Below are 71,435 nucleotides of genomic sequence, written 5' to 3'. Positions count from 1 at the left end.
TTTAACAAACTAGGCAAAAAAAAAAAAAAAAAAAAAAAAAAGAATGGTTCCAGGGAGCTGGAGAGATGGCTCCGCTGTTAAGAGTACTTTGTCTGCTCTTCCAGAGGACCTGAGTTTCTTTCCCAGCATCCACATCAGATGGCTCACAACTGCCTGTAACTCCAACTCTAGAGTCCTCTTGCCTCCAAGGACATTGAACTCAGTGCATCTACCCCTCACACACATAATATAATTTTTTAAAATTCTAAAAAATAGCCGGGCGTGGTGGCGCACGCCTTTAATCCCAGCACTCGGGAGGCAGAGGCAGGCGGATCGCTGTGAGTTCAAAGCCAGCCTGGTCTACAAAGTGAGTCCAGGATGGCCAAGGTTACACAGAGAAACCCTGTCTCGAAAAACCAAAAAAAAAAAAAAAAAAAAAAAAAAAATTCTAAAAAATATAAATTTTCTCTCTGAGTATGGGTTAGGTGGATTTTTTTTTTTAAAGAACCATTTCAGTTTGAGAAAAACAGTCATTTTTCCTGTCTGTTTTAAGGAAAGCTTTTACAGAATGTATAGGTCAGATATTTGGGGAAATCTACAAAGCAAACAGTAGAAAGGCCAGATTTTAAAGCAACGCCCAGAAAAATTTTTTAATTAAAAGAGTGAAAACTGCTGGGTGAAGATGACTCAGTGGGTGAAGAGCTTGCAGCACAGGGATGATGGCCTGAGTTGGGTCCCCAGAACCATGTAAAGCAGGATACAGAGCAGGGTCTGTGGTCTCAAGGCTACCATGAAGATGGAGGTGGAGACAGAAGTCTCCAGAAGCTTGCAGCCTGGCCATTTGGATTAGAAAACAACAAGATGCTATCTCAAAGTAGAAAATGACAATAAATGCCTCGGGCTCTCCTCTCACCTCCATGGTACATGCAAAGCTGCATTTATACATAGGAACACACACACACACACACACACACACACACACACACACACACACACACTCTGAAAGGAAACCTATTGGCGTAGGACTCCCAAGACCAACTTCTCAGTTCTCCAAGTTCTCTCTCAAAGGAGATTTATTTGTCCCAGAGGGACAGAGGGCAGGACTAAGGGACAAAGACAGGAGACAGAGGAAGAGGGAGCATAGGGAAGGGAACAAGGGAAAGGGGAGAAGAGGGACAAGGCAGAGGGAGGAGGGGTGTTTGTCCTGGAGGGGAAACAGGACAAAGGACTGTCTCTGGATCACGAGGAGACAGTCGCAGCACGCAGGCAAATGGTGGTTCGTAAAGGTAAAAGGAGAAACCCCATGTTAGGATGAAGTGTTCAATTTTAACTGGGTGTGTTAATTAGCTAGGCCAAAGGGGGCTTTTGGTTGCTGGACTTCAATACTTTGATAGCTGGACCTTGGCAGTCAGCCTCAGGAAGAGGAAGTGGCCAAATAAGGGAACAGACCTTGGTGGCTAGCTTTAGGAATGTAGTCTAATGGTTTTTAGCAAGGCAGAGGGAATGGGAAGAAGGGCAACGCCAGCCAGACCCATGTTCTCCAAGCTCCAGCTGCCTGGAGGCCCCTCCTTCGCCTGCTCACAGGATTTTGAAACAGGAATGAAAACAAAAATAAGTTCAAAGGGGGGGGAAAAGTGAGCAGAATGGTTCTTACCTATAATGTTAGTATTCAGGTTGCCAAAGCAAGAGGATTGACGTGAGTTTCAGGCCAGTCGGGGCAACAGAATCAGACCCTGTCCCAAAAACAAAAACCAGGAATCAAGTATGGTTCAGCAGTTAGTAACATTGGCTGCTCATCAAGAGGACCCAAATTTGATTTCCAGCACCCACATGGCGGATTACAACTATTTAGACTTCCAGTTCCAGGGAATTCAATGGCTGTTTCTGGTCTCCTTGGGTAGCAGACAAGCAGGTGGCACACACAGACCCATAATATTCAGGCAAAACACCCACATACATAAAATAATAAAAATAATAAATAAAAAACAGATGGGCATGGCACACAACATTAATCTCAGCATTCAGGAGGCAGAGGCAGTCATACCTCTCCGAGTTCAAAGCCAGCCTGGTCTACATAGTGAGTTTTAGGGTGACGTAGTGGGAACCCATCTCCAAAAACAAAGATGAAAGCAAAATTTAAACCCACAGAAATAAAAATAAAAAATAATAAAAGGCAGTCAGGTACGGTGATGCACTCTTGTGATCTCAGGAGACGGAGTAGGACTGTTTTTTAATTTTTTTAGGACAACCTAGATTCCAGAGTGATACTCTGTTGTGTGTGTGTATGTGTGTGTGTGTGTGTGTGTGTGTGTGTGTGTGTGTGTGTGTGTGTGTGTGTGTGTATGTGCAGGCCGGAAATTGATGTCAGGTGTCTTCCTTGATCATATTCCAATTTGTTCATTGAGTCTGGGTCTCTTCCTGAACCTGGACCGTCCCGTTCTAGCTAGTCTAGCCAGGCAGGTTGCCCCAGGGATCCTGTCTCTGCCTCCAGAGGAGGAATCACAGGTTTCTACCACGTCTGCCCATGGCTTTCATGTGGGTCCTGAGCGCCCAAGTCCAGTCTTCACACTTCTTGGCAAGTTTTTTATCCATTAAATCATCTCCCTGACTCCTTTATCTTTTGTGTGTATGTGTGTGTGTGTGTGTATGTGCACGCGCGCGTGTGTACGTGTGTGTGTGTGTGTGTGTTTGTGTGTAATGTTACATTAGTAAATTGTCATGTAGTTTGAGATCACTGAGAACCTGGCTCTTAGGGTAGGGCTGCCCCTCCCCAGTTCAGCCTGAAGCATGCTATCTGAAAGTGTCCTCCCAGACCTCTTGCCTGGGAATGGGCTGGCTCCCCTCTGGCCAGGGTGAGGAGAAAGAACAGAAAAACAGCCCAAGGAAAATGTCAGGAGTGAAAGTACTGTGTCCTTGAACTCAGCTGGGAGTTAAGGCATTCCTAGGCATCTTTCCAAAGCCAAAGTCTCAGCTACTGTTTAAATCCCATAATACGAAGATGCCTGTGGTGTGAACTGGCAAGGGAAGTCTTGCCCAGGAGAACATGCTCTCCCTGGGACCCTCCACTGCACAGGGCTTCCACAGGCAGTTCCTGCTAGGTGGTGTAAGTGCCTGGCCTCATGCTTTACTGTCTTTCTGCTGCTTGTTTTATTCTTTCAAAACCATAAGCGTGGCTAGCATGCATCCTGCCATGAGGTGCATTTCTGTTTTGAAGGAGCAAAAATATTCTAAGGCTACTGAGCAAGTCCCTGGCTCTGAAGAACTTTTTGTTTGTGTATTGGCTTGGGGAATGAAGCCCGTTGATCCCTCTGAAGACTGGGCCAGCCAGGTGAAAGCTTTGGAGCCACACAATGTGGCTTAGGCTTTGCAAATGGTTGCTGGGAGAAATACAGCGTTTTGGGCTAGGTGAGGCTGGTGTTCGCTTTTGTGTGTGTGTGTGTGTGTGTGTGTGTTTTTAAGATGTATTTTTTATGTATATGAGTACAGGGCATCAGATCTCATTATAGATGGCTGTGAGCTGCCATGTGGTTGCTGGGAATTGAACTCAGGACCTCTGGAAGAGCAGACAGTGCTCTTAACCGCTGAGCCATCTCTCCAGCCCCAAGGCTGGTGTATGTTAATGGTCTACTGTAAAGCTATTGAGAAAGGATGTGGGGAAGACAGAAAGGATTTCAGTGGCAAAAGGAGGTGGCAGACTTGCAGAACCTTTGATGATGCTGCAATGGCAGATACATATCCTTAGTGAACAAGTGCACATTTACCAGAGTGCAGCTGATTACAAGCACAAGGTGAAGAAGTGGAGGGCCAGAGCCAGAAAAGGTCATCTGGCAATTGCTGTGGCCAAATCAAGAAACCTATGTTGGCATGCTTTTTTTTTAAATTTTTATTTTATTAATTTATTCTTGTTACATCTCAATGGTTATCCCCTCCCTTGTATCCTCCCATTCCTCCCTCCCTCTCATTTTCCCCTTACTCCCCTCCCCTATGACTGTGACTGAGGGGGACCTCCTCCCCCTTTATATGCTCATAGGGTATCAAGTCTCTTCTTGGTAGCCTGCTATCCTTCCTAATACAGGTGGTAAACTTTAAACCCCTACCCAGATCTAGCCAATGGACAGGACATTCCCCACAGTTGAGTGGAGAGTGGGGTATGACTTTCACAGGTATTCTGGTGCCCCATATTTGACCATGTCCCCTGGAAGGGGAGAGCTGGCATGCTTTTAAAACACTATTTTTATTTTGGGTTTCTTATATCTCTTTTCCCCTTTTCTCCCCCATCCCTTTCAACACCCCAACACCAGGTAGGGGAGAAAGAAGGTTAGTGGGGAGAGGGGGCATGGTTTTCCTTAGCTACTTCCTGCTATTTAGGGGTAACTCCAATCTTCATTTCAGGATATCTCGGGTTTGTTTTCATCACACTGCATCAACAGCAACCAGGAGCAGCAGAGGAAAGCATCAGTAGCCTTCTTCTTTCAGGGAGCCCCCAGTTTCTCTTTGGGTCTGGCTTTTATCCCCACGGACAAAGACCACAGCCCCGCACGAGGTAGTTCACAGCTGAGAAATATCATGTACCCTTTCAGGAGGCAGTTATCAGCTGTGGACAAACTGGAGCAGCCCCCATCTCCCACACCTGAGATTGAAACAAAGTCATGTTTACATATAGCCCAAAACTTCCACAACATACCTGGGGTTGCAATGTATGGGATGAGGATTAGACTGCTGAGGGTACAGTGAGGAGAGAAAAATCTCACTTTACTTACAGCTGGGCTATCGTGCACAGATGCCTAGAGTAACAGGAAGATGTTGGGATCGGAAGAAATGTAATAGAATACTTTACATGGCAAGAAATAATGACATCACCTAGGGCTGCTAGGGGCTTGGGGAACTCCTGATTACCTGGCTAGTGCAATTGTATGACCTAGGTGTTACTGGAATTAAACTAGATACAAAATGCTTAAAGTTGTTATTGTCACTACACAACCTGCAATAAGCGTGTTCAGAGAATGGAGCATAAGGGCTTACACTATGGAGGCACAGGGCAAGCCAATTGACAGTACCAACATGTTGGAACTGGCCATGAGGGATACTCAGGGACAAATGTTTGACTGATGATATGTGATCCACAGCTAATCGCCCATGGTACTCCTTAAAGGACTATGTGCAAACAACGGAGGAATCCTGGAAGCATCCAGGGTTTGTTGGACTAGCTGAGGACCTAACAACCATACCTTTAGGAACAAAAATTGGGAATAGGACAATTTAAAATGTTTATTTATTTATTGTGGTGGACGTAGTCATGCCACAGAGTATGTTTGGAAGTGAGAAGGCAGCTTTTGAGAGTTGGTTCTCTTCTATCATGTGCCTCTTGGGGATCAAACTCAGACCATCAGGTTTGGCAGCAAGTGCCTTTGCCTCCTGGTCTATCTCACTGGCCCTGAAACACAACAATTAAAACCACATTTCCTGCTTATAAGCAAATTGTCAAGGCTCTGCTAATAAGTGACACAGAAAACTTATTGACTTATTGATTTAAAAGGTAACACAAAGAGGGTAGTTGAGCGACTGAAATGTGGGAAGGTGACCTCCCCATGTGCACCATGGGAGGAAAGCTTACATCTCCCAGGACAAATGCTCACCGCTCTTCTTAAGTCAGAAGTGACATGTGATAAAATAGATGGAGTGACTAGTGAAGAACCGTGACAGATGTTCAAAGATAAAGGACTGCGTGCACAGAAAGCATCCTTTCCTCTGGAAAGCCCCTGGAAATGCTTCCCTGGCGATCCCATTGCTACAGCGGCTTCATCTGCTTTCTTTGTTGACTTGCCCTCAAAACTGGAAAGGCCAGCTTCAGAAGTTAGGGTGCCCCATAAATACTTTATTTTTTGTTTTTATTTATTTATTTATTTATTTATTTATTTTTTGAGACAGAGTTTCTCTGTGTAACAGCTCTGGCTCTTCTGGAACTCCCTCTGTAGACCAGGTTGGCCTCGAACTCACAGAGACCTGCTTGCTTCTGCCTCCCGAGTGCTGAGATTAAAGGTGTGTGCCACCACTACCAGGCTCCATAAAGACTTTAGATCTGGCCTGGGTGTGGTGGCACCCTCCTGTAACCTCAGTACTTGGGGAGGCATAAGCAGACAGATTTCTGTGAGTTTGAGGTCAACCTGGTTTATGAAGGAGTCCAGGATAGCCAAAGCTACACAGAGAAACCCTGTCTCAAAAAAATAAAAACAAAACAATAATAATAATAATAATAATAATAATAATAATAATAATAAAATAAATTAAGACTCTAGACTCTACATTGCAGTCATAATCTATTGGAAAAATGGGTCAACTACCATAACCCTAACTTAAAGGCTTAATTTATGGCAATTCAAAATTGTTCAAAGGGAAATCAGTTACAATTACTGGATTAGGGGAGGGGACTTATGCCAAACAAACAACAGGGCACAAAGTAATAATAGTTCCTAGTCCAGAGTAGATTTTGAGCATTGATATATTAAAAGGGTTAAACTAAATTTAAATGATGGAACCTACCAATTTGTTTCTTTTCTTTTTTAAAATGAATGAATGAATGAATTCACTTTATATCCCAGTTGTAGCCCCCTCCCTCCTTTCCTTCCAGTCCCATCCTCCATCCCTCTTCCCTCATGGCCTTCCTCTATTCCTCAGAAGAGAGGAGCCCTACCCCCACCCTCACCCCCACCCCCCACCCCACATCTGCCCACCCCAGTGCATCAGGACTGAGCAAGCCTGCCTCCCCTGTGGCCTGGCAAGGCAGTCCTTCTAGAGAGAAGTGATTAAAAAAAAAAAAAAGCAGGCAACAGCAGGACTGTTTCTTGTTAAGCCTCAACAGGAACCTGGTTTGATGACCTAATAAGGCAACTCAAATGAAGAAATATCACTAGGTGGCCAGGAAGAAATATACCAGACCATGGAAGATTTGGAAGTACAAATTTTGGTGCCTTCTACTACTTAGGAAAAATCCAAATGGTCTGCTAGAAAAGTAAATGATCATGGAAGAAGACCAAAGACAGCTCAAAGTTAGATAAGTAGTCGTGTCTGTGTCTCTGTCGTTCCCCCCACCACCAGCCCCTACCCCCGCCCCTCGCTGTCCCAGATGCTGTCACCTTAATAGAGAAGGACAGTACCATTCAGGCACCTGGGTAATGTGTCCCCCACTGTACACTTGTCCTGATCAATGCCAGCCTTTACCTGTGCCTACTGCAAGGATATAGCCATGGTCCTACCATATGCCATCACCACATGGCAGAGCAATCAGAGAGTGCAAAGGCACCTATCTTTGTTCAAATAATACGTTACATCAATAATACCATGCCTCAGAGGATGAAGGGAGTCAGAGCTTTAGTGTTAGTGACTGCTGGGTTAAAATGATTTGGGGTGGGAAATTAACCCTGAGAATAGTCAAGGACTGGAAATACTGTTTAATTTGGAGAAAGTATTTAGTAATCAAACCAGATGGGAAATGTTACCTAAATCCAGACAGAAGACATTGGAATTTCCCATTCTATAAGATAAAAAGCAAACCCGTTGGTCTCATTGGTGTCTGGCACCACCATCCCTCATCTAGGACAGTTTTTGGGCCTCCTATCTAAAATAACTAGAACGAAATTTCAGTTTGCACAGGACCTACACAGGAGCAAGCATTGGAACATGTAAAACAGACAATACGTGGCACGAGAGAGCTCTGGCTGGTCAGAACAGCCCCCATTGGATTACAGGCGACGCTGATGGGGTGTAAGGCAACTAGAGTTTGTGGCAGAAGTGAGAAGAACAGAGGGTGTCTTCAGGCTTTCGGGATAGAAATCTGTCCTGCCAGGGAAGTGTTTACCCCTTTAGAGAAACAGTAACTAGCTTTTACTGGGCTTTGATTGGAATTGAACCAATCACTGTCATGAAGCCCTGATTAGATTCCACACTCCAATTACAACATGGACACGTATCAAGGCCACTAGTCGTCAGGCAGCGCATGCAGGGAGCCTAGTGTCATTAAGTGGAAGAGGTATATTCAAGACAGAGCAAGACTCCTGGTGCAGTCGCTACATGAAGGAATCAGTAACACTGTCCCAGCAGAATCTGACTGCTCCCTCACGTTGGACGTTACAACAGTCTCCAATTAGTTTGGGAGAGAGTCTGTTGATCAATTGTCTCCAGAGCCTCTGGTATGAGCAGCCAATCTGCAGAGTTATATGCTGTCTATAAAGCTGTTCAAACTGACTCAGGACAATGCCATGTGCACACCAACTGGTCTGTGGCAAATGAGATGGCCACTTAGACGGCCTGATAGCAAACACATGAATGGACCACGTATAGCAGGGAAATCTGGGGGAAACCTGCACAGGAGGATATTTAGCAGTGGTCAGTCAGTGACACTGTACTTCATGGTGATGCTCACAGTGTGCTTACATCCCTCCATAGAACAAACATTCAGTCCAGATTCTTCGGCACAGTTCCACTGAGTGTGTAAGTAAGCTCCCCCGGAAAATAGAAAGGGGCTTATCACAAATCCAGACACACTGGAAAGTATGCTGCTCACAGGTGGGTACAGGACTATGGGATGCGTACTACTGAGGATATCATAAAGAAGAACATCCTCAAAGGTCTTCTCTTCCAGCAGACACATGTAATGAATGTAAACACGTTTTTGTTTTGGTCCCAGGTGTGGGATGTGAAACAGACTTGTGAGAGAAAATGTGGTATTTGTCCACGAGGAACAGCCTCTTGCGGGGGCATGGTCTTTGCCAAGGGACAAACATCCTAGTACAGACTCTGAGAGGATATACGCACGCACGCGCGTGCGCAGACACACACTAAGAGGCTTTTTTTCTTTGGTTTTGGTATTGCTTTCCGTCGTTTGGCTGTTCATCACTCAGGTTCGAGACGCTCCTAGAGAGAAATGCTCCAGAGAACACTTTGAGGTTTCAGGTTCTGGCTGCTGCTCTGGATTCTGGATGCTGCACTTGCAGTCACCTTTGCTGAATTGCTGGTTTGCTGCTTAACGGTTCTGCTGAAAATTTGACTACAAAGAGTGGAATTGCTCCAAGGAACTGAGTCTATAAAGAGCGACTTCTCCTGTTCCCATTAACCTCTTTTCTCTCCTATCTAGGATAGATGGATTGGAAGGGAGGTGTAAGCATTAAAGAACCCCCAAATGAAGTAGGTTTGAAAAAGTTCAAAGCCTTATAGGTAGATACCTACATCTGGATATTTCATTGTATGTATATATGCCCATGCTACCTAAATGAATACTAATATAGATTCTTTAAAAAAATAATGCCGAGTTGTGACACTCCCATACAAACCCAGAGTGATAATGGGAGCCACTTCATATTTATACTTAATATAGAAATGTACTAAGATGCATAGTATAAAATGCATATATATAGTTTATTTATTAGAATGGCTTGTAGGCCGTGGTCTACGTGGTGCAACAATGGTTCCTTCCAACAGAAGTTCTAGAAATCCTGTAGCTATTCAGAGCACGAGGCTGGATGTCTCAGTTGGTCTTCATTACACCCAGGAATCCCGAAGAAGTGTGCTCTAATTCTAGTGGAGAGATGGGCTTGCTAGCAAGAGTGAGGGCAAGCCAGCAAAAAGAGAGCTTCTCTCCTCTACGTCCTTTATAGAGGCCACCAGAAGGTGTAAACCAGATTAAAGGTGGATTTTCCCACCTCAAAAGAGCTGGATAGCCAGGGGCTTGTTGTGGATGCCTTTAATCTCAGAATTTGGATTAACTCCAGAAAAACAAACAAACAAACAAACAAACAAACAAAAACTGTGACTTTACCATGTGGCTCCAGAGAGCAACTCAAATGGATGACAAGGGCCTTTACCTGCATTAGATATAAAAAAAAAAAAAAAAAAAAAAAAAAAACAGGCATTGAGATAGCCTAGTGGATAAAGGCACTTACCACCAAGCATAAGACTGAGCTTGACCCAGGAACATACAAACCCATGTGGTAGAAGGAGAGAATCTACTCTGACAAATTGTCCCAACCTCCACAAGGATGCTATGTCACGTGCACACCCACGCTCTCACTCGTGGAAATACATGAATGTCCTTTTTAAAAATAACTGAATGGACTGGAGAGATGGCTCAGCAGTTAAGAGCACTTGCTGTACTTGCCAAGGCCCCAGGCTTGGTTCCTAGCACCCACACAATGGCTTGTGGCCATTTGTAATGTCCTCTTCTGATCTCTGTGGTTCCTGCATGTATATGGTGCTCTTCTGAAAACTCAGGCACCCACATAAACACATAAAATTAAAAAAAAAAACTTAATAAGTTGGGCATAGTGGCACATACCTTCAATCCCAGTACTCAGAAGGCAGAGGCAGGAAGATCTCTGTGAGTTCAAGACCAGCCTCATCTAGAAAGTTCCAGGACAGCCAAGGATACACAGAGAAACCTGTCTTGAAAAAAACCCAACCCAACCCAACCCAAACCAAACCAAACCAAAACAACCCCCTCAACCAGCCAAACAAAGAAAAAACAAACAAACAAAAACAAATTTCAGCTTAAATTTGGCCCTAAGTTTAATCAGTTCTCTTTTGGTGTTTTGACAGAGTTCTAGAAAACTGCTACAAGGGCCAGTGAATGGCTCAGCTGGGAGTGTGCTTGCTGCCAAACATAGTAATGTGAGTTCAGTCCCTGGGGCCTACGTGAAGGAAGGACCCCTGCAAGTTGTTCTCTGACCTCCACACTCAGGCCCCAGTAGGCCTACATATCCCCCTCACAGATAAATGAATAAATGTAATTTTAAAACATTGGGGCTAGAGAGATGGTTCAACAGTTAGGAGGGTGCAGAGCTATAGCAGAAGACCTGAGTTCAGTTCCCAGCACCCACGTGAGACAGCTCACAGCCACCTGTAACTCCAGCTCCCAGGGCAATCTGATGCCCGCATCTGACTCTGTGAACACCTTTACTTATATGCACACAATACACATAATTAAAGATGAAACAAATCTTTAAAATGTTCTTTAAAATTGCTACAAAATAACCAGATAGTTGAGGTAAGTAAGTGCTACAGGGGTGGACTCAGCTGTGCATCACCCCTTAGTGCTAATCCACTAGACACCTAAGACTTTGCCATGACTGACCATTAATCAGTACTGTCTTTGTATTAACTGTCCCACTCTAAGAATATAATGTAACTCTCCTGGCAATACCATTTCTGCATAAGCCATATGTAGCTTTTGACTGGTGGCTGCTCTGCTTTAACTTATCTTCTGATTAATTTGTCTAATGAGATATAGGGGCTATGTAATAGGGATAGAGTGTATATACTTCTTTCACATAAGCTCCTTATTATAAAGAACTCTGCTTTTTGTGTCAGGCACACTCATCCCGCATCCTTGTACCTGCTTTGATTACTATTGCTGGAGCCCCATCTTTGCTAGCGTTCCAGGGCTTACGACTGGATTACAAAGTGAAATTTCAGTTAGAAGCTTCACCATTAGAGTAGTGAACTTTAGCTATTATTAAGAATTCACAAGCAGCAGCTTCTTTGGGAAAATACCAAATAAGAGTGCAGCAGGAAGGCCCACATGACCCGGGCATGGGGTTGGGGGTGGGGTGGGGGGTGGGGATGGGGGTCGGGTGGTTCAGGATTAGGAAGCCAATGGCATCGCATGGAGGATTTGGACTTGGATTCCTTATCGGTCTTTGGGGCTATAGTTGTGGTTGAGACTGAGACAGCCCAGATAAAGCACACGGAAGAAGGAAACTTTGCTTTTCGTGTGCTTGTGCTCACTCCTGCTCGCTAGTCAATCTGCTCTGTTGCTGAGGCATTTCTTCACCAGTATTAGAATAAATTTCTTTAGGATTCCAACAAAGAGTGAAGACTGGCAGCTCTCCAGCATCCTTCAGGACTCTAGTGCTAAACTGGGACGGCTGAGATACCCAGCCTAGACAGATTGACACAGGCTTCTTGGCTTTTCTAGCATGGCTCAAACATTGTTGACTACGCAAGTTGTATCCAGTAGGCCAACATAATAAAAATCTCTGTTTAATATAATGTTTGTGTGTGTGTGTGTGGGGGGGTGTTGAATGAGCACGTCACTTATGGGCTCCCATATTTGAACACTCGGTCTCTGTTGGTGGCGCTGTTTGAGGAGGTACAGGAGATGTGGCTGTGTTGGAGGAAGTATGTCACTGGAGGCTGATTTCAAAAGTTTAAAGACCTGGGCTGGAGAGACGGCTTAGAGGTTAAGAGCACCATCTGTTCTTCCGAAGGTCCCAAGTTCAAGTCCCAGCAACCACATGGTGGCTCACAACCACCTGAATGAGATCTGGTGTCTTCTTGTGGTGGGCAGGCACACGTGTGGGCAGAATACTGTATAAATAATAAATAAACCTTAAAAAAAAAAAAAAGACCTAAAAAAAATGTTTAAAGACCTGGGCCACTTTCAGTCAGTTTTGTGCTTGTGGCTCAGTATGTGAATTCTCAACTTTCTGTTCCTCTCAACATGTCTGCTACCTGCTGCAGTGCTGCCCCTGACACTGTTGATTCTAACTCTCTGGAATGATAAGCCAAATATATTCTTTCATATCTTGATCATGGTGTTTTATTATTCATTTATCTATTTCTCTATCTGCCTTCTATCATCTACCTGTCTGTCTATCATCTATCTACCTATGTAGCTCTCTCTATAAACACCCCTCCCACATTTGCTTTATAAGTTCTGTTCCTTTAGGAAGAACCCTAATACACCCTGCCTCTTTTTTGTGTGGGGGGAAGGAAGAATACACCCAAAGACTTCTGCACGCTAGGTAAGAACTCCACATCTTCAGTTCTTCACTTAAAAAATTGTTTCTGTGTCTATGGTGGGTATATGCACAGAGTGTGGGTGCTCATGAGGACCAAGGGAGGATAGGATTCCCTAGAGCTAGAGTTACATCTGGCTACGACTCATCAGACATGGGTGCTGGAAATTAAACCTGTGTCTCTGGAAGACCAGGAAGTGCTCTTAACAACAAAGCTGTTATTCCAGCCCCGCCCTTCACTTTTACAAACAAGCAACAAAAACCAACCAACTTTCTTTGAGATGGTCTCACTATGGATTCCTGACTAGCTTGGAACTCTCTATGTAGACCAAGCTGGCCTCAAATCAGATATCCACTGTCTCTGTCTCCTGAGTGCTGGGATTAAAGACATACACCATCATGCCTGGCTTTAATACTTTAATGACCTCTAATTTTTCTTTTAGTTATCTGTGTGTATGATGCGTATATGTGGATACTGATTACTGTGGTGCTCTAGTGGAGGTCAGAAGGCAACTTTGTAGGATCACAGCTCACCTGCCACCTTTGCTTGGGTAGAATTGTAGACCAGGCTGGCCTCGAACTCACAGAGATCATCTAGCTGCCTCTGCCTCTGCTGCAATTAAAGGCGTATTCTACCACCTGGCCCCCACAAGTAGAAAAAAATTACTGTTAATAATTGTAGTGGTTTGAAAGAGACGTGTCTCCTGTAGGCTGAGGGCTTTACACACATGGCCCCAGTTGGAGGCCCTATTAGAGAGATCACGAGGGACATGAAACTTTGAGGGAGGAAGAATGTCACAGGGGGTGGGCTTTGAAAGTTTAAAGCCTTCCTGCACTTGTAGTTCACCCTCTTGCTTCCAGCTTGTGGTTGAGATGTGATCTCTCAGCTTTCTGCTTCTGCTGCCATGCCTGCCTGCTGCCACGATTTTGTGTGGCACGATGGACTTTTATCCCGTGGGGAACACCCCAAATAAACTCTTCCTTTTGTAAGTTGTTTTGGTTATGTGTTTCATCATATCGACAAAAATGTAACCAATCAACAACATTAATAGGCCTTTATATGCATACATATATATTAATTTTTATTATTTTATTATATGTATGAATGTCTTGTTTGCTATTCTCTTTCCTGGTGCCTGTGGTGGGTGCCCTAGAACTGGAGTTATAGATAGCTGTGATTTGTAGGTGCTAGAAGTCAAACCTAAGTCCTCTGGAGGAGCAGCCCATGCTCTTAAACATTTGAGCCATCTCCCTAGCCCATACACATTAATATCAAAAATATAATATATTATGTAATATTAAATACACAATATATTGTACAATATTTAGTATATCAGATATTATATAACAGCGAACAAATTATGTACTAATATTATATCATATTAAATGTGATATAAAGTACACAATATTAAATAAGCATTCAACAAAATTTTATTTGTTTTATGTGTATGGATGTTTCGTCTGCACTTAAGTCTGTGCACCATGCGTGTGCCTGATGCCTGTGGAGGCCATGGGCTTTGGAGCCTCTGAATCAGAAGTTATAACAATTGTGAGCCCTACTATATAGAGAAACCCTGTCTTGAAAAACCAAAAAACCAAAAGCCAAGCAAATAAAAAATAATTGTGAGCCACTGTGTGGGTATGTTAGAAACTGAACCCAGGTCCTCTGGAAGAGCAGCCAGTGCTGTTAAATTGCAGAGCCATCTTTCCATTAACCCTCCTATATGTTTTTATTACATTTATTTACTTTGAGTTTGTATCTGTGTGGGCTCTCTAGCCTACTACAGACATACTTGATTGTGCATGTTCATTGATGCTCTAGTCTCAGCAGCCAGGAAATGGAAACAGCCTAGATGTTCATCACTGATAAACAGATAATGAAAATATGGTACATTTACACAGTGGATTATTATTCAACTGTTAAGAAAAATGAAATTCTCAGGTAAATGGATAGAGCTGGCAATAATCACTCTGAGTGAGATAGCAAAATTTCAGATAGAGAAAAATCACATTTTCCCTCATTTGTAGATGTTATTTAAAATTTTTTAGGTATGTGTGTTTCATTCATAATACCCATAGATGTCAAGCAATTAGCAAAGGGCTAAAGAGGCGGGAGCTCAAAGGAAGGAGGCTACAGTGCAATGACATAAATGGGGAAAGAAGAAGGACGGAACAGAAAGGGTTAAGTAGGGCAGAGCATGGGAGGGCAAGGTTGAGAAGGGAGTACAAAGAGAGATCATTAACCCTAAAGCCCTTTTTAACAGTCTTATGAAAGGGGCGGAAGAGATGTCTCAGAGGTTAAGAGCACTTCTGCTCTTCTGAAGGTCCCAAGTTCAATTCCCAGCAACCACATAGTGACTTACAACTACCTGTAATGAGTTCTGGTGTCTTCTTGTGGTGGGCAGGCACACGTGTGGGCAGAATACTGTATAAATAATAAATAAACCTTAAAAAAAAGAAAAGAGTCACATGAAAGCCTACCGCAGAAGTTCCTAAAACGTAAACATACATAAAACACTTTCATGGGACTACCCTATAATGAGTTGACAATGGCCCTACTACACAGCGTAGGCAAACATGAAAAGTCCAGTGGCAGGAATATACTACGACATTGTCATCAATAGTAGTCATCAGTCTTACGAAGCTGTGAGTGCTGAGAGCTACAGTAAATGACTGGCCTGCCAGAGGCCCCACAGCTGTTCAGGATGCAGAGAATAAAAGACTGCGAAGTCCTGAGCCTTAATGGGACATCTCCTCTGTAGGCCCACGGATCATCTCAGAAGAACGGGCAGAAAGACTGTCAGAGCCAGAGGCATAGTAGGAACTCCTCAAACTGTTTATACACTATTATTTTCTGCTTACGATTTATTTATTTTTTCTTTTATGTGCATTAGTGTTTTTATCTGCATGTATGTCTATGTAAGAGTGTCAAATTCCCTGGAACTGGAGTTGTAGACAGTTGTGAGCTACTAGGTAGGTGCTGGGGATTGAACCCAGAATTGCTGCTCTGGAAGAGCAGAAAGTGCTCCTAATCTCTGAGTCATCTCTCTAGCCCCTGTTTATATATTCTTAATGTATAATTAGCATTTGATGCAGCAAGCCCACTACCAAGTATATAGTCAAGTGAAATGAAAGCTTATACACAACAGAAAATAAATAAATTACAATAGTACCATTCTTTTGTTAAAATTTGTTTTGTTTTGTTTTGAGACAGGGTTTCTCTGTGTAGCCCTGGATGTCCTGGAACTTGTTCTGTAGACCAGGCTGGTCTCGAACTCACCTGAAAGATTTATTTCTTACTTATGTGTATGTGTCTACTGATGTGGGTGGCGCAGGTGCCAGCATTGGGCACCCTGGTTGGCTGTGAGCTGCCCAACATGGACACTGGGGTGTAAACTCATGTCCTCAGGAAAAGCTACAAATATTCTTTTTTTTTTTTTTTTTTTCTACAAATATTCTTAATGGTTGAACCATCTCTCTAGCCCATTCCACATGTTTTTTGGTCAGCAAAGCAATAAGGTTTCATTATGCTATTTTCATACATACCTTGTTTGGTTGACTGTCATTTCTGCAGTTCCCGCCTTCTCAAAGTGCACTCTCCTACCCTGCTTCCAATTTAATGTCTTTACTTCTAACATATATGTGTGTGTGTGTGTGTATTTATATATATTCTAACATATATGTATATATGTGTATATATATGTTCTAATATATAGATATAATTTTGTATATGTATGGGTGGTTTTCCTGCATGTATGTCTGAACATTACATTTGTGTCTCATGGCCATGAAGGACAAAAGAGGTGTCAGGTACCCTGGACCTGGAGTTACAGATAATTGTGGGCCATTATATGGGTGCTGGGAATTGAACAGGGCCTTTCAAAGAACAACAAGAGTTCTTAACCACAGAGCCATCTCTTCAGCCCAACTCCTATTTCTTTCTTTCTTTTTTTAAAAGATGTACTTATTTATTATGTATACACTGCTCTGCCTTCTTGTACCTCTGCAGGCCAGAAGAGGGCATCGGATCACATTATAGATGGTTGTGAGCCACCAAGTGGTTGCCGGGAATTGAACTCATGACCTTTGGAAGAGCAGTCAGTGCTCCTAACCTCTGAGTGAGCCGTCTCTCCAGCCCTAGAACATCTTTTATTCCCCAATTCATGGTCTCCTTTCTAGGTTCGTGACTTATATTATCAGTCTCACTCTCTCTCCCTCTCTTACACACACATATACACACACATTAAAAGCAAGGATCCACATATGAAACAGTAGTTTTACTTTTTGTTTTGTTTTGAAACAGGGTCTTACTGTATATCCCTGGGTGGCTTTGAACTCAGAGATCCACCTGTGTTTGCCTCCTGAATGCTGGAATAAAGGTGCATACCAACATGTCTGGCTTAGTTTTACTCTGAATTACTTCAAAAATAGAAAACACCCAGGTTCCTAAATTACCTCTAAAAACTGTAGTCATTTGGGCCAGCAGCCTGGCTCCGTGGGTGAAAGAGAAGCTGCCTTCCATTCCTGAAGCCCACGGTAAGAGAACTGAGTCCTGAAAGTTGTCCTCTGACCTCTATATATTTCCATATACATGCCTGCTCTTTCTGTTACACACATGCACACACACACACAACAACAATAACAATCAGAAAAAAAATGTTAGGAACTCAGCCCGTCATCTAAGATTTCAAGAAACCCAGTACTCTTTACAAACAGACTCCCCCCTACACACCAGTCACTGTGTACAGAAAAGATGAAACAGAACAGCAAAATAGTTACCAATTCAACATATTTGTAAGCTGAATTCAGTAACACACAAATACCACCTTATTATTTGTGTCCATAGACTGGGATTCACTCTGCAGTTTAGGCTGGCCTCCAAGAGCTCCAGTTACAACAGTTTCCAAGTGAACAGTTAATCCCTTAGGCACAACCTCAGAATTCAAAAGAGTAGTTTTGGGTGATTTCTCAGTGTTTCACCTTTCATGTATTTATTCATTCAAGGAACGTGGCACGTATCGTGCTCTGAGATGTTGATGATACAAATTAGTACAACCAGTTTGTATGTGTAGAAATACAGTCCGGTAGTTCAGGCTGTCTTGAACCCACTGTGCATACCAGTCTGGCTTGATCCAGTCGGCCTCTGGAGCTTGCTGAGTAGCAGGAGTGTCTGTGGATAACTTTTTTTTTTTAATAAAAGAATTTATTATGTATGCATGTATGTGTGTGTGAGCATGAGTGTCTGCAGTAACCAGACGAGGGTACCAGATCCCCTGGAGATACTGGCGGTTTGAGCCACATCGAGTAAGTGCTGGTCCTTTGGAAGAACAGCGAGTGCCCTTAATGGCTGAGTCCTCCTCATGTTCCAAAAACTTTTTTTTTTCTTTTTTTTCAAAACAGGGTTTCTCTGTGTGTGCCTTGGCTGTCCTGTAACTTGCTCTGTAGACCAGACTGGCCTCGAACTCAGGAAGATCTGCCTGCCTCTGCCTCCCAAGTGCTGGGATTAAAGGTGTGTGCCATTACCACCAGGCTCCAAATTTTTTTTTTTTTTAAGTGCAGCACTGGAGACTGAGACTGAACCTTGAGGGAAAGCGCTCTGGCACCAAACTGTATCTCAGTCCTCAAGAAGAATTCTTGAAAAAAAACACCTGTAATCCCAGCACTCTGGGAGGCAGAGGCAGGGAGATCTCTGTGAGTTCAGGGCAGCATGATCTACAAATCAAGTTCAAGACAGCCAAGGCTACAGAGAAGCTCTGTTTCAAAAACATAGACACAGACACACACACAGACACACACACACGCAGTGCCAGTAAATCAGTGCTCACAATAACTCCCGGAAGGCCACCCAATGAAAACTCTTTGTGATACCCAGAGAATAAAAGCCTTGTGGTACAATTTTAGGACGCATGTTATCAGTATTACTTTGTAAAGTAGGAAAAACTGGTACATTTGCTAAATTCCAAGAAATAGAAACCTTTACACTTGGTGTGGGGGATAAGTTCTGTTGGTAAGAGCTCTTGCCTAACATAAACTAATACCCAAATGCCCTATAAACCCCAATGTGGGCATGCTTGTTATCCCACTTTTTTGGAGGTGACAGGAGACTTAAAAGTTCAAGGTTAACCCTTGGTGGCCTAGGGAGTTTGAGGGCAGCCTGGGCTACAAAAGATCCTGACTCAATGGGGAACACACACACACACACACACACACACACACACACACACACACACACACACACACACACACGCCTTCCCCCAACAAGCAACATTGAACGAAGGAAAACAAAGAAAATTCAAAAGACTCAGAATTTACAAAAAAAAAAAAAAAAAAAAAAAAAAAGTTTATTTTATTATGACTTTGGAGACAGGGTTTCATGTATCCCAGGCTGGCCTTGATTTTGCTATGTAGCCAAGGCTGGCCTTGAACCTCTCGTCTCCATCTCGCAAGTACTGGGATGACAGTACGGTGCTGGAGATGGAACCCAGGGCTACCAATTGAGCCTTGGTGGTGGTGGTGGTGGCGTAGCTTTATAGTGAAAACACAACAGAATCAACGACTGAGGTGTTAGCATGGTGTCCAGAGGCGCACAAAGACAGGTCGACAAAAAGGTGTCTGGAGACAGCTGTGACTCAGTGGACCAGACGGATCATTTTTCCTGGGCTGGCAGATTATGCAACATGACTAAAGGCACTGCGAGCGTTAGGGAGAGGCGGGAGAGAAAAGCTTTTGTCAGCAGCATCAACACCGGGGTATCCCCACCCCCATCCTCGCCCCACCGGTCCGCCATCAACCGAGGCGCACCCCGGCCTGGTCCCGCCTCTCGCCCCGCCCCCGCGCCGCCGGCCCATCAAGGCCAAGCGTCTGACCTCGACCTTTTTGGCTCCTTTCCAGTCCCTACTCCCCTTACGAGCCCACCCGAAAAGGGGTGCAACTGCCCGGACGCGGGAACAAACAAGCTTTTCTCTCTAGCCTGGAGAGATCCAACGTGGCCGATAACTCCGAGCCGGAAGCGGAAGTGACGTCACACCCGATGCCCCCCTCCCTCCCTTTTCTCTGAGCTCTGAGACCTTCTCGGTGTTTGTCCGAGGGCTCTCCGCTCGGCTCGGTGAGGATTCGGTGAGGGGATGCGGGGTCGGCACGGGGAGGGACAGGACTCGGTAAACCTCTGAGGGCAGGCGGCCCGAGCTCTGCTTGCGGGTCCCGGCGTCCTCCCAGGCTCAGCAGCCCTACCAGGTGCCGTGGCCCGAGTGCGCATCAGGACTCAGCCCTGAGCTTTTGCATCCACCTTTCTCCTAAAGCCCGTGTAAAGTAACCTTTGTGGGATTGCTCCCCCCTCAGAAAGAATAGACTTTCCGCCATTGGCATCACATTGAGACGCTGCATCTTCCATTCTCCGACCCGGCGATTCTGTTTGCTCCTGCGGCGCTTTGGCTGAAAGGTGGGTGAGGACAGCCTTTTCCTCTTGTTTTTCTTTTTTCGTGTATGAGTGTGTGTGTGTGTGGAAAGGAATGTTTTATCCGAAATTTTCGCTTTCGCGGGACATCTGCTTACCCGAGACATACAGTATTCTGATTAAAAAAAGAAAAAGGTAACTTTGTTATAGACTTCTGCAGGGTGCATTTGTCTGTAAATATAAACGTACAGAGACCCTATACGGGTCTTTGTGTTGAAAAGTAAGGATCCCAAGTTACTCTCATTTGATGCTGGGGGTAAAACTCAGAGCCTCATGATGCTAAGCCGTTTCCTGCTGAGCTACACCCCTACCCCAAATAGTTAGCCATTGTCTGAACGTTGTAGGCCTGTGCCTCCTTGCAGACTTTAAAAAATGGAGGCTTTGTTAGGTTAGTACTGACTGAGCTGTTTGCTTTTTCCAAGAAAAAATAAAGTAGATTTTATGGTGAGCTATTTGAGAATAAGTTGAGAATTTTAGGCATGGTACTTTTTTTTTTTTTTTTTTTTTTTTTTTTTTTTTTTTAACATAGCGCGATACTTTTACATAATGGGTAATGCATCTTCTAAAAAAAAAAAGAAAAAAAAGAAAAAAATGAAGATACTGACCCAGTAAGGCCATAATAGTAATGTTTCAACCAAGATAACTAAAAACAACAATGTTACCTGGTATCTTCTTTGTGTGAAATCAAGTCTTTGTTGTTATAAAATAGGTTTTTGCATCTAATATTTCTTCAAAGTTTCTTTTGTTTTTTGTAATAGTAGGAATTGAATCTTGGCCTTTGTGCATGTTGGGTAAGCCCTCTACCCCTGAATTATAAACCCAGACCTCCTTAAGGGCGTTTTTGTTGTTGTTTATTTAATACATTTTACTTTTTAAATTAAAAAAAAAAAAAAAAAGCCCTGGGATGTCAGAAAAGGCCACAGGGCCCCTGGAGCTGCAGTTACAGGAGGTCGTGAACCACCGGGTGTGGTGTGGGGAGCCAGCTCTCAGGTTCTGGAAGAGCAGCATGTACTCTTAATTGATAAGCCATTTATCTCTTCAATCCTTTTTTTTTTTTTTTTTTTTTTTTTTTTTTTTTTTTAGGTTCATGGATTGAAATTTTCAGATGTCTTTTAGAATCTCTGAGCCTTCAGTGGTCATGTTGTTTGTTACACTTAACTTTTTAAAATGAGATGTGTATTTTTCCCCCATTTCTGTGTATATTTTAATTTTTTTGCATTTTCTTCCATTTAAAAATTTTTTTCTGTAGACTAATTGGTTCTTGGATTTCTGAGTGAAGTGGTGTAGCTCTTGTCTAGAATATTTGAGGCCCTGGGTTTCATCCTCAGTATTACTGTGAAGGGGGGACTGGGTCGTGAAGAAAAACCAGTCTAAGCCTGTTCTTATAGTAGAGAGTACATGTATTGCAAATTGATCAGAGCTTTGAGAGTTCATACACTCTACTGAGTCATTGAGTTATTACCCTCTTGTTATATGAGGGCACATGACCGTCAGACCCACACAGACTTGGGTGGGGAGTCGAACCTAGGGCCTTGAACATGAGACATGCTCTATCGCTGATATATGTCCCTGGTCTTTTTACTTAAACTACATTTTATTTTGTCCACATGAGTGCATATATTTGTGTGTGAGAGGAGGCCAGAGAGTCCATTCTTTCATCATGTAGGTCCTGGGAATTGAACTTGGTGAACTTTAGATCTTCAGGTCTGGTGGCAAATACCTTTACACACTGAGTCTGGATATGATGTCATAGCTGTGGCGGTCCCTTCTCCTCCTCCTTTCCTCTTCTTCCTCCTCCTCCTTTCTCCCCTGGCACAGTTGTTCCACATACCTTTTATTTGAATATGTTCATTGTACAAAATAATGGCTTTTATATTATGACATTTTAATACATTCATGTAATGTATTTTGATCATACTCACTCCCAGGAGAAGTGAGTGCTATCTAAGCTGAGACCAAATGACAGGGTATAGGAATAACCATGTTGAAAGAGAAGGGCGTGGGAGGGAAGGGAGCGTGGTAAGCAGTGACTAATTATATTTGTACAGTGCAACAGGAGAGCCTCAAGAGTTAATCCCGGGCTTGACAGTAATTTCACTCATTTTCTTTGGTGGTGCACACAGACTCTTATCCCAGCAGTGGGTGGTGGAGACGGGCAGGAGGATTGCTGCAAGTCTGAGGTAACTCAAGGCTGTATAGCAAGACACTATCTAAATAAACAAATGGACTCAGTGGTTAATAGCGAACACTGGCTGCTCTTGTAGAGGACCTTAGTTCAGTTTCTAGCACCCACATGGCAGCTCACAAACATCTGTAACTCCAGTTCCAGGGAATTCAGTGCCCTCTTCCGGCCTTCACGGGCACCAGGCACACAAGTGGTGCACAGACATACATGCAGGTGAAACACAAATACACATAAAATAAAATAACCACCAAAATAAAACAGGCTAGAAAATTCACCTGTGTAAGGAAATGTTTGTGTTCCAAAACAGTAAAAAACCTCTTGGAGTGGCTTTTAGACCTCTTAGGGTTTCCCCTACCCAAACTAGGACTCAGTTTCCCTGGGGGAGTGTTCTCGTTCTACTTAACAGGAGGAACCAGTCCTGTGTGGCTGCTTACAGATACCAAACGACCCGAAGGCTCCCCTGCCAGTGTGGTGTATCTGAAAATATACAGGGATGCTTTATGCCTGGACAGTATCCATGTTATCTTCTATGTTTGCCTTTTGAGGGCCATAGATTAAAAATAGATGGTGTCAAAGGAGTCAAAAAAAAAAAAAAAAAGGAAAGCCAGGCATAATGGTGCATGCCTGTAATCCCAGTATTTGGGGGGTAGAGGTAGGAGGATCTTGAGTTCTAGGCCAACCTAAGCTACATGCTGAGTTCCAGGTAAGCTACCTGTGACCTGGTCTCAGAAAAAAAAACAAAAAACAACCAAACCAAACCAAACAAACAAACAAACAAAAACCCCAAAGAATAAGAAGTTGTTACCATACAGTTGGTAAAGTTGTCCATATAATGCTGATGACAGAGTTTGGTGAAAGTAAAATTTGAACTATCGGTAGTATCTGCTACATTTTGAATTTGATTTTTTTTTTGTTTTTGTTTTTGGTTTTTCAAGACAGGGTTTCTCTGTGTAGCCTTGCCCATCCTGGACTCACTTTGTAGACCAGGCTGGCCTCGAACTCACAGCGATTCGCCTGCCTCTGCCTCCCGAGTGCTGGGATTAAAGGCGCGCGCCACCACGCCCGGCCCTAAATTTTGAATTTGAATGTCCTGACATAGTATAAAAGTAAAAACAACAATTATTTAAATGTGACTATTAAGAGTATTCACAACTACTATCTAAAATTGTATTCAATTAGAAGCAACTGTGGGGGCTGGAGACATGGTTCAGTTGTTGGGGTGCTTGTCTAGTATGTAAGAAGCCCTAGATTCCATCTCTAGTTCTGCACACACTTGACTATGGTGTGTAGTCTGTAATCCTGGGACACAGGTGGTGGGGACAGGAGACTCATCTCCAGTAAATTGGAGGGGTAAATGAATGATACATATCACATACAGGTGTATCTCTTTGACATCTCCTTTTCCTACCCCTTGGGCCTTATGGGTGCTAAACAGGTGCTGGACTGCATTTCTGTCTTCTACACAAGCGTTCCGCTCTGACTTCAATAGAACGAAGAGAGGCCAGGCAATGGTGGTGTACGCCTTTAATTCCAGCGCTTGGGAGGCAGAGGCAGGTGGATTTCTGTGAAATTTGAGGCCAGCCTGGCCTACAGAATGAATTCCGGGACAGCCAGGGTTACACAGAAGCCTTGTTGAGAGAGAGAGAGAGAGAGAGAGAGAGAGAGAGAGAGAGAGAGAGAGAGAGAGAGAGAGAACACATGTGTATCCTTATTAATTAGTGCCTAACAAGTTTTAGCACACTTCCTGGCTTAATATGTCACGTGACTAAGCATGTTGATGGACACCTGTAATCCTAACACCTGGAAGATGGCCGTGGTAGAACTCAGGTTCAAGACCAGCCCGAGCTACGTAGCCAAGTAGCAAAGATAGAAGGGGAGTTAGTGTTGTATAACGTGTTAAAGAAGAACTTAAGGCATACTGCAACAGTCCGCAATGTGGCTGCTCAACTCTTTTACTTGTTTTCGACATTTGTAATAATAGTTAAACAGGTCTATATATATTCTGCCTAAGAAAATACAAAGGAAGTTGTAAGTCTTCCCCAAAGGGAGGAGAAATAGTTCCCAGTAGACATGGTGTCACCATCACAAGCCATATTCAGTCATCCTCACATTTAGACACATTCTGAGTGAATAGTATTGTTACCCAAAGATTAAACTAGAGCTAGGACTGGTGGGATGGACCTGTAATCCTAGCTATTGGGATGTCAGAGTAAGACAAGGCCATTAAGGGTTATAAAGTGACTTCAGGACCAGCCTGGTCAATTTAGTGAGTCCTTGTTTCAAAATAAGTGAAAAGGGGCTTGGCTGTCTGAGTGGGAGCATATGTGAGGCCTTAGGTTCCATTCCTAATACTGGGAAGGGTGGTGGGGGCTGACTTAGAAGCTGAACCTGGTAGTTTTAGGATTGTGAGTCAATGTGGGCTATATAATGGGACTGTTTGCTACTTGGCTACGTAGCTCGGGCTGGTCTTGAACCTGAGTTCTACCACGGCCATCTTCCAGGTGTTAGGATTACAGGTGTCCATCAACATGCTTAGAATTAAAACATAAGTTGATCTCCAGTGTAAAAAGAGAAAGAGAGGAGATTGCGTGGACACAGTTATTGCAATTCAGTGGGAAATGACTGCAGATCCTTTTATGTAGCTTAGGTTAGCCTCACACTGTAGCCTAGGCTGGCCTTGAGTTCCCTATCCATCTGCCTCAGATTCCCAGTTGTTAGGACTAGATGTATACACCACTCCTGGCTTTTTTACTTGGCCCCTCCCCCCTCCCCACACACACTCCCAGGGGTGGTGGTGGTGGTTGCTTTTTCAGATATTGTTTCTTTATTTCCCTTCAGCAAGACCATTGTTCTAGGCTGTGTATCTGCTAGGACACTTTTCATTATCAGAGTGACTTCCATTCTCTCTCCTTCCATTCTCCTTTGTATAGGTGTATGTGTGTGTTTCTGTCTCCAGAGGCCAGAAGAGTTGGATCTTTCTGGGGTTGGAGTTAAAGGCAGTTGTGAGCTGCCAGCACTGGTGCTGGGAATGGTACTCTGATTCTCTGCAAGTGCACATTCTTATCCCCAGAGCCATCCCTGCAGCTCCTTTGTTTTATTGTTGTCACTTTCTGTAAACTTTATTCATCACGGAAGTATATGAGACTCCAAACTTACTTTTTGCCCTGAATGTATCCCTGTATCCCACTTTCTCTTTGGTACTTGGGAGCAGTTGCTTTAGCTTGTAGGTTAGTGCCAATTGCCTTTTGATTAGGTATTTGGTTCTAGACAAAGCTCAAATGACCAGGTGACAGTCTCATCTCCAGTGTCTCCTGAGGAATGTAGTCCCTAGAGTCTAAAATCTAGGTTCCTGCAACTGAAGGCAAATATTCTTTATGTGGAGCCAATTTCACATGCGTTTATCTATTCTCTCACTCAAGTTCTGTGGGGGAGACCATGCCATATAGAGTTCCGACTCAGCCTTCCAAAGGCTTGGTTTTCACAAGTCTTACATTGTTCTGACATGTATTGTGAGGGTAGTTGTTGCTTTTTTTTCTTTTTTCGAGAATTTTGCTCTGTAGCTCAGAATAGCCTCAAATTCACTGTCCTCTCTCTTCTTGCCTGCTGGCCTACATGCATACATCACCACACCCATTTGGGTTTTTCTTTCCAGGTGGTGGTGGTGCAGGTGTGTTGCAGGCACACAGTCTCACTATGTAGCTGAGGTTGCCCTGGAATTCACTGCAGTCCAGGCTAGCCTTGGACTTAAGCTTCTCCAGCCTCAGCCTTCTAAGTGCTGGTATTACAGCTGCATGCTGCGTTTACCTGCCTCAGTGCTTGTAACATCATTTCCTTAATAATAAAGCATAACAACCACATAATGTCTATATTTATATTGTTGTATTAAGATTTTTTTGTTTCTTTTTGAATCAGAGCCCCATGTTGCCTAGCCTTGCCTTAAACTCACCATCTAGGGTTATGTATGTATGTATGTACATATGTATGTGTGTGTGTGTGTATGTATGTATGTATGTACGTATGTATGTGTGTGTATGTATGTATGTACGTATGTATGTGTGTGTGTGTATGTATGTACGTATGTATGTGTGTGTGTATTATGTATGTAGATATGTATGTATTTGTGACACACTTTCTCTGTGTAGTCCTGGCTGCCCTGGAACTCGCTCTGTAGACCAGGCTGGTTTTAAACTCAGAGCTCTATCTGTCTCTTCCTCCTGAGTTCTGGGATTAAGGGCATGGGACACTACCATCTGGCTCAGAGATAAGGTTGAACTCCTGATCTTTTAGCTATACCTCCTAAGTGCTGAGATTACAGGCATGTGCCAGTACCAGGGATTGAACCAGGGCCTCATATATGGTAGGCAGTTACTCTTGTTAACTGAACTACGTTCTCAGACCTGTATTAGATATTGTGAGTAATCTGGTGGCGGTATCATATCAAGAAGTACATAAGTGCCAGGCGTGGTGGTGCACGCCTATAATCCCAGCACTTGGGTGGCAGAGGCAGGCAGATTGCTGTGAGTTCAAGGCCAGCCTGGTCTACAAAGCAAGTCCAGGACAGGCAAGGCTAACACAGAGAAACCCTGTCTCGAAAAACCAAAAGAAAAAAAAAAAAAAGAAAAGAAAAAGAAAAAGAAGTACATAAGTAATACACAAATATTATGTACTTTTTACATAGGGAATTTAAGCATCTGCATTATTTGGGATCTATAGGGCACCTGGGACCCCAGGGAACATCTACTATGTACTATATTGCAGAATTTTGGGCTGGGGAGATGGGTCAGTGGTTAAAGCCTTTTCTGGGTTCTGGAGAATGGAGTTTGGCTCCCTAAACCCGTGTAAATGTTGGGAGGGTGTGGCAGCCAGTCTGTAATTTTAGCACTTAGGAGGCAGAGATAAAGATCTGTTCAGTAAGCTGACTAGTTAGACTAGCTGAATCTGCAAGCTCTCAATAATTTGGAGAGCAATTGAGGAAGGCTTTTGATAATCAAATTCAGGCCTCTTTATTGACACATATGTACCTGTACCTAGCATATGTTTCTGTGATGGCAGTTCTTGTTTGTCAACTTGACTGCATTTGGAATTGCCAAAAACCAAGCTCATGGGTATACCTGTGAGGCACTACTTCTTTTTTCTCTAAGATTTATTTATTTATTATGTGTACAATGTTATGTCTACATGTGCACCTGCACACCGAAAGAGGACATGAGCCACCATGTGGGACCAGGGAACTGAATTCAGGTCTCCTCCAAGAGCAAGGTACATTCTTTTTTGTTTGTTTTTTTGAGACAGTTCTCTGCATAGCCTTGGCTGTCCTGCACTCACTTTGTAGACCAGGCTGGTCTCAAACTCACAGCGATGCGCCTGCCTCTGCCTCCCAAGTGCTGGGATTAAAGGCGTGTGCCACCACCGCCCGGCTGGTTTTGTTTATTTTTATATTCAGGGAGGAGGTCAGAGGACAGCTTTAAGAGGTGACTGATCCATCTTCTTGGTCCTGAGCTCTTTCAGCTTTGTCAGTATGGCCAGTTAGCACCCTGGGATCCCACCAGTGGAATATACAGAAGGGGATAAGGACATTGTCAAGCTGCCTGGCCCCTTGGTTCCCTCTCGCAGAGGACATGTCTGGCTGTTACCCATGGAGTAATTCCAGCCCTCCTGTGTGTGTCAGTGATCACCAAGAGTTCTAGGAGCAAGTTACTCGGGATACTCCTTCAGGGAGGTGAAGGGCTAGTCTGAGAAGGAGGAGGAATTCCAAGATGGACTGCATGCAAACACCTTGTGCTAAGGGTGGACCAAAGCCTTGAAGATGCGAGGTGAGCACTCTGTACTGAGTGCATCCCTAGCCAGCGATCTTAGTTCTAGATCACCTTTGGGATTCAGACAGGTCACAAATACCTTGATACCCTGTGTCCTTTCAGATAGGACAGTCCAGAATGTGTGTATATGAGAGAAAGGGGACAGGGAGGGGACAACACAGCTGACCTGGAATTCCTTAGGCTTCCAAGTGTGTGTCCCCATGTCCATAGTAACTTCATACAGTTGTCCTTGTCACCAATCTTGTTTTTGTACGCCCTTGATTGTCCAGACAAAAGATTGCTAGCTCCTCATGCGTCAGTGTGCAGGCATCCTGGCAAGGCAAACAGCAAACACACTTTTTGAGGTTCTGTACTGATGGTTTTTTTTTTTTTTTCTTTTAAAGTTTCTTTTAAGACAAGGTTTCTCTGTGTGTAGCCTTGGCTGTCCTGGACTTGATTTGTAGACCAGGCTGGCCTTGAACTCATAGATATCCTCCTGTCTCTCTCTTGCCTCTGTGAGTGCTGGGATTACAGAGGTGTGTGCCACCGAGCCTGGCTGGTTTTTTGGTTTTGTTTTTGAGATGTTTTTAACTATGCATTTTATTCTTTTAAAAAAATCTCTCTGTGTGTATGATATATGTGTGTATATGAGGTGTGTGAGTGTGTTTATATGAGTGTAGAATCAGGGCACCCTCAGATGTGAGCCCTGGCCTTCTAACTTGTTTGAAGGCAGAGTCTGTCCTTTATGTCGCCAAGCTTCCTGGCATTTCTGGGCTGCTTCTCGCTCAACTTCCCACCTCTCTGTAGGCTCCCTGGATTACAAACATTCACGCTGCTGCTGCTTCTGGATTTGCCTGCTTTCTGGGGAGTTGAACTGAGGTCTTCATGCTTGCAAGGCAAATGCTTTGCCTACTCCTTAGCCCTCAGCACTGGGACGATTTTCAATAAATAGAAATCTTCAGAATTCAGTGGGACGATAGAAATTCATCTCTTTGCTCTCCTCTGGGGGGGGGGGTAGTGCTAATGTGTCATGCAGGCTCATTCGTGAGCCACCATGTGGTTGCTGGGAATTGAACTCAGGACCTCTGGAAGAGCAGACAGTGCTCATATCTACTGAGCCATCTCTCCAGCCCTGCAGGCTCACTTGTGAAATGGGTCTTGTCCTAAGTTGGGGAACACTGCAACTGAAACCAGTGTTGACGAAGTCTATCACAAGTTCTCACTAGAAGTTCTTGTAATTTACCTTCCCTTTTGTGGGACGATTGGGTTCATGTAGTCTAGGCCAACCTCCAGCACTGGGAATGACCTGGAGCCCCTGCCAGCTACCTTCACAGGGTTTAGCCTACAGGCATATATGCTCCTGCGCCTGGTTTTATGTAGTGCTAGAGATAGCACACATCTCTGTTTTGTTTTGTTTTGAGACAGAGTTTTTTCTATGTAGCCTTGGCAGTCCTGGACTCACTTTGTAGACCAGGTTGGCCTCGAACTCACAGAGATCTGCCTGCCTTTGCCTCCCTGAGTGCTAGGATTATAGGTGTGCACCACTGCGCCCGGCCAGACCACACAGTTTCATGTTTGCTAGCTAACCATGCTACCCAGTGAATCACATCATCAGCCCATTCAGTGTCTTCTTTCTGCCACAAGGTCTTGGTGTAATTGTCAGGCTGGCAAAGATTCGTGGGCTTGCTGAGTGCTGGGATTACAGGTGTACACTGCTACCACACTCAGCTGGAGTACAGTGTTTCCTGTACTATTCTTATTTGATGGCAGATTGTTGGTGTGGACCTAAACATAATAGGTTTAGTGAATCAAGTGACTCATTCATTTTAGGAAATTCTAGCCATCTGATATATATTGATATCTTGTACTTGTTCAGCCTTTGTTGTTTAGTTGTTCAAGGCCAAACTGTCCTCCTTTTGAGAATAACTTCACCCAGAAAGTATCACAGATTTGGTTCATGTTACCTAAAAGCTGTACATTGAGTCTCCTCATGGCCTTTGTCAGGGGTTGTTAACAGCCTCCTATTTTTCTTGGTCTGCATGGTCATTTAAGCTAAGTGCTGGAGAAGCTTACAGTATAGCCTGAGCTGCTGCAGAGCGCTTTCTTGCCTTGGTCTCATAGAAAACTGGAATTCTTTTTTTTTTTTCTTTTCTTTCAAGACAGGGCTTCTCTGTGTAGCCTTGGCTGTCCTGGACTCACTTTGTAGACCAGGCTGGCCTCGAACTCAGCGATCCACCTGCCTCTGCCTCCCGAGAGCTGGGATTAAAGGGATGCGCCACCATGCCCGGGTCTAAAACTGGAATTCTTAAAAGTGACTGTAGACTGGTTTAAAGTGAAGACTATTCTGTCATTTGCAACATGGACAAGCATGGTGCATGTTGTATTAAGGGAAATAAAGGGAAATATCAATCCCTCATGAACTGCCGTGTATAGGAAAAGTTGAAGGAAGACTGTCAACTTCATTGGATTGAGAGATGTTTAGTCTATTGAGGAGCACAGCTCTGGGCATTTCTGTGACAGTGGTTTGAGAAAGGATTAGATTATGAGGGTTAGCTTAGTGAATGATTTGATAAACTATTGGAACATGATGGGGCCTGACTGAAGGAAAGCAATTGGTCATGTTTTTGGGGGTTGTGTCTTAGCTTCTTGTTGCTATGTTGCTCTGCTTCCTGCTTGACACTTGTAAAGAACCTTTGGAGTGGACGTAAACAACGCACACCCTTATAAAAGTCTGTTTTAAACCTTGTCTGCCAGATGCTCCTGCTACAGTGATGCTCTGCCCAAGCACATAGCACCCCTGCGCTGATCCCTTGGAAACTGAGCAAGTAAATCTTTCTATAAAAGTTATTAATTTATGCCAGGCATGGTGGTCTTTAATCCCAGCACTTGGGATGGGAGACAGACAGGCACATCTATGAATTTGAAGCCAGCCTGGTCCACATATTGAGTAGCCAAGGCTACATAGTGAGACCCTGTCTCAAACTCCAGCCCCCCAAAGCTGTGTGTGTGTGTCCGTGTCCCTCTGTAATATGTGTGTGTGAGAGTGGGCATATGCGTGCCACTTTTGGTCTTCTACTGTGGGTTCAGGGATTAGTTCAGGGTCAGTCTTACCCATTGAGCCATATTCAAGCCCAGAAATCCTTCTTTTAATTTCTTGTTAGGTAATCTATAACTGGGGAAAGTGATAGAAAGATTTATCCAGAATACGAAAGTTAAGTTTTTAGGAGGCAAGGTGTCATGTATCCCAGGCTGGCCTAGTGCTCACTCATTAGTCAAGGATGACTTCCTCTTTTCACTTTCCAAGTGTTGGAATTCCAGGTGTCATCACCAGTATGGCTGGTACCAAGGCTTCATGAATGGCAGCCAAGCATGTTATCAACTGAGCAGCACCCTCAGACTGGTAGGGATTTTTTTCCCCTAAAGATTTATTTATTTGTTATATACAGTGTTCTGCCTACATGTATGCCTGCAGGCCAGAAGAGGGCACCAGATCTCACTATAGATGGTTGTGAGCCACCATGTGATTGCTGGAAATTGAATTCAGGACCTCTGGATGAGCAGTCAGTGCTCTTAACCTCTGAGCCATCTCTCCAGCCCCTGGGATCTTTTAAAATATTTATTTATTTTTTAAGAAAACATTTTAAAATTTATTTTTACTTATTCTGTGTGTATGCATGTATTTTGTGTATATATAGGTCAAAGGACATTCTTTCATTCTCTGGCCTCAGCATGTACACATGCATTTGCATTCAGCCACATTCACACACCCGCCACTGGATGTGTTGTAGAACCTGGTGTACAACACCAACTGTATTTCTAACATGCAGTTCTGTTGTGTGGGGTGTTGGCTCTTGTGCTGTACAATAGATTGTTCCTGTGTTTTGTACTAGTTTTGACTCTAGTGACAGCAGCAAGTGCTTCTGAAAGTTCACTAGAAGAAATGAGCTTCCTGCTTCTAGTTCTCTCCCCAGAATGAGGGTTTTCAAGTAGATCAAAGGTTGTTTCCTGAGCAACCAGTGGTCATAATGCTTCCCTGGTCTAGGAAGCTGAGGGTGTGGTGGAAGCTTAAGAGTGTGGCTTTCATTTGAGTCCAAAGAGATTCCTCCATCTCACCTTTCACACTCTTATTCTTCACTAAATGCATTTGTAGATTTTTTTAAATTAAAATTTTATTTTATTTGGTGTGGGTGTTTTGCCTGCAGGTATGTCTGGGCACCATTGGAATTGTAATTACATATCGTTGTGAGATGCCATGTGGGTGCTAGGGATCAACCTGGAGCCTCCTGAGGAATAGCAAATACTGTTAGCCTCTGAGTCCTCTCTGGCCCCCGAGTTGCATAGGTATTGTATACTTTATTGTGTGTGTGTGTGTGTGTGTGTGTGTGTGTGTGTGTGTGTGTGTGTGTGTTTTGTAGTGCTGAACATGAAGCTCTCTGCCTCAGGAGTGCAAGGCAAGCTTCTGCTAATGAGCTCTACCTCTAGCCTATTTTGTTTTTGTATGACAGAATCTCACTATTTCCCTCTTGATGGCTTTAAAGTCAGTCTTTGCTCCTCAGCCTCCATATACAACTTGTATTTTTTCTTTTTTAAAAGATGGTGTCTCATATAGCCCAGACTGGTTTTGAACTCACTATGTAGCTGAGAATGGCCTTGAACTTCTGATCCTCCTTCCCCTACCTCAGGAGTGCTAGGGTTAGAGGCTTGTGAGACATGCCTGCTTTATGTGGTGCTGGAAGTGTATGTAATTCAGGGTTTTGTGCATTCTATCCAAGCAATACTAAGTGCAGAACATTCCCGGCTAGTTGCATAGTAAATTAACAACAACAAAAATCTTTATTTATTTACTGTGTACAGGTGTTTTGCTTTTCTGTGTGTCTGTGCACCATATGCATGGTGCCCATGGAAACCAGAAGAGGGCATTTGATCCCCAAATCTTGGAGTTAAAGAGCCAGTAGTTAGCCACTATATGGGTACTGCCTACCTAATCCTCTGGAGAGCAGCCAGTGCTTTTAACTACTAAGCCATCTCCCCAACACTTGTAATATTGTAAATGTGAAATTTCGTTTTTTTCCTTGATGCTGCAGTATCTCAGCTGAGTCAGCCAGATGCACTATTATGATAAAGGTGGTCTGTGCCTCAAATTCTCTTCACTGCTGCCACTGATAGTGACCTATTGATACCAATTAAATCCCTCTAAGACTTTTGCATGTATATTCTACCCAGGCTCTCAGGAAAAACTCCTGTGTTTTTCAGTGACAGAAACCTAAGAGAAATGTGTAACACTACTCTCTGTGAAAGATGAATTTAGGGTCTTTTTTTTTTTTTCCTCAGAAGTCTCAGTTTGTGATCTCTGCCCCATGGCTTTAGGCCTTAGGTGACGCTGAGCATCAAGATGCAAAAGCATGTGGTGAAGGAGGTTGTGTACCTCTTGGCAGCCAGAATAGGGAAAAAAAAACCAAAAACAAAACCAAAAACCCAAAACCAAAAACAAGAACAAAGACATAGGAAGGGGCAAGGGACAAGGCAGTCCCCAGTGACCTTCTTCCTCCAGCTGGGTCCTCTCTGCCTTTTCTCTCCTTGAGGCTACCTGTGATGGTTTATACGGACTTTCCACTAATGGGACCTAGAATTGTCCAGGAGATGAGCCTCTGCGCATGCCTGGGAGAAGTACCTAGCGCAGGCTGATATAGGTGGTGGCACCCTACGTATAGAGAGCGTGGTTTTATGGGTCTTGGACGGGGATGAAGGAACGGAGCAGCAGTATTCATTGCAGGAGAATGTGGCTGGGTGTGGTGGGTGTGGACCTGTAACCCCAGTACTAGAGGGGTGCGGAGATAGGCAGAACCCTGTAGGGATCCAGTCTATTCTAAACAGAAATCCCCAAGGACACTAAGAGAGAGTGTCTCAAAAAATAAGAGCCATAGAGAAAGACACCAAACATGAGTTTCTGGCTTCCACATATGCCTGCTCAAGTGAGTACAACCACATACACAAGTAAAAACGACTTACACAATTCACATTTTCCCATTTATTTATTTTGTGCGGGTGTAGTGAGGCATGCCATGGCATATGTATTGAGGCCAAAGGACAGTTTGTGATCTGGGAATCAAACTCAGGTTGTTAGACTTGATGGCATCCACGTTTATCCAATGAGCCATTTCACAGATTTAAAACAAAACAAAACCCCAAAACAGCAACAAATAAAAAAAACTCCAGCCAAACAAAAACAAAATGAAATGCCCAGTTGGAAAGCCGTGAGAGGAGAATTGCTGTAAGTTTGTAACCAGCGTGGGCTATGAAGTAAGACAGAAGATGCCAGCATGGTTGGGGGTGTACTTGGCTAGCATGCATGAGCCCCTAAGTTCTATCCCAACGTTGGTTGAAAAGTAAACAATGCTACTGCTGGTCTTTGAAGTGACATCTGCTTTGCGTTGCAGTCACCCACAGATAACCATGTGAGTCATGTGATTTTACTGGGTATCTTTCCTACTGTACGGATCACTGCTCCATCCTGTATCTTCATCCTCAGCATGGGTGAACAGAAGGACAAGATTCTAGGAATAGTGAGCTCTATCCGTCCTTCGAGTCTAAATGTGGCTTTTGGGACATTAGTTAGCCCAGCATTTGGGATTCATCAGCGATAGAGTCAGCTGCATAGGGATTTTGTGTGGGTGAATTTGGTTGGTGGTTAGTGAGCTATGGAACTTTCAGAGTTCATTGAAACGTCACTGTGTAGAGCACTAGTTATACTGGTATTGTGTTGGATTTATGAAATATCATTATTTGTGGGGAGAGAGCATATGCCTCAGTGTGCATGTGGAGATCAGAGGACAACTTTCAGCAGTCACTTCTCATTCTAGCACATGGACCCTGGGAATAGTTAGGATTCAAGTCATCAGACTTAGCAATAGGAACCGTTGCCTATCCAGCCATCTCACTGGCCCTTATTTATTTATTTGCTCTGTGTGTGTGTGTGTGTGTGTGTGTGTGTGTGTGTTAGGGTGTTGGGTACTGGAACTGAACCTAGGGTGTGCCATATACTTGCTAGGCAAGTGCTCTAACATCGAGCTAGATGTTAGCCCTTTTTAACTTTTTGAGTGGCCTTGAACTCATTCTGTAGCCCAAACTGGCTTTGAACTTTTCGTTCTTATCTTTTTTTCTTGACCCTCCCCAGTAGCTGGGATTACAGGTATGGTGCTTGAAAAATTAACTATTGCTATTTAGCCCGAGCTGGCTTTGAAATCTTCCTTCTTTCGTCTTGAAAGTGTTGGGATTACAAAGCCTCCCCCATCATACCTGGCTTTCATAGGTTTTTGTTTCTGTTTGTTTAAAGAGCCAATCTTTAAAGTATATATTGCAATGTAACAATAAAAGAAAAACAAAGGAAATTTGTTGAAGAAATGAAAGCATGTTTGAAAACAAAAAAGTCAACCACTCTGGCTGAGCAGCATATAGCTGTAGTGGGTGAGCACTTGCCTAGTGTGCTCAAAGTCCTAGGTTCTGTCCCCAGCATCATGAAGAGGACTTTGATGGCACATCAGAGGTAGAGGCAAGATTGTGAGTTCAAGGCCAACCAAGTCTTGAGTGGGGGTAGATAAAGAGAAGAAAAAGATAAAATTGACACTTAAAAAAAAATCTGGTAGTCTGTTTTCAAAAGATATGACATATTAAAGAGCCTGGCAGATTTTGACCTGACCTTCACCCTGTGCCAGCATGAAGAAGAAAGGACATTTATTTATTTATTTACTTATTTATTTGGTTTTTCGAGACAAGGTTTCTCTGTGTAGCCTTGGCTGTCCTGGACTCGCTGTTGGCCTCGAACTCTCGGCGATCGGCCTGCCGCTGCCTCCCGAGTGCTGGGATTACAAGGCGTGCGCCACCATGCCCAGCGAAAGGGCATTTATTTATAATTCTATTTTCAACCAAGACCCTAGTACTTGAAATGTGCTGAGTGTGTGTGTGTGTGTGTGTATAGATGCCAGAGGTAAATGTTAGGTGTCTTCTGCAGTCACTCTTATTTTACCTTATTATTTTTTTAGAGATTTATTTTTATTGTTATTTATTGTCTTTTTGTGTGCCGTGTGAGTGTGGGTACACTTGGAGGCCAAAAGAGTCATTAGATTCTCTGGAGCTAGAGATCACAAGTGGTGTGGCGTCTGGGAACTGAACTGCTCTTAATTGCTCAGCCATCTCTGTAGCCCTCACCTACCTTATTTTTTGAGACAGGCTTTCTTGCTGAACCCAGTACTTTGTAGTTTAATGAGACTGGCCAGTGATCTTCCCATCTTTGCCTCCCCAAACCTGGTATTACATGCCTAAAGTTATATGTGGGTGGTGATGACAGAACCCAGGTCGTCGTGCTTGCACGTTAAGCACTTTACTGACTGAACTATCTTCCCATTGGATTTTGGTTTGGTTGGTTTTTGAGACAGGGTTTCTCTGTGTAGCCTTGGCTGTTCTGGAGTTGCTTTGTACTCCAGACTGACTTTGAACTCACAGAGATCTGCCTGCCTCTGCCTTCCTCAAGTGCTGGGATCAAAGGCGTGCACCACTGTGCCTGACTTTTTTTTAAGGCTTTAAACAAATTTAAATTTATTCTTATTTTATATGAATGAATGTTTCGTCTGCATGTATGTGTACCACTTTTATGTCTGGTGTCTTCATAGTGTGAGTTTGTTATTTGGGTGCTGGGAATTAAACCCAGGTCCTCAAGAAGAGCAACCAATGCTCTCAGGTTTTTTGTTTTGTTTTGTTTTTTGTTTTTTGTTTTGCTTTTTTGTCTTTTTAAATAACTGTCAATTCTTGTTCCAATCTCTTCATAGAAGATGAAACGGGCAGTGCTAGTTTTCTTTTTGTGTTGCCATCTTGTCCCAACTCAGTTTGTAGTTTGTGCTTCCTATGTGTGCGTGTACAGGATTCTCCCTACCTGCTTGATTTTCCCTGTAGCATTTATGAAGTAATATATCAGTTCTTTTGTTATGATTATATTTCCCCATAGGACTTCTAGATCTTTACAGAACAGGATATTTTCTGTGTCCTTCCCTGCTCTGCTCATGCCTACCACAGGAATAGGACTTCCTAATAATTTGCTGAAAGAATTAAAGAATAAGCCAGACCTGAAATAAACTTCCAGTACCTACAGTAAATGAAATAGAAGAGGTAAGATTATTTGTAATGTTTTTTTATTTTAAACCATATGTTGAAAGTACCATTTTAGTATATAATAAAGAGTTCAGCTGCTTACGTTCTTTCCAGACATAGTTGATTTATGTTTATAATAAATTGAGATTAGTAGTTTTAAAAGATTCAGAATCTGGGGTTGTAGATTAGTGGTAGAGTGTGTATTTAGCTTGTGGCCCTGGGGAGCAGTTCAGTCATGCACACAGGCCTGGGGATGTCGCCTCACGGTAGAGTGCTTGTCTGGCATACACAAAGCCCTGAGTTCTATCCCCAGCACCACACAAAGCAGGCCTGGTGGGGCACATCTGCAATCCCAGTAGCTGTGAGATAGAAGTGGAAGGATCAGAGGTTCAGAGTCATCCTCAGCTGCATGGTGAGTTCAAGGCCAGCCCCTGTATCACAGTGTGTGAGGTATTGTCCTTAAAAAAAGGAAAAGAAAAAAAAAAGTAGATTCAGTAGATAAGCTGTTTTAAACTTTGTTTGTTTGTTTCTTAAGAAAGGTTGTCTCTATGTAGTTGAGGTTCTAACTTACAGCCTTCTTGCCTTGGCTCTTTAAGTGCTAGTATTATAAGTGGGTACCATTGTGCCCTGTGCCAAGCCGACTTCAAAGGTGTCAGATAATTGTCATGTTGATTTTTAAAAATATTTTAATTTTGGTTTTTAAAAATTAAGTCATAATACGTACATGTGAAACAGTCATTTACATATGGAACTAGTGACTCCTGCATAGCGCTAGAGTGGGCCCATGTCCTCTCGCCATGTTAGGGAGCAATAGCAGTCATAGAAAGTCGAGCTTTCTGGGCAAACTCAGCTCCCTCAAGTCTCAGTTCATTTCCAGACTGGGCAATACTAGACTGATTCCTAGTGCTGCCTCAGTGTGGGTGTTTCAGCGTGGGTAATGCTATCTAGTGTGTAGAGTGGTTATGATAACATGTGAGCTTATATATGTAAAGACCCTAGCACAACTTCTGATAAAACTATAAATGTTAATTGGTATGCGTACGGCTATTGTTAGATGTTTGCTGGTGGGTTTCACATATATTATCTGCAGAGAGTGAGCACTACTGTGTGATGTTTGCTGACTGATGTTCGATGTTGCTGATTAATGATTGATGTGAACAGGACTCCATATAACCCTGTATTAAGAGGAATGGAGATTGCCTCTGTCCACTTAGATTCATAAGCTGTCCCGAAGTGATCTTGGCATCAGGGAAGGGAGTGTTCAGGCACATTTCACCATCAGCATCACGGGATGGCAGCCATTGATTTGTCCCATGGTAAGTCCTCGTTGAAGCTCTTTTTCAGATTGTTTTAGGTCTCTCCTGCACAGCAAACTCCAGTGGGCAGGGCTTCAGGAGTTCACCTACAAAGGGCTGAAGTGGGCCCTATAATAGGGCCCTGTGACTCAGGGCCCGGCGTGTGTGCTTTCTGAAGAGATGCTGTATAATTGTCGTGAGTTGTATCACCAGGGCAATTTAGAGTCGTGTGTTTCTTTTTACTTTTTACTTTGTTTGTTAATTGTTATTGTCTGTATATATTTGTATGAGTGCAGGTAAATGCGAAAGTCAGGACATTTTTGGGGTCAGTTCTCCTTCCATTATGGGATTCTGAGGTCTGAGCACTCACATTGACTTGATGCTCCATCTCACCAGCCTCAGAGTCAACGTGTTTTGTTTTTTTTTCCCCCACACCTTAAGTCCCTGTATCTATAAAGTGAGAACACTCCCTTTCTCCAGAGTGCAGCACAGGGCCTAGCCTGGCCCCTGGCTCCAGAGGAGGCAAAATCTTGTGGCATTTCTTGGTAGGAACATGTATTTTGTGGTTTGATGAGTGTATAGATGACAGGGATGTCATACTAGCGTGGAATGGCTTGATGACATGGGAATGCTGGGATTGCAGGCAGCTCTGGGATTTGATGCCATCTTTCTTTCCTATCAGGCCTTCTTTCTAGAGAGCCTATCTACATCTACGAAGAAAACACAGAGGTAGAAGGGGCAGTCACTGACAGCCAGGCAAATGGTTACCAGGTAAAGACAAAGGATATAATTCTACCAAATAGAACTTTTTCATCTGTGATCTAGACACATTTCCTTCTTGAGTCTAGAATCTAGACAGAGTCAGACTCTAGGGCTTCTTAAAGGAAGTGCTTTCTCACTAAGGGGTGGAGGTGTCTTGAGTTTCCCTGGGGAGCAGAGCCTTATATTGGTGACATGTTATCTTGCAAATCACTCTAACATTTCTGTAATTGCTAATTAATGTGCTTGCTTCTCTGGGGATTGAACCAGGGCCTTTTTTATCCACATTAGGCACAAGCTTTACCACTGAGCTGTATCCCCAGCTTCACTAATTAATCCTACTTTGTTTAGATAGGGTCTGACTGTATAGCCTAAACTTGAACTCACTATATAGCCCTGGCTGGTTTCAACCTCCCTCCTCAGTGTTGGGGATTACAAAATGGGCCCCCACTAACTAATCTTGAGCCTTATTGATAGCTGCATGGTTTTTGTTTGGTTGAGTGTTCTGACAGATGGCAAGGAAGGTGAGAGCACCCTTTTCTCAGATGTATTTATCAGATATCTAAGGTTTGCTTAGGAATTTGCTGCCATGAGACAGTAGGACCAGAAGATCCAGCCTAGCTGTGCTGGTAGAAATTACGCTTATGATGTGCTGCTAAACTCATGTGGCAGTAGAAGGTCAGCCGAGAGTGGGTTTAGAGAGAAGAGCTCCTCGGGCCACTGAACCCTGCAGCTGGATTGAGCAGCTCTGAGAACTATGTATAGGTATTAGGCCCACCTTCCTAATTTGTCATTGAGTCCTAGCAAGACTGTTAATTGGTTCAAACCACTATGTGTGTAATGGTTTAGGATTCGGTGACCTTCGATGATGTAGCTGTGGAGTTTACCCCAGACGAGTGGACTTTACTGGACCTGACTCAGAGAAGCCTGTACAGAGAGGTGATGCTGGAGAACTATGAGAACTTGGCCGCAGTAGGTAAGGCTGCCAGCGCTCCTCACGGCCTGTACGGGACATGCACGGGACACGCTTCTTAGTGTGTTAGACACTGACTGCGTGAATCGTGAATATAGTGGAATGACAGATGAATTTTCTTTTTTAAATGAAACTGCTTTTGTGTGAGGATGGGCTACACACCTTTAATCCCAGCACTTGAGAGACAGAAGTAGAGGTAGGTGGGTGGATCTCTGAGTTCAAGGCCAGCCTGGTCTATATAGAAAATTCTAGGCCAGGCTATCCACGGCTATATAATGAAATTAAGCAAACAAAAAATGGCTTTTCTAATTTGCATGTGTCTGTGTGCGTGTGTTTATATGTGCACATGCAGAAACCAGAGGAGGGTATTAGGTGTTTTCGGCTATCATTACCTTACTCCTTTGAGGCCGACTTTCTCCCTGAACTCAGAGCTGTTATGTTATCCAGCCACTAGGACCTAGATCTTATCCACCCTCCCCCCAGCACTGTAGTTCATACAGGCACATTTGAGACCTTGCTGGGCTCGTTACGTGGCTTGCTGAGGTCAGAACTCAGGTCCTTGTGATTATGCAGCAAACACTCCTAACCAACAAGCCGTCTTCCCAGCTCCAACAAAGAAAAGTCTTACCACAATACATGATCATCTACGGTGGCAGTTCTTTTCCTTTCCCCTTCTTTTTCTTTCTCTCCTTAAAACATTTCTTTTTGTTTTTTGAGATTATAATATAATTTTCTACCATTTCACCATTCCCTTGCCTCCAAACCCTCCCATATACCCCCCCCCCCCTTTGAAATTCATGGTCTCTTTTCATTGTGTGTGTGTGTGTGTGTGTGTGTGTGTGTGTGTGTGTAAGTACAATCTGCAGTCTGCATAGTTTTATTTGTATGTATATGTTTTCAGGGCTGGCCATTTGGTATTAGGTAACCAGTTGGTGTGCTCTTCCCTGGGGAAGACTATTTGCCCCTTCAGCATCTCTTAGTCTGTAGTTTTCTGTGTAGATTGAGACTTCATGAATTTCCTCCCTCCCACATTACCATGTCTGTCCGTGTCCTCCTTGGCCAGCCTGTATTTAAGCAGTCACGTTGCTGAGACTTTATGTGCATAGCTCTGATGTTACTAAGAGACACAGTCGCACAGCAAACTCCCCGATCCTTTGGCTTCTATAGTCTTCCCACCTCCTCTTCTGAAATGTTCTCTGAACCATTTATATCTGTACCCCATTTATGTGTATTATGGGTGCTGGAGTTGTATTGTACGTGTGTCCCTTGGGACTGGGCTCCACAGCTCTGCATTTTGATTCTTTGTGGTTTTCTGTAACAGGACTCCTTGTTGCAAAGAGACATTCCTTTGGTGAGGGGTGAGGACTACACTTATCTGTGGGTGTAAAGACAAATATTTAGAATGTAGTTGGATTGTGCTGGTTTAGTAAAGTGGGGGCCGTAGATTCTCCAAGATCCATGGTTTCCAGTACCAGGCACGGCTTTCCTCTTGTTTATTGGGTCTTAAGGCCAATTTAGAAAGCTGTTGGTTACCTCCAGGGCATGTGTGTCACTTCTGTACCCTTATGGTTATCATGCCATGCTAGTTGTTATGGTTCAGAGATAATCATAGCTGGACTGGACTCTTGTTTGCTTCCCTGTTTTGGAAGCTTGTGTGGCACCTTCTGGTACCATGAGATCTAGTCCTCGGGGAGGAACCATTCAGGTCACCTATAGACCAGTGTCTGACAAACATGGTGTGTTCAACAGTAGGAACTTACCCTTCTACCTCTATGGGGTAACCAAGGGCAGCAGCAAAAGTGTGTAATGTTTTTGGAGTCTTTTGGACAGCTCTGTTCAAGAACTCAAAAGAGGGCTTCTCATGCCTGGTGTTGAGTTTTTGTTAGATGGCTTGTTGCTCTTGGAGGGAGCATTGTCAGCCCAGGTGGGAAAATTCCATTTAAACTATTTATCTATATCTATGCACTGACTTATGTGTGTATTTTTAGGTAGGCAGTTTAATAGTATAGTCATACTTATTTCCCTCCTCCCTCCTGTATTTTCTCCCTCCCTCTTCTTAACTAAAGCCCCCCCCCCTTTTTCCTACTTCCCATTTCTGATCACCCTGCTGTTCTCCTATTACTTCCCCCTCTCCTGAACTCTGGCAGTGGTCCTGCCTGGTTTCCTCATTTCTGCAGTTACTCCAGGTAGTATACTCACATCTGAAGATTCGGAGCTTGGAGCTCCAAATGGGAGAATGTGAGAGAGTCATCTTTCTGCCTCTTGTATACCTCACTCACTATGATTTTTTTTCTAATTCCATCTTTTTTTTTTTTTTTTGTTTTTTCCGAGACAGGGTTTCTCTGTGTAGCCTTGGCCATCCTGGACTCACTTTGCAGACCAGGCTGGCCTCGAACTCACAGTGATCCGCCTGCCTCTGCCTCCCGAGTGCTGGGATTAAAGGCGTGCGCCACCACGTCCGGCTCTCTAATTCCATCTATTTACCTGCAAAATTTATGATTTCATTTTTTTCTTCACCATAAGTTATATGTACTATATTTTCATTATTCACTTGTTGATTGAAGGACATTTAGGTTGTTTCCAGTTTCTAGCTATTGTGAATAGAGCATCGGTGAACATGGCTGAGCAAGTATTTGTGGAATAGGATTTCAAGTCCTTTAGGTATATGCCATGGAGTGGTATAGCTGGGTCATGTGGTAGGTTTATTTCTAGCCTTTTGAGAGGTCTCTGCACTGATTTCCATAGTGGCTGCACCAATTTGCAATCCTACCAACAGTGATTAATGGTTCCCTTTTCCCCTCATCCCCTTCAACATTTTTATTGGCTGTTTTGTTGATCTTTGTTATTCTGAGTGGGATATCTCATGGTTGTTTGGATTTACATGTCCATCAGTGGTAAGGATTCTGAACATTTAAGAAAAAAAATTTTTTTTCATGTAATACGTTTTGGTCATATTTTCCCATCTTTAGCTCCTCCTAGATTTTCTCCAATGGTGGACATTTAGAAAAGATTTTCAGCCGGGAGCAGTGGCGCACACCTGTAATCCCAGCACTCAGGGAGGCAGAGGCAGGTGGATCGCTGAGGCCAGCTTGGTTTACAAAGTTCAGGACAGCTAGCTAGGGTTACACAGAGAGACCCTGTCTCAAAAAAACCAAACAACAACAACAAAAAGTTGTTTCGTTGAGTGGTGGTAGTGGTGCACACTTTTCATCCTAGCACTCTTAATCCTACCACTTCCGAGATTGAAGCAGGCAGATCTCCCTGAGTCAGAGGCCAGCCTGATCTACAGAGCGAGTTCCAGGAAAGTCAAGGCTACACACAGAAAAACCTTGAATTAAAAACAAGCAAAGAAACAAAAGGTATTTCTTAGCAATTTTTTTCTTTTTTGAGAACTCTGTTTTTTGTTGTTGTTTCTTTTCATTTCTATATTTTTTTTAAAAACAGGCTTTATTTACATAGCTCTGTCTGTCCTTGAAACTCCCTGTGTAGATCAGGCTGGCCTTGAACTAAAACTCAGAGATCTGCCTATCTCTGCCTCCCAAGTGCTGGGATTAGATGTGTGCATCAGGATGTCAGTTTACCTACACACACACACCCCTCTTTCATTTTTCCCCTTTTCTTCTTTACTTTCTTTACTTTCTTCTTCTCCCCTCTCTCCTTTACCCTCACTGTGACCCTTTATTTTGGGAAGCAGAATCTTCTTTGTGTAGTCCAGGCTGGGCTCACACTTGAAATTCTCTATTCTCATCCTCCCAAGTTATGGGATTTCAAGTTTCATTCACTACTGTACCCAACATAGTAGGTTTTGTCAAGAATATGTGCGTGTGCGTGTGCGTGTGCGTGTGTGTGTGTGTGCGTGTGCACATGCATGTGTGTGTGTTGCTGGAGATGGAACCTGGTCTACATGTTAGGAAAATGCTCTACCCTTGAGCTGTAGTCCCTCTTAAAAGTGTACATCAACCTGCAGTTAGGTGGTTGAGCAAACCAGTCCCTGTTAGGACACAGAAATGGAAACATTGTCTTTTCTTTGTGGTGCTAGAGATTGTACTCAAAGCCTTATGCATGCTGTTACATTCCTCCCTCCCCGCATTTGCATTTTGAAAGAATTACCTTGCTTTCATTTGAACTATGATTTCCTTGGGCATAGGAAAGTTTGTCATCTCTTGTTTGAGCGTCTTCCACTCATATATGTTTCTGCATATGCAGGATGTCAGTTCTTCATTCCTAGTCTGACCCCCTGGTTAAAACAAGAGGAGTTGGAGACGGTGGAAAGCGCAGTTCCTCAACGTGAGTGTGCATGGAGAAGTCTGTTTGACAGGCTCAGTATTGAAGCTATTTTTCTCAGTTTGAGATAGCTTCCATTTCACATAATCTATTGTTCCTATCTATTCAGGCATACCTGTGGTCTTATAACACCATGTGCTTCCTCTTCTAAGTTTAGTATTTCAGTATTAACTGTTTTTCCAGGCCTTTCTGACTCTCCTGTTGCTGTAATTCCCACAGGATCAGTTTGTAATACATTACATAAAATGTTGTCTCTGCTTTTGCTTGTTTGTTTGTTTGTTTGTTTTTTGAGACAGTTTCTCTCTTTTGGCTGTCCTGGACAGTCTGGCCTTGAACTCACATTGCTCCAGCTGCCTTTACCTTCCGAGTGCTGGGATTAAAGGCGTGTGCCACCACCGCCTGGCGATTCTGCATTTTTGTTGTTCTTGTTTTGGAGGTGCTGTGAGGCAATCATTCTACCCACTGGGCATTCCTATTGCTATTTTTAAAAAAATATTTATTTATTCACTTTACATTCTGGTCATAGCCTCATCCCTCCTGCCAGTCCCACCCTCTCTCCCTCTCCCACATCTCCCTCCCCTATTCCTCAGAAGAGGAGAGCCCCCCCTTACCACGCACCCCAGCTCTTCAAGTCTCATCAGGACTGAGTGTCCTCTTCCCCTGTGGCCTGGCAAGGCAGTCCTGCCAGGGGGAAGTGATTGAAAAGCTGGCAGGAGAGTCCTGCTCCCCTTACTAGGGGACCCACATGAGTCCTGAGCTACCCATCAGCTACATCTTTGTGGTTGGTCTAGTTCCATTCCACGCATGGTCCTTGGTTTGGTGCTTTAGTCTCAGAAACCCTTCTGGGCCTGTTGGTTGCCTCTGTTGATCTTTTGTAGAGCTCCTGTCACCTCCAGGTCTATCACGTCTTCTCCCGACTCTTCCAATGTTTGGCTGTGAGTCTCAGCATCTGTTTTGAGATGCTGCTGTGTGTAGCCTCTCAGAGGATAACTCTGCTTGACTTCTGTCTGCAAGCATAGCAGAGTACTGTTGAGAGTAGGTGTATACATCACAGCACACTTGTAGAAGTTAGAGAACAATTTCAGAACCATTTTTCTTTTTCTTTCTTTCTTTCTTTCTTTCTTTCTTTCTTTCTTTCTTTTCTTTCTTTTTCTTTCTTTCTTTCCTCTTTTCTTTCTTTCTTTCTTTTTTTTTTTTTTTTTACCATGACAGTACCAAGGCTTAAACTCAGGTTGTCAAGTTTGGTGACAAGGTGGCCTCTACTGTATATTTTGAGACCAGGTTTCTCATTGAGATGTAGGGTTTATTGGCTAGGCAGTTTGAGCATTGAGCCTCAGGGAATCTGCCTGTCTCTTCCTCTCCAGTGCTAGGATTATGAGCATGTGCCACCATGCCTGACATTTTAAAGTGGGGTACAGGGCTCAAACTTGAGTACTTGCAGTTTACCAAATTAGCCATATTCCCTGCCTCTTTTCCTTGTTTTACTGTTACTGCTTTTGAGAGAGAGTCTTACTATTATAGCTCAGGGTACTCTCGTACTTAAAAAGGATTCTCAGACTTAGTGTCCTTTTGTGTTAAGATCACAGTTATGTACCATTATGTCTGTCTCACTTTATTTTCTTATCTTTTGGGTTTTGAGTCTTAGTCATTAATGGCTGAGCCAACTTTCCAGCCTCACTTTTATTTTATTTTCTTACTGTGGTTAATTTGAAAAGAAAGACAAATGATCCTTACCTTTTAGCTTCTTGTGTATAACTTCCTATATTTCTCTTTCTATTTGACTTCAGAATTGGAACTACAACCTAGAATTGATGATTCAGAGCTTGAGAATTATTTCAGGATGCAAAGTTCCAGTACAGTAGAAATGGTAAGATCAGCAAAGGACTTCCTATTTCATACTCAAGGAGTAGGGGTCCTTTGTAGTAAACCATACAAAGGGGATTAATTTGAGGTGGGTAGTGTGCACCTGAGAGGGACTGATACTTCTACAGAACTCTTTGGAATATCATGAATTGGGAGATTGCACAAATATATCAAAGACTTTTTGTCTCATTATTTCCACAAATGTGTTTCCAAATATGCAATTAGATATGGAAGTTTTAAGCAATTTTATGGAACTACACACCTTTTAAAAATACATATAATTAGCTAGTTATTAAGATTTTGGGAAAGAGATCTGTCATTGTGTTTAGAAAAAAAGAGAAGTCAGGGAATAATTGCATGGAAAGGAACTTTAAAATTCATAATGAACATAATGTTTTGCCTTCAGGTGGGTGATTCATCCCTTCATGAACCTTCAGGAAACCACAGTGAAGAGGATGTGTGTGACTCCAAGCTATGCGGAGATGTGTTGGGTGAACAGTTATGCCTTAACACAGAGGTGAGCATGCCAAGTCAAGGATACAGTTCTGAGTGTAACTGGTATGGGAAAGACATTCTTTCTTTGCTCAAGGAAACCTCTACTGGACAGAATGTTTCTGAGCTTAGCCAGTGTGGGAAAATCTTCAGCCTGACGCCGAACATCATATACCCAAGCACTAGTACAAATGAGAAGCCCTTTGAATGCACAGACTGTGAGACAGCCTTTTTTAACCAGTCATACTTTCAGGCAGACATGAGGCCTCACAATGGAAGTGAACCCTATGACTGGAATAAATTTGGGAATGGTTTTATTCATCCTACAAGCCTTGCTATGCATCTTCCAATTCTCAATGCAAGAAACCCCTACAAATTTGAGGAGTGTGGAAAGGACTTTCAGTATTTTGCATGCCTTAATAATCCCATGGGAATGTGCACTGGAGAAAAATTCTGTGACTGCAAGGAATGTTGGAAAGCCTTCACGGTTTCCTCACACCTAACTCAATATGTATCAATTCATACTGAAGAAAAATCCAAAGTATGTAAGATATGTGGGAAGTCCTTTGCTAATTTTTCTCGGCTTTCTGCACATGTAAAAACTCATAATGAAGAAAAGCCTTTTGTTTGCAAGGAGTGTGGAAAGGCCTTTAAAAATATGTCATACCTTAATGATCACGTTAGAATTCACACTGGAATAAAATCATACAAATGTATGGAATGTGGGAAAGCCTTCCTTCGATGGTCAGGCCTTACTGAACACATAAGAGTTCACACTGGGGAAAAGCCTTATGAATGTAAGGAATGTGGAAAAACCTTTTCTAGATCTACTCAGCTTACTGAGCATATAAGAACACACACTGGAATCAAACCTTATGAATGTAAGGAATGTGGGAAAGCCTTCACGCAGTACTCAGGCCTTGCCACACATGTACGAATTCATAGTGGAGAGAAGCCCTTTGCATGTAAGGAGTGTGGGAAGGCCTTTACCAGGACTTCTGGCCTGATACATCATGTGAGAACTCACACAGGAGAGAAGCCTTTTGAGTGTGTTCATTGTGGGAAAACCTTCATTACTTCTTCCCATCGCACTAAACATCTTAAAATTCACAGTGGCGAAAAGCCCTTTGTGTGTAATATATGTGGGAAAGCATTTATATATTCCACATCCCTTAACATTCACATGCGAACCCACACTGGAGAGAAGCCCTATATATGTAAGCAGTGTGGGAAAGCATTTGCTGTTTACTCACGTCTAAGGAAACATAGCAGAGTTCACACTGAGGAGAAGCCCTATCAATGTGAGGGTGTGGGTGTTACTATTTAGCCCATCTGTTGCCACCTTTAAATACTGAGTGACACCAAAGATCATCAGAGTAGTCTTAATTGCTTTGTGTGGGTTATAATGGCCCACACTGGCCTCAGACACCATCTTAATTTTATGAAATAGGATATTTAGTTGCCCTCTCAAACTTTTCTTCTTTTGGGCAGTGTTGAGGATTGCCTAGAACACCACACATGCTAGGCAGGCACTCAGTTGCTAAGCTACATCCCTGGAACCTTTTCATGGATATCTGAGTCTGAGCATCTGTGGGTCATAAGTGAAGGCACTATACAAGATGGCTTCATTCTGATGCTTGACTCTTAGTGATCATAACATTTCTAGATGCTATGAAATAATGAAACAGATTGATCCTTTTGTTGGTTACTGGCTGCCAGTGTGGCTTGTTAATGTGAAAATTCACTGCAAGTCAAGATAATATAGGACACAGGTGGGTTGTGGTAAGACACTCCTCCAGGCAACTACTCTGGCCCCATATGTTCTGATGAGCTTATCAAGAAATCGTTTGTATCTGTTCTAAATAACTAGTCTACTTACAGATGTTTTCCCTGTGATCCTTTATAAAGTTAAAAAAGTCCGTTCTGTCCCATCTTTTGGATCCATTTTGGATTGAAGTGGCAGTATCTTTGTTAATACAGTCCAATGTCTGTCCCTCAGTTTGGTTGAGATTGATGATCTGAGGGTGGTGAACTGAGGGTCTTGTGGATGCTAGGCAAGTACTCTTCCACTCAGCTACATCCCTAGCTTGCTTAGTCTCTTTAGTACAGATTTCTCACCTATTGTAATGTGGATAGGCTATTTGCAAGGTATATTTCTCTTTTGTTTGTCAATGTCTTCGTAGCTTCAGTGTTCTCCTCTTTCATATTTTACTAAAAACACTCAGGAGGAACCAAGTTGCTCCTTTTGAACACTTTAATTACAGATGAATTTCCAATTCTATCACTCTCACGTTCCTGTCACACAAACTGCTAGAATACAGATCTGCCAGGTTCACGAGTACTATGTATCACTAATTAGTTTTTCTTCATGTTGTAATGACATGTTCCTCCTTTGTAAGGGAGTCCTCACCAGAACAGCCTCTGCCTATCATTCAGTCTCAAAGCTCCTTGCATATGTTTAAGTGTTTTTCTTTTTTTGTTGTTGTTTTTTTGTTTTTTTTACTGCAATGTCACAGTACTACAAAACACGTAGCCAGTGCTGTCTAAATGGCTCAGAAGGTAAAGGTGCTTGTCACCAGGAACTGAATTTGATCCACACAGTGGAAGGAGAGAATGGACTGCTACAAGCTGACCTCTATTTCTACATGTGTTCCACAGCTTGTGCACATACATGTGTATACAGTACATGGCACAAGTATAACACAAAAACAACATAAACCAAGTTGCTTTAAAATTCACTTTAAAAGAAAGGATTTTTGTTTTGTTTTGTTTTTTTGAGGCTAGTTTCTTCATGTAGCTCGGGCTGTTCTGGAACTCACTCTGTAGACTAGGCTGGCCTTGAACTCACAGACTTCCTCTTGCTTCTGCCCTCCAAGTGCTGGGATTAAAGGTATATGCCACCACTGCCAGACAAAAATGACATTTTCTGTTAGCATAGTATTGGTTTCATTATGTCTGTGTATCCTTGTACTTTGTTCTCATTAGCTCACCACTTATTGGATAAAATTTTAGACCTGGGGGTTTAGCTTAGTGGTAACAGCCCTTGCCTAGCATGTGCACAGCTAGTCTTTATTTCCAGCACTGGACAGACAATAGGCAGAATTGTTTTCTCATGAAAGAGTAACAGCATGGGAACTAGTAAGAGGGCACAGCTCTTGCCAACAGGAGGACCAGAGTTTGGTTCCCCAGGACCCACCTAAGAACCCAGGTGGCCATGGAGGTCACCTATAACCCCAATGCTTGGGAAGCAAGATGGACATCCTCAGGCGATTTGGGTAGCTAGATTACTTGAATCTATGAGCTTCAGGTTCAGCAAAAGAGAGACACTGCTTCAGTAAATAAAATGGAAAGTGATTAGGAAACTTGACATTATCTTCTGGCTTCCACATGCCACATGCAGATGTGCAAATACACATGCACATACATGAAAAATAATAGCATATTTGACTTCTGGAGCAGACTCTTCCTGGCATACAGTTGTTTTCATATGACAGCCTGAAAATGAGATTTTCTTCTCTTCTGACAAAATCACACCCTTGTGGAATGATGCTTCCAATCACTGTCGTGGAGCATCAGATGGAATCCTAACGACCCTATCTGCACAATCATGCTGTTTAGCTTTAACATGAATTTGAGAGGGTCATAGAATCTTTTGGTTTCCCAGATAGGTAATCATATTTGTAGATAATGATGGTATTTTTTTCTATTTTAGTCGTTTCCTTATGGAAATTAGTATGATGTCCAGCACACTAGTGAGTGTAGTAAAAGCATACTTTTTTTTCTTTAGCATTATAATGAGGTATGATCCCTGTCATACTGATTTGCTTATTAGGATAAAGGGTTTTTTAATATCTGGATTTTGTATAATGATTGTATAGTATTTCTTTACTTGTGAGGCAAAATTCCTCTTGGATTCATTAAATGGATCCTCTGTATCCTCTGAGATGACCATATTCATTTGCTGGTAACACTCAAGTACGTAGGATTTCATTGGTGCATAATACCTAATAAATACTGGAATGATTAAAAGGACTTTAAAGTAAAGGTAGTCATTTATTAATGGTTATATATATTAGTTGTCTGATGTTAACCTTAAATTCTTAGATATAGTCAACTATGACATTAAGGTTCATTTGTGTTTTGTGTGATTGCTGGGGATCAAACAAACCCAGATATGGGGCAGGCACTCTGCCATTGAGCTGTCATCCTGAGCCCAACGGATCCTTTTTACTACTTAGTGCTGATTATGTTTACTCACATAAAGATTATCATAGATATTCTTGAGTAGCTGCCATGTACGTTTTCCTTGTATAAGAAGAAATGGACTAGGCATAGGAAGAGTGCCTGTTTAGCAATGCACAAGACCCCGAATTCAATCCTCAGTACCAACAAAACAACCAGATTTTAAAATGAATTGACTGGTTTTTAGCTGTATATTAGAACAGTGAACATATACTGTAGTGAAGTGTATTCCTTTTCTAAATCCTTAACCTGTTCAGTTATCTATAATCTAGATACTAGATTATTTAGATCTAGAATAATTGATAATGCTTTGGGTACCCGATTTCTATTATCTTAGACTGTTCAGTATCTTTTATGTTTATAGGACACCTAAGATTTACAATATCATTTAAAATTTTTTGAGTATATTTTTCTAGGTATGCTTTCATTTTCATATGAAACAAAAATGTATTTTTTCCTTGCATTTCTGATGTTTCCTGGTTGTATAATTAATTTACTTTGAGTCTGTATTGTATTCTGCAGTGATTTCTTTATTGAATTAATCTTGAAAGTATCCAGTATTCTTTCAGAGGGTATCTGTCTCAAACTAGTGTGTTACCACACACTGTAATCTTAAGGATTTTGAAGCCAAGACAGGAGGGTCACAGATTTTTGGTAGCCTGAACATGGGCTACTTTGTGAGACACTGTCTTAAGAAGACAAAAATAAAACAGAAAAAAACAAGTGCACCCAAAGGAGGAGTTGGGGCCTAGCAAATGATTTGGGAGGGAAAAAAAAAAAATTTGTCTTGAAATATTTAAACTTTTCAATGTAGTTTTTATTCCATTGACCTTGGTAGGGATTTACACGGCTATATATATATATATATATATTAGTTTTCTTTTTGTATCCTTAGTTAAAAGTTCTTAGGGGGTGGGTGCTAGGATTCAAACTTTGGGCTTTACACATGCTAACCACTGACCTATAACCCAGCTGTAGTTATGTCATTTATACATACTTTAGTTGGAGTTTTAAAACACTGAATACTTGAAAAATCTTGATTAACCATTCTTTTAGACCATTATGTATAATGCAATTAGTAATAAAATTGGATTTTTAGCAACTTGTTTTTTCTCTGTATTTGTTGCATGTACCTTCTCTTTGAAATGATGTTTTCATTGAAATTTTAACCATTGCTTGAAATTTATGTACGCCATTTACTTTTATTTAGTTGCTATTCTACAACATTAAATCCAGTTTTAAAATAAAATCTGTTGTTTCTTTCTAACTGAGTAGACTGGACAGTTTGCATACAGATTCCCTCCCGTCCTTCACCCGCTGAGCATCACAATTGCAGAGACCTAGAATCAAGTGCACATTACACTGACCCAGAAGAAATTCAGAGTAACAGAATTGAGGTTATAGAGGGTTTACTAATAGATCTGCACGGGAGACATTAAATCACACAAAGGACAATTCAGCTAAGGGGGTGCTGTTCCCCCCCAACCCCAAAGATTAGTAGTATACTACTCAGGCCTCTTAAAGATAAGTAAATTCATGATGCTAGGATGTAAATGTTTGTTCACCAGGATTGACCAGCCATTAGTCTCATCCCCAAAGAACATGCCTCTTGACAGGCAGCTCAGGGAGGCAAAGCACAGTCGCCACAGATGTTCAGCTCTGGTATGCCATAAAGTTTCCAGTTTTTTTTTTTTTTTTTTTTTGAAAAAAAGTGTAACTCTGCCAGCTGGGCAACATGATCTTGGGTTACATCTATTTGAAAAGAACAACACTGGTGTACTTAAATAATTCTGGCAATATTTTTGCTGTTTAAATCTCCCAATCTATGCCCAGTGGCTAAACTTGGAAGTCTCCTGTCTCTGTTTAAACTGCCCAAAGTGTAGCCTGTGGCTGTTACCTAAGAGATTTAAGATGATCATGTGTAAAATGCATAGCCCCAAAGGGCATATAAGTTAATAAAATCTTCTGTCTAAGGCCAACTCTTATTTGGGTGTTAGCCCCAGTTGGCCATGTGCTTTAATAAAGAGCTTTTCCTTCAGCTGTATGTGTGCAGTGATTTCTTGCAGAGAAATCATATTGACAAAAGTCCTGACGGGACAAATCCATGGCAGAGGGGGCAGATGGGTCTCTTAACCTTAGGTCCGTCATATCCTGTGATAGGTCACAGCCATACACCCTTTTAAGTTCATCAGAAGGTAGTATAGCGCCTTTCCCCTTTGATGTGATCTGGTCTTGGCTCACTTTCACCATAGATGTCAGCAGGATTCAGTCCTCAAGAATCTTCTAATAACACTTCTCAGCTGCTCAACGTGGGGTTGTTAAACTGAGTCTTCATGTGTCAGGGAGCATGAGTATCCAGCAGTATGGAATTTGAATGACTAGGCATTTTCTCTGTGACTTGAGAGAACAAAACCCTCAAGATTTGAGCTTACTTTTTGCTTAGGGACCCAGGAACTGGGGTTGGTGGGAGAGATGCAGATATGGGGTCACGGGAGGCTAAGACCTACCCAGTAATTATTTCAGGATTCCCAGTCAGAAACCTCTAACATCTCAAATTCTTCTCATTGGCTCCTGAGCCTGGTGGGATGGACTGGTAGGGACAACGTGTTGAAGCACCCTATGTGGTTGTAACCTACCAAAAGCAATCCCAACACCCTGAGAGGTCCAGAAAATTATTGAATCGACTGCCTTCTGTTCCCTCCTGAATTAGGGAGCTCTAGAAAGCAAGGGTCTAAGAACGCGGCAGAGGCAGGCAAAAATGTTTCTGAGGAGATTCCTGTGGGCTGAGTACCCACTGGAAATCTTGTGGTTAAAGGGCTTGCTGGGCTTGGGCGCCACCGATTACTTCCACCCCCACCCGTTGCCCGGCTCCCAGCCTAGGTTCTAATTCTGTCTTGTCCCCGAGGCCCACGTTGGTCTCCAGCTCCCGCTGTGAAGTTATTAACAACACCTCCGATGCGGAGAAACCAGAATTCCGAGAGTTCAACAAAAGTAGGCTCCTAGGCCAACATCTGCAGCAAACGGAGCGCGAGCGGAAGTGACGTCAGCACCCGCAACCATCTCTTCCGGTTCTTATTTGCGCTAAAGAGTTGCGGGAGGCTTTTGTGAGTTCTGTGGTACAAGGACTACCTGGAGGTTGAGAGGGAGGATAAAGGACGAGGGTGCTGAGCCCTGCTCCGTGCGCCACGGCAGGGCGCTTCTGGGCGCGGCCAAGTCTAAGGCTTCCCAGGCTTGTCAGTCACCAGGGTGGGAAAGTGCCCAGAAGGCGCATCCGGGCGATGTCTGCAGCTACGGTGCTCCCCCTTCTCAAAAGCTGTTTTGTTTTTCTCCTCAAAAGGAAACGAATTTTTGCCTGAGTAGTTGGAGTGACCATCGTCATAAACCTTGCGGTTTCAGCGCATCTGGTGAGCTCTTAATGAAAGGTGGCTTTTGGAAAGGGTCATATTCCTTAAAAAAAAAAGAAAGAAATTAAAGAAAAAAGAAAGGAAGGAAGGAAGGAAGGAAGGGTGGAATGTCTCGGGTGAGAACTTGACGCGTTTTGTTGGATTGTATTTGTGTGTGTGTGTGTGTGTGTGTGTGTGTGTGTGTGTGTGTGTGTGTGTGTACTTCTTAGTTACTTAGAATGTCCGTCTTTATTGCAGTATAAACGTTGGTAGACCTCAAGTCCATTCAAGAAACCCAGCTCAGTGTGCCTGTGCAGACCTTCAATCTCAGCACTCAGGAGGCAAGAGGATTTCTATAAATTTGAGGCTATCTAGTGTACATAGTGAGTTCCAGGCCAACCAGTGCTACATGGTGAAACACTGTATTAAAAAGCAAACAAGCAAAAACCCAACAAACAATAATAGTGAGCTATTCTCCACATCCAAAGTTTCTAGGCCTGAGTTTGTTTCTTCATTCCTTTCATCCTCCTGTGGTAGTGATCAAATCCAGGGCTTTGTGCATGCTTCCCATATTTTCTCTTGATTCCTAGGCCTGTTCATCACTCAACTACTTAAAAATGTGAACCTCACAAAAGAAACGTGGAAAGCTTTATTATTAAAAATCATAGAATTAACTATTAAGAAGATTGACAAATTAATGCTCTCTCCCCAATAATCCCCCCTCCGTTTCTTTTTTTTTTTAATTGTAAATGGTCCAGTTTCTGTTGTGGTACATTCATGTCTTTGCAGCAGTCTGTTTGCTCTTTCCCCTAATAGATAAATATATTATATAGTGATTTATCGCTAAGACGTAAACTGGGGGAAAGAAGGGGGTGACATGGTGGCACATACCAGTAATCTCAGAAGTTGGAGCAAAAGGAACATGATCTCTCTGCTAGGGTAGTTACGTAGTTCCAAGCCAGTCTAGTCTGGCCAGTTGTACCTCTGTCTCCAAATAAGTAACAGTAGATACAACACTTGGCTCTTAAATATTTGGTAATGCATCACCTAGATTAGGACGTTGTCTTACTGAAAGCAAAATATTATTAGATTTTCATCAAGAAAACTAAGGGGTAGAGTTGGGTATATGGCTCAGTTGGTAGAGTGTTTACCTGTTAGGCACAAATCCCTAGTACCACATAAACCGAGTGTAGTAGCTCCCAGTTCTGTTGTCCCAGCATGCAGCAGATAGAAGCAGGGGGATTAGGCATTCAGGGTCATCCTTGGCCACATAGTAAGTTGTAGGTTAGCCTGAACCACACAAGATCTTGTCTCTAAAAAAGAAAGGAAGGAAATTACAAATTGGTTGGCAAATGGAGGAACACTTGCCTAGCATGTGTGAGGCCCTAGGTTCAATTTCCAGCAACACACACACACACAGGAGTTGAAAATTAAAAATGATGCCATGTGATATCTGATCTATCAACATTCAAATAATCTCCATTATGTTAGAAAAACAGCAATAACAACGAAACCAGGCTTCTGGGTGTTTGGATGATTTCTGTATTGTCCTGGGCTTGGTGGCAGACACATGCAATCCCAACAACAGAGAGGTAAAGTATCACTGCATGTTCCAGACAGGGTGTCAGGTAGTTCAGGCTTCAGGTGGCCTTGGATTTTTACTTCTAGCACCATCTCTTGAGTGCTGGGTGAACAGGCACAGCTTGCTTCCGGTAAATTTGGGGGCCACGCTTTTCCAGGGCCAACTCCAAAGATTTCAAAAGATTGTGCGGCAGATGGTTTGTAGATGTTACATACTGGGTTGTAGTTTATTAGGAAGGCATCCATTTGTTTTGTGATTCTAATTTTGATGCTTCCAAAGGCTTTGCTTGTTTGCAGTGCTGGGGATGAGAGCTGGGGACTTGGGCATATTAGGCAAGCACTTTGGACCAAGCCAAAGTCTCAACACTATTTGGCAGATGTTTTTCCTTTTGAATAAAACGTAATTTGTATGCTGATAGTTTGGCAGGAGGAATGTCTTGTGCCCCAACTCTCATCTTACTTAATTTTTTCTTTTTACATTAGCTACTTGCAGTGAATACATGTCTCTGCTTTTTTTTTTTTTTTCATTTAAAATTTTTATTGTTTTATTAGTATGTGTGCATGTTCATGCCTGAATGATGGGGCCATGGTTGTGGTCAGACGACAACTTTGTGGAGTTGGTTCTTTTCTTCTTTATAGACTGGCTTGTACTGCAAGTGCCTTAAGTCAGTTGGCCAGTGCCCTGTCCCCGCCCCCACTTCCCTGTATTTATGGAGGTGTATTGTCAGAGTAAGCTTTTAAGGTTGTGTGTTCTAGGTCAGAGGACAAGTGTACATTTTATTTTGACATATATTATTAACCACCCCTTCCCCAGGTCTCTTTCCCATATAGCAACTTCTGAATCAATCTTTTATACGTTTATTTAAAACTTATTCTGGGGAAAAAAAAGAAAGTTTTTTTTTTTTTGTTTTTTGTTTTTTTAGTTGTAACTACAAGGTATTTATTTTGAAAAAGTGCAGTCACCTGGTCATTTCATGATGAGTAAGAGCACGCGGCTGTAGTCTCAGAAGCCCCATTTACAGTGGTGATGCACCTGTAATCCTGGTGCGTGGGCAACTGAGGCAAGAAAGCCATTGAGTGATGTATACCTGTTATCCTGGGATGGGGGGAACTGAGTCATTGGGAAAAGTCACTGAGTGATACACACCTGCAATCCTAGGTCTTGGGAAACTGAGGCAGGAAATCATAAGTTGGAGGCCATCAGTGTTACATAGCTAGAATCTATTTTGGATTTATATGCTTTTGGAATGATACTTTATGAATGTTCTTTATTTTTTGCTTTGTAATCTTGTTCTGGTGAATAGTTGTTTCTTTGGGCCTCCCCCTTCCTTCCCCCTTCTGTGCCCTCCCTCCCCCTACCTTGTCTCTTTCCCCAAGCAGCGTTTTTTGCTGGCTATATACTAAAATGAGTAAAATAAAGGAACTTTTAACTTCAACTTTCAGTTTTTTATTATTGGTTCTTGCTATGTTGGCCAGCCTTGGACTCTACCCTCTACCTCAGGCGCCCCAGCATTGTGACAGGTGTGTCCACCTTGAGTTAATGATTTCAAAATGAGCCCCATTCAAGAGCTTGAAATGCAATGCATTGTAATAGATTATGTGTATTTATCAGGTTTCACATTTTCATTTATGTTTTTTGAGATAGATTTCTGCTGTGTAGCCCTACATGGCTTGGAATTCACTATGTAACATACTTCCTCATGGCCTGCCTCATGACTGCTAAGACTTATATATTTCTGTGTTTGCATTTTAATATAAATAATATAAAGTGAATATGTGATGAATTTTAGTCATGTGTAAGTAAATAATAAAATAAAGTTCTATATTTTGATCAAATTCAAAATTCAAATTTTTGGATGAGATAGGTTCATAGATCGTACCCTGCAGTATTACTGCACCTCAGTGTTATGGTTCCACAATCCAATCTCATGCTACTAACTCTATTCAGTCAACAGCTGGTATATATTTTTGACATATATATTGGCAAATGCATTCCTTTTAGTGTCTGTTTCTTTTTATTTATTACTATTATTGTGTGTAATGCATGTGTCGGGGGCAGTGTGCACGGAAGTCATAGGACAACTTGGTAGAGTTGCTTCTCTCTTTCCACCTCGATGTGGATCCGAGGATTGGACTCAAGTCAGCAGGCTCGCGTGGCAAGCGCTATACTCAGTGACCATCTCACCAGCCTCTCTGTGCCTCTTTTAACAGCTGGTTCGCTGTTGTGTGCCTCAGTCTTTCAGCATGAATACAGTATAATTTTCCAGGCTTCCCTGAAGGTACCTCAGCGATTTTGTCATCACACACAGTCCATTCAGGCAGCATCTTAACTGTATACACTTTTCTCTAGGAGCACAAGTAAGGCATTGGTAACATCTTCCAGGATTTTCTTTTCTTTTCTTTTTTAATTTATCTCGAGTTACAGACAGTTGTGAGCTGCCATGTGGGTGCTGGGTATTGAACCCGGGTCCTCTGGAAGAACAGCCAGTGCTCTTAACCTCTGAGCCATCTCTCTGGCCCCCAAGAATCTTCCAGATTTTCATTTGGCACACTTTGTTTTTATATTTAAAGTGTGTGTGTGTGTAAGTGCGCATGTGTATGTGCCCGTACAATGCTGCCACAACATTTATGTAAATCAATTGTTACAAACCTCTGGGTTTTTCAGGCTTGGCAATAAGTACGTTTACTCACTGAGCCATCGCTTTGGTGTTGGCACACTTATTAATGACAGGGGGGGAAATGAAACGTGTTTTACTTACTCATCTTTTATTTTTAAATTACAACTGTGGGGGGATTGCAATCAGGGGGCAACTTGGGAGGGTTGGTTCTCCTCCTACTCTGCGGGGTTCTGGGATTGAAGGTCACTCACCAGCCTTGGTGGTGAGCACCTTTATCTACTGAGCCATCTTGCTGGCCCTACACTTTTAGTTCTGGGGGCGGGGGAAATACATCTTTTATTTTAAAATTTTATTGACACTTTGAAACCAATGGCTAATCTTGTTAATGCTATTCAATACTCTTTCACTGTTGACATTTTATCAGTATTTCTCATGCCTTGTGGAGTATTACTTTTCTGATAGAAATTGCCCTCAGAGCCGGCCGTGGTGTCACACACCTGTAATCCCAGCACTCGGGAGGCAGAGGCAGGTGAATCACTGTAAGTTCGAGGCCCAGCCTGGTCTACAAAGCGAGTCCAGAACAGCCAAGGCTACACAAAGAAACTCTGTCTCAAAATCACCTCCCTCCCCCCCAAAACAAATTGCCCTCTCACCTTTGGGGCATACATCAAGATAGCAAAGGACCTACTGGGTTATCTGAGAACAGAGTATTACAAATACTGAGTCTTTGACTCTATGCCCAGCAGCCCATAATATTCCAGGTCATGGGTACCTCATACATCTGGCTTGGATAGTGAAGTCCAAGCTGGCGTTGAATCCAATCTGGGCCTCCTGATAAATCATAGCTGTAGGAAGAGTGCAGCCCCTGCACCCAGGCGGAGGTCTCCCAGGCTCTGAGAGCTCTTTGGGTTTGATGTGTGACTAGCATTGAGGGTTTGTGTGCTCTAGGGAGGGTACTGCTGCACGTGAACGTGATGCCGCTCAGCATGCTGCTGCAGCTTTTCATTCCTTAGTCTTAATATCCTTAATAAAAGGTAAGTGCAGGAAGTAGTACGCTTGTTCAGACTTGACATTGTTGTCCTTAGCATTAAATGCTGTAGTCAGCCAGCTGTCCTACTCTCACATGTATCTTTTTTTAATATATTTTATTAATTTATTCATATTACATCTCAATGGTTATTCCCTCCCTTGTATCCTCCCATTCCTCCCTCCCTCCCATTTTCCTCTTACTCCCCTCCCCTATGACTGTGACTGAGGGGGACCTCCTCCCCCTGTGTATGCTCATAGGGTATCAAGTCTCTTCTTGGTAGCCTGCTATCCTTCCTCTGAGTGCCACCAGGCCTCCCCATCCAGGGGACGTGGTCAAATATGAGGCACCAGAGTTCGTGTGAAGGTCAGACCCCACTCTCCACTCAACTGTCTCACTTGTATCTTAAACTCTTGAACAATTTCTAGGTGTGTTCTCCTTTGTTACCTCTAATGTCATATTCGGTTTTGAGACAGGACTCAGGCTGGCCTTGAACTCCCTGTGTAGCTGAGGATGACCTTGTACTCACGGACTTCTTGTCTCCGCCTCCTAAGTGCTGGGATTTCAGCTCTGTGTCACCATACTGTACTCATGTCACCACGCCCTGGGAGGACATATAATGGTGTCTTTGGTTTCAGCTGGGGGCCCCAGTCAGCCACATATATATTTCTTTCTGCTTATCTTTTCACATTTTCCATATCGGAAGTATTCCCAGTGTGCAGCGTTCACGCGAGTCCTTTTCTCACTGGGTCTCTCCCTCCATCGTCAGCTGCTGAGTGAAATGAACAATATAGCAGTCCCCTTATCTACAGGAGAGACTTCCTTTATTAATAAATGTGTTTTAAAATCATTTAATTATTTGTGTATTTTGTGCATGTACGCATGTGTGTTTTGTGTGTTTAGATATACATGTGGAACTCAGGGGTCAACATCTATGTCTTTTGCCTATCTTAATTCTTGAGATAGGGTTTCTCATTACAACCATAGCTCACCATTTTGGCTAGACTAGCTGGCCAACAAGTCTCTGGCCCCACCTGCCACCCCCAGCGCTGGGGTTACTGACACGTGACAACCTGCTGGATTTTACATGGGTGCTAGGAACCCACTCTCATTGTCTTCATGCTTACACAGCAAGTGTCTTGCCTATTGAGCCATCTTCTCAGGGATGATGAGGAGATACCATGGGACATACTTTCTAAGAATGTCAGTAGTTGCCTCAAACTGCAGAGAGCATACCATCCCCCCAAACATATGCATCTGTGACTTATAAATTCAGTACAGTAAGAGATGAACAGAGGCTGGGTATGGTGGCACATGCCTTTAATTTCAGCACTGAAGAGGCAGAGGCAGGTGGATCTTTGTGAGTTCAAGACCAGCCTAGTCTACAGTGAGAGTTCCAGGACAGCCAGGGAGGGCTGTTATGCAGAGAAACCTTGTCTCAAAGAATCCAACGAGTTGGGGCAGAAATAATGTAAAGAAATTGAACAGTTTCAACAATATAATAAAAGGTAGCTGGATATGGTTTCTCTCAATATTTTATTGTCTTTTTAAATTGTTTCATCCTTTATTCTTTTTAAAATTTTTAAAAAATTTGTTCACTTTATATCCGGGTTGTAGCCCCCTCCCTCATCACCTCCTAATCCCACCCTACCTCTCATACCCTCTCCCTCCTTTCTACAGTACTCAGAAAGGGGAGCACTCCTACCCTAAGATCTGACCTCATCCTATCAAGTCTCATTTGTACTACCTGTATCCTCTTCCTCTGTGGCCTGGCAAGGCTGCCCTGCCAGGGGGAAGTGTCATCGTGTGTGTGTGGGCGCCAATGTCCATGTCAGAAGTAGTCCCTACTACTCATGTTGTGGGACCCACAAGGAGACTGTGCTGCCTATCGACTACATCTGAGCAGAGGGTCTAGGTCCTCACCACGCATGGTCCTTGGTGTATCAGTCTCTGTATTGTAATATAGTTATCCTGTATTATGTGGCTAATATCCACTTATGAGTGAGTATATGCCATGCATGTCTTTCTGGGTCTGGATTACCTCACCCAGGATGATCTTTTCTAGTTCCACCTGTTTGCAAATTTCAAGAATTCCTTGTTTTTAATTTTTTAAAAAAGATTTATTTTATTATTATGTATACAGTGCTCTGCCTGCATGTACACCTGCAGGCCAGAAGAGGGCACGGCCCTAGATCTCATTATAGATGGCTGTGAGCCACTATGTGGTTGCTGGGAATTGAACTCAGGACCTCTGGAAAAGCAGCCAGTGCCCTTAACCTTTGAACCTCTCTCCAGCCCAGATTTCCTTGTTTTTATAGCATTGTGTAAATGCTATATCTTTATCCATTATTCAGTTGAGGGATATCTAAGTTTTTTCCAGACTCTGGCTATTATGAATAAAGCTGCTATGAACATAGCTGAGCAAATGTCCTTGTTCTATCATGGTCCTGAGTTCAATTCCCAGCAACCATATGGTGACTCACAACCATCTATAGTGTTATCTAATGCCCTTTTCTGGCATGCAGGTGTACATGCAGATAGAGCATTCATATATACCAAATAAATAAATCGTTAAAAAAAAAAACTGTAAACACTATGAAAAGGTAAAGTAGGGGTGCTAGTGGTCTCCGCCTTTAATCCCAGGATTGAGAGACTGAGGGGAGGATTGCTGTGAGCTTGAGGCCAGCCTGGGCTATAAAGTAAGATCTTGTTTCAGGCAAGCAAACAGAATTCCCAAAACAAAACAAAAACTGTGAAAAGATGGTTCTCTGAAAAAGACCCAGAAAATAGGTGTTGATTAATGTCGCTCTTTGCTCTAACCTTCCCTGTGCCGGGGAGAAGGCATGCATTCTGAGTTCATTATTTCCTACCAGACTGTGCTGAGGGTGCTTCTGTGTTCTGAGTTCAGTATTTCTTACCCGACGTTGCTGAGGGTGCTTCCTGCTTCCATTGTATTCCGAGGTCCCTCCTGCCCAGTTATCTTCACATTAAAGGACTATTTAAAGATCATTCAGTGGCTGAACTCTTGTCTGCTCCACATGAGATCCCGAGTTCCATCTCCCACACCCGTGAAACAGATTAAAAAACCAGTAACAAAAATATACCTGGAAACAAAAGAGTTATTTTGGGATCATAAAGATGGTTGGGTTTAAGAGCATTTGCTGTGGATCTAAGTGCTCATGCATCAAACCAGGTGTCCAGTGAACACCCGTAACTGCAGTCCTCAGGAATGTGGATTCTTTCCTGTCTTGTTCTGTTTTAAATTTTATAATTATTTTCCCTGTAAGTGTGTAGTGTATCATGTGGGGAAGGGTGCACATGTCACCTCATGAGTAGATGTCAGAAGTCAGTTTATAGAGTTGGTTGCCACCTTCTACTTTCACATGGGTCCTGGAGACCAAACTCAAGTTTTCAGGCTTACATTATCTAGTGACATGTACTTTATCTGCTTAGCCATCTTGTTAGCCCTCTGTTTAGGACAAGGTTTTGTTTTGTATCCCAGGCTAGTTTTGAGCTCTGACTCAGCCTTCCAAGGGCTGGCATTAAAAGAGTGTATCAGGCTGGGCATGGTCTTTAATCCCAGCACTCGGGAGGCAGAGGCAGGTGGATCGCTGTGAGTTCGAGGCCAGCCTGGTCTACAAAGTGAGTCCAGGACAGCCACAGCTAACACAGAGAGACCCTGTCTCAAAAAACCAAAAAAACAAAACAAAACAAAACAAAAAAACAAAAAACGACAACAAAAAAAAACCAAAAAAAGAGTGCATCATACTTGGTTTTGACTGTAGATCTTTTTAGAACAGTGATATCTACTGTGTTATAATGACTAATTGAACACACGTGCGTGCGCGCGCGCGCGCACACACACACACACACACACACACACTCCTACTCCTTGCACAGTGCCTGCTACATAGATTTTTTTTTTCAGTGAATCACTAGGATTCGTGTTTGGGAGAGTGCTGTGTTCAGTGGTCTTCCTGTGTATTTCCTGCATAGACTTTATGTATGACCATTGACAGGCGATGGCTAAGTAATTCATGTTAACTAGTGATGACATTACAGGAATGCTGATAGCGGATACAACAGGTAGTAGAGTGCCACTGTGCGCTAACGTGAAAGAAATACTCAGACACATTGTGTTCTTCAGGACGGCAGCTCCTGATTCATCCCATGGTAAGTTCTATTGGGACTGTTTCTCAGTCTCAATATTCCTAAGGTTCCCCTAAGTTAGCATTGTAATAGTAGCAGAGTGGACTGGGCAAAGATAGTTTATTTTGCTGATTATTTTATTTTTTATTTGTTTTCTAATATATAACATTCCAAGTGCAAAAAAATATGGAGTGCTTCAAGAACTTGCATGTCATCCTTGTGCCGGGGCCATGCTAATCTCTGCATTATCACAATTTTAGTATATGTCCTGCTGAAGCAGGCACAATTATTTAGAAAAAAAAAAAAAAAACCCAAACTCTAAAAAGGTAGTTCTCAGGGCTGGAGAGATGGCCCAGATGTTAGACACACTTGTTGCTCTTGCAACCCCAGTTCAGCTTCCAGCACCCAAATGGTGGCTCATGTCTCTCTAACTGCAGTTGCAGGGGATCCAGTGCCGCCTTCTGACGTCTGTGGGCACAAGGTATGTGCAGGCAAAACACTAATACACATGAAATCTAAAGCAAAACGGTAGTTCTTTGAGGAGATATTCAGTAAATTCTGAGTTTTCCCCAAGCCTGTGCCAGTGAAGGAGAGAGGACATATTTACACGGTTCAAGTGTTTCCAACCAAGGATCTAGTACCTGCAATGTGCTCTGAGGGCTTTGTTTTGTTTTGTTTTTATTTAGTGTGTGTGTGTGTGTGTGTGTGTGTGTGTGTGACAGATGCAGGGAACAAGGGAGGGAGAGAAGAAGGAGAGAAACAGATTAAGAGACACAGAACAAGAAAGATGGAGAATAGGAGGGAGAGAGAGATCAGTATAGAGTCAGAGTGATTACATAAGGCTTTTGTAGTGGGGCGCAATTACTTTTGGGCTTTTGAATGAGAATTCTGATCAACTGAGTATTTGTACCTCCTTCTTTTTCCATAGGTCTTTCAGGGGACTCCGTCCACCTGCAGAAAGAAAAAGTATCAGCAGAAAGGATGTTGGTTGGATGCCTAACAAATTATCAGGTAAACACACACACACACAACATACACACTCATGCACACTCAAAATGTCCTACCTGTAGGCAGTTTCCTCTGGTTAAATGTATATCTAGAACCATTTAAAGCAAACAGAGCCTCACCCAAGGATCTAGTTTTTGCTCAAGTAGTCTGGAAGATAGAGCCTGTTTTAGTGTTCCTTCTATTGTTGCGCTAAACACTATGACCAAAGAAAGAAAGGGAAAGAAAGGGTTGGTTTCAGCTTACAATTCTCAGATCATAATCCATCCCTGCCAAGGCAGGAGCTTGAGGCAGGAGCTGAAGCAGACACCAGTGGTGGAATCTCTTTACTAGCTCATGCCTGTGGCTCTTTCATCTACCTGTCTAACACATCCCAGGCCCACCTGTCCAGGATGGTAACACCCACAGTGGCCTGGGACTTTCTTCATCAATCAGAAATCAAGAAAACGCCCCACAGCCCACTCTGATGAGGGCAGTTCTTCAGTTGAAACTCCCTCTTCAGAGACACTCAGGTTTGCATCAAGTTGACAATGTCTGTGATTAAAAACCCAAAAAAACCAAAAAAAACCAAAACTTTCCTATTAAGTGAATTGGAAGCCAGGGAATTTTCTGTAGATGTTGGGTCCCACTTCTTCATCCTCCCAAGTTTATTAACAGAGATCTTATTTGGCTCAAACCAACATGCCTGCAATATTTCAGGGGTCGGTGAGCTTTGAGGATGTGACTCTGGACTTCACCCAAGAGGAGTGGACTTCACTAAACCCAGCTCAGAGAACCCTCTACAGAGACGTGATGCTGGAGAACTACCAGAACATGGCCACCCTGGGTAGGACTGCTGCTGCTCCCTGTAGCCCTCACGGGCTGACTGACTGTGCTTCAGGAACGGTGATGGTAGCTCTGAGGATGACACAGCTCCATCCCTAAATCTATAGTCTAGACAGAGGATATTGCTGTAGTCCTTGCTGGCCTGGAACTTGAGATCTAAAATAGGCTGACCTCCAACTCACAGAAACTTGTCTCTTGTCTCTGCCTTCTGAATGCTGGGATTGAAGGTGTATACCACCCTAAATGTGTTTTAATCTACTGAGGTGGTTTTGAAAAAGTCCGAGGTCTCCTTTTGTAATTTTACTGGGTGTGGTGGCGCATGCCTTTAGTCCCAGCACTGGGAGGCAGAGGCAGGTGCACCTCTGAGTTTGCCTGTTCTATTTAGCAAATTCTAGGACAGCCAGCTACGCAGTGAAACACTGTCTTTGAAACCCTGGCCCCCACCCCCGAAAAGATAGCATATATTTTTCCTCTCCACATTTGACAAACTAAAAACAGAAAGCTCAATGTAAAATCTCATATCATTTGTGGGTCAATAAGTTCTCTTGGAGTTTGACAGATGGTTCAGTGGTGAAGAGACCTTGTTTCACAACTCTGAGGACCTGCACTGAGGATCTCAGTACTTGTGTAAAAAGCCAGGTGTGGTCTTGCAACCTGTAATCCTAGTGTGGAGTTGAGGGGAGGGTGAAGTGAGGCTCACTGAGACATTCTGGCTACAGGCCCAGCTAGAACACGCAAGCCAGCATCCCGGGATTTAAGGCACAAGCCTTAAGGAAGACAGAGAGTGATAGAAAATGGCCTCCCACACCCACATACATGAGCACATACACGAACAAAATAATAAGTAAACTGGAAATTTAATTATCTTGATGACTGTGATGAATAATGCTATATCTGAACAACTTGTAGTTAATTTCCCCATAGGAACAAAGATCTCTTTTTTGGAATTCTCTGATTTGCTGTTTCAATAAAAATATAGTCCTGGGTTGAGGGCTGGAGAGGTGGCTCAGAGGTTAAGAGCACTAACTGCTCTTCCAGAGGTCCTGAGTTCAATTCCCAGCAACCACATGGTGGCTCACAACCATCTATAATGTGATCTGATGCCCTCTTCTCACCTGCAGGTGTACGTGCAGGCAGGACACTGTATACATAATAATAAATAAATCTTTAGGGGAAAAAAAGGTAAAGTCCTGGGTTGAGATACGACTCAGTGGTCTAGCACCTACCTATCATATGCAATCCCCAGTACTATAGAAAGAAAGCTCTAGTTCTTTGTCCTATGTATGGGACTAAGTTAATTGGAGTCTTAGGCTCCAGAACAAACTAAACTTTAGAGGCACAGACAGGTGCCTCTTGCATTATTAGCCCCTTGAAAATAGTTTCTCTGTTATCATCATAACTCTAGCTCCTAGCCAGGTTTGGCGGCACACTTTTGGAATCCAAGCACCTGAGAGGCTAGAAGAGGAATATTTTTATATGAGCTTGAAGCCAGCCCAGGCTATATAGTCCCACTTGTCTCAAAAAAAAAAAAAAAAGAGAGAGAGAGAAAACCCCCCAAAATTATAATTCCTGAACCTTGGGAAGTGCTGTCATTTTTCTGTATGAGCCTTTTCACCAATGTGTCTTACCTTGTGACAGGGTATCAGCTCACCAAACCCAGGTTGATCTCTTGGTTGGAACAAGAAGAGTTTAGTACAGACCAGCAGATAGTTTTCCCAGGTCAGTATTCATGGAAATCCTATTTAATGAAAGTTTAATATGTTTGCAGCTAAAATAAGCTTAAAATAAAAACCAAACCCTTTTGTTGGCCTGGAGAGATGGCTCAGTAGGTAAAGGCACCTGTGGCCAAGCCTGACAATTTCAGTTCAATCCCTGGAACACACATGGTGGAAGGAGAGAACTGACTCCCAAAGCCCCCTGACCTCTACATGCATGCTGCCATGTGCATGTGCGTGTGTCTCTGTGTGTGTGACACACACATACACTCAGTAAGTAAATGAGAGAATGAGTAAAAGATCTTTGTATGTTTGTATATGATGTTTGTACATGGGATATGCATGTGCTTCCACGTTACGTGTGTTGGCGACAGAGGGCAGCCTTTGGTGTCAGCCCTCACCTTCTGCTTTGTTTGACAGTGTCTTTGTCACTCATGTGCCAGACAGGCAACTTTGTGGGATTTCCCTGTCTCCATCTCCCATCTTGTCATAGATGTACTGGAACTCAGTTCCTCACACTTCTACAATAAGCACTTTGCCCACTGAGCCATCCCAGCTTCAAGACAAACGTTGTCTCAGAACTTTGAGGCAAGAAAAAGAATCTTCAACTTCCAACACACACACACACACACACACACACACACACACACACACACACACACATTTTTTTTTTTTAAAGAATTACCTTGGTTGAAGGAAGAAGTTTTAACATTTTTTCTTTATTATATGTACATCAGTGTTTTATCTGCATGTATGTCTGTGTGAGGGTGCTGTGTATTCCCTGGAACAGGAGTTACAGACAGTTGTGAGTTGCTGTGTGCGTGCTGGGAACTGCACTCTAGTCCTCTGGAAGAGCAGTCAGTGCTCTCAACCCTTCAGCCACTGCTCCGGCCCCAATGTTCTTTTAGTTCACTTCTACTCACACCTTTCTTTAAATTTATTGCTTTGAAAAATGCTCTTTTCCTTGAAATTTTCTACTCTCTTTCCCTGATAATTTCTATTTACCATCAGTTTTAATTTTTGTAGAATCAACTTTCAGTATGATCTAAAAGTTTGATCTGGTGTCTTTACCTTTGCCTGGCATGATGGCACATTCCTGAGATCCTTCTATGCAGGAAGCTGAGACAGGATGTTTATGAGGTTAGTGCAATGTGAGCTATGTAGTGAGTTCAAGGCTAGTCTGCTTAGTCTCAAAACACAGAACCAAAAGAAAAAGAAAAAACACACACACACACACACACAAAAACCCAAAAAACAAAAAAACAAAAAAAAACAAACAAACAAAATAAAAACAGACCTTCATCTCTTTCTACTTTCTACAATTCAAAATAAAAATAAATGATCCCTATTTTTTAACTCTTGTTAAAAAAAAAAAAAAAAAAAAAAAAAACTCCATTTCTTTCTTCAAACACTTGCATTTGTTTTTCTGTTTTACTTCAGAATGGAAAATGCAGCTTGAAACCAAAGGTTCAGCATTCCAGCAGGACTTTTTGAGCAGTGGCATGCCCAATGGCATGCAGACGGTAAGAATAAAAAATGTATTTTCTTTGTATTCTCAAAGAAAACTAGAGGCTAGAGATGTGTCTCTTGTAGACACACCTACTTGACATGCTTGAAGCCTTTGGTGGGAGAAAGCTGGGAATTTATTGAAAGGAGACATTGAGAGAAGCAGACAATACGCAAGAGCGAATAAATGTCTCTGAAGGAGTAACAGGAAGCTGTGCCCCCAGTGCGTGATGAAGCGCACTGCTCCGGAGCTCATACAGATGACAGCTTTCTCTTTAGACCAGATGACACAGCATTCTCTGGTAAGCGTTTAATCACACCACTTAAGACCGAGTGTAGTGGCGCACGTCTTTAATCACAGCACTCAGGAGGCACAGGCAGGCGGAGCGCTGTGAGTTCGAGGCCAGCCTGGTCTACAAAGTGAGTCCAGGACAGCCAAGGCTACACAGAGAAACCCTGTCTCGAAAAACAAAAACAAAAACAAACAAACAAAGAAGATGAACTGTATGCGTGTATTGAAAAATAGTTAGAATTATAATGTTTTGTTGTCAAATGGTTAGAGCCTTACCAGTTGGCTGCAGAGAAATGTTGTTTATCCATCTTTCAGCAGGCAGGAAGCCAGAGAGGAAAGGAGCTCTGGGACTGGCAGCAATATGGAGACCCCAGTGAACTCTCACCCCTTACGACGCATAAGAAATCTCAAGGTACACAGGATAATTATGACTGTAGTTTGTCCAGAAAAGACTTTCTAATGCTTCAGAAGGAAAAGTGTGCCAGTGAGAAACTTTCTGAGTTCCACCAGAGTGAAGAAACCTGTGTGACCCCAGTTAAAGTTTATCAGAGAGCTGCCCCGCAAGAGCAGTCTTTTGAATGCAGTGACTGCGGGGAGTCCTTTATTACCCCGTCACACCTTCAGACACACAGGAGAACTCACGGTGCAGACAAACTTTATGAATGTAATGAATATGGGAGAAACTTTCTAAACTCAAGGCTTGCTGTGCTTATAGAAACCCTCAATGCAAAGAAGCCTTACAGATGTAAGGAGTGTGGGAAAGGCTACAGATACCCTGCATATCTAAATATCCACATGCGGACCCACACTGGAGAGAAGCCCTATGAGTGTAAGGAGTGTGGGAAAGCCTTCAATTATTCCAATTCATTTCAGATACATGGTAGAACTCACACTGGAGAGAAGCCGTATGTGTGCAGTCAGTGTGGGAAAGCCTTCACTCAGTACTCAGGCCTCAGTATACACGTAAGGTCTCACAACGGAGACAAGCCCTACGAGTGCAAGGAATGCGGGAAAGCCTTCCTGACGTCCTCACGACTTATTCAGCACATCAGAACTCACACAGGAGAAAAGCCTTTTGTGTGTATCAAATGTGGGAAAGCCTTTGCTATTTCTTCAAATCTTAACGGACATTTGAAAATGCATGCTGAAGAGAAGACCTGTGAGTGCAAGATTTGTGGGAAAGCATTTGGATACCCTTCGTGTCTTAATAATCACATGAGAACTCACAATGCCAAAAAATCGTACACGTGTAAGGAATGTGGGAAGGCCTTTAACTACTCCACCCACCTTAAGATCCACATGCGAGTCCACACTGGAGAAAAGCCGTATGCGTGTCAACAGTGTGGGAAAGCCTTCAGTCATGCCACTTCATTTCAGATACACGAAAGAACCCACACTGGCGAGAAGCCCTATGAGTGTAAGGAGTGTGGGAAAGCCTTCATCTGCCCCAGCTCCTTCAGAATTCATGAAATAAGTCACACTCATACTGAAGAAAAGCCCTACAAGTGTCAGCAGTGTGGAAAAGCCTACAGTCACCCTCGCTCGCTTCGAAGACATGAAAGAGCTCACTAGGAGAAGCCTAGCTGCCGCGAGCCATGTGAGAACGCCCTTGTTTGCGTCTAGTTTACGTTGAAGACATGATGGTACTCACACTGGAGAGAAACTATTAAAATTATATGCATGGCTTGGAGCAGTGCTGTATTGCCGTTCTGGGCAACACAAATGCTCCACGTTAGAAAGATTTTTAAATGGACGCTGGCAAGATGCTCACTGGGTAAAAGCACCTGACGTGAATGTCTGGCCACTTGAATTTGATCCACGTCCATGTAAGCCAGGCAGGTGTAGTGGCATCTGCGTTCTCAGCACTCCTACAAGATAGGAAGCTGAGGCAGGAGAGTCCCCCGGAAGCTTGCAGGGAAGCGAGGCTGCAGAACCCTGCGTGGCAGAGAGAGCAAGAGAGACCCTGCCTCAGCAAGGTAGAAGAAGAGCCAGTGCCTAAATTTGTGCTCTCACCTCCTTGTTTTTGCCCACTCTCCCACATATACCACAGTACTACACAAAATTTTAAAGAATTCAAATGAGGAC

The 71,435-nt window shown here is 43.0% G+C and overlaps 2 protein-coding genes and 1 non-coding gene across 7 annotated transcripts; 2 read left to right on the top strand and 1 right to left on the bottom strand.

Annotated features, from left to right (window-relative positions):
• The first annotated feature begins 20,071 nt into the window (after positions 1–20,071).
• LOC127198141 (zinc finger protein 561-like) lies at positions 20,072–49,458 on the top strand. 5 transcript variants are annotated; one of them, XM_051155939.1, is made up of 8 exons: positions 20,072–20,205; positions 37,199–37,359; positions 38,503–38,657; positions 39,319–39,407; positions 40,245–40,371; positions 44,575–44,655; positions 46,440–46,519; positions 46,922–49,458. In XM_051155939.1, the coding sequence occupies exons 3-8, from the start codon at positions 38,633–38,635 to the stop codon at positions 48,332–48,334; spliced, it is 1,815 nt and encodes a 604-aa protein (XP_051011896.1). In that variant the 5' UTR covers positions 20,072–20,205; positions 37,199–37,359; positions 38,503–38,632; the 3' UTR covers positions 48,335–49,458. The 5 variants fall into 5 exon arrangements, with proteins under 5 accessions (XP_051011896.1, XP_051011899.1, XP_051011898.1 ...); XM_051155942.1 differs by lacking the exon at positions 38,503–38,657; XM_051155941.1 differs by lacking the exon at positions 44,575–44,655.
• A 14,464-nt stretch (positions 49,459–63,922) lies between these two features.
• LOC127198748 (zinc finger protein 426-like) lies at positions 63,923–71,194 on the top strand. The gene is made up of 6 exons (XM_051156791.1): positions 63,923–64,031; positions 64,936–65,018; positions 65,712–65,838; positions 67,476–67,556; positions 68,993–69,075; positions 69,666–71,194. Exons 1-6 carry the CDS (start codon positions 63,923–63,925, stop codon positions 70,920–70,922), a joined length of 1,740 nt encoding a protein of 579 aa, XP_051012748.1. The 3' UTR covers positions 70,923–71,194.
• Positions 64,188–64,289, bottom strand: LOC127198858 (U6 spliceosomal RNA). The gene has a single exon (XR_007831893.1). It is a non-coding gene; the product is annotated as a U6 spliceosomal RNA (small nuclear RNA).
• Positions 71,195–71,435: the final 241 nt, after the last annotated feature.

This window comes from Acomys russatus, chromosome 14, assembly GCF_903995435.1.
Source record: "Acomys russatus chromosome 14, mAcoRus1.1, whole genome shotgun sequence".
Taxonomy (NCBI): Eukaryota; Metazoa; Chordata; class Mammalia; order Rodentia; family Muridae; genus Acomys; species Acomys russatus.
Note: the sequence above shows the minus strand (reverse complement) of the source record. Positions and strands in the feature narration are given on the sequence as shown.

Excerpts from the sequence above, each read along its gene's own strand:
- LOC127198141 (XM_051155939.1), top strand. The coding sequence starts at position 38,633 with ATGGCAGCCATTGATTTGTCCCATG. Across the intron at positions 38,658-39,318 it reads AGCCATTGATTTGTCCCATG|GCCTTCTTTCTAGAGAGCCT; the intron begins GTAAGTCCTCGT and ends CTTTCCTATCAG. Across the intron at positions 39,408-40,244 it reads GCCAGGCAAATGGTTACCAG|GATTCGGTGACCTTCGATGA; the intron begins GTAAAGACAAAG and ends GTAATGGTTTAG.
- LOC127198748 (XM_051156791.1), top strand. The coding sequence starts at position 63,923 with ATGCTGATAGCGGATACAACAGGTAGTAGAGTGCCACTGTGCGCTAAC. Across the intron at positions 65,019-65,711 it reads GATGCCTAACAAATTATCAG|GGGTCGGTGAGCTTTGAGGA; the intron begins GTAAACACACAC and ends GCAATATTTCAG. Across the intron at positions 69,076-69,665 it reads TGCCCAATGGCATGCAGACG|CAGGCAGGAAGCCAGAGAGG; the intron begins GTAAGAATAAAA and ends TCCATCTTTCAG.